General features: G+C 49.9%; 3 protein-coding genes across 11 annotated transcripts; 1 reads left to right on the forward strand and 2 right to left on the reverse strand.

Annotated features, from left to right (window-relative positions):
* Positions 1-3,508: 3,508 nt before the first annotated feature.
* Iscu (iron-sulfur cluster assembly enzyme) lies at positions 3,509-9,933 on the reverse strand. The gene is made up of 5 exons (XM_005340098.5): positions 9,753-9,933; positions 8,427-8,540; positions 7,313-7,423; positions 5,491-5,569; positions 3,509-4,027 (listed from the first exon to the last, which is right to left on the reverse strand). Exons 1-5 carry the CDS (start codon positions 9,864-9,866, stop codon positions 3,945-3,947), a joined length of 501 nt encoding a protein of 166 aa, XP_005340155.2. The 5' UTR covers positions 9,867-9,933; the 3' UTR covers positions 3,509-3,944.
* Positions 9,934-11,038: 1,105 nt separating this feature from the next.
* On the forward strand, positions 11,039-50,493 carry Sart3 (spliceosome associated factor 3, U4/U6 recycling protein). Of its 5 annotated transcripts, none has more exons than XM_021719998.3 (19): positions 11,042-11,565; positions 18,822-18,948; positions 20,413-20,517; positions 26,092-26,276; positions 27,557-27,662; positions 28,879-29,003; positions 32,953-33,108; positions 34,358-34,496; positions 34,940-35,047; positions 35,702-35,779; positions 36,054-36,112; positions 37,143-37,252; positions 41,300-41,412; positions 42,329-42,405; positions 42,964-43,129; positions 45,654-46,108; positions 46,488-46,640; positions 47,846-48,036; positions 49,584-50,493. In XM_021719998.3, the coding sequence occupies exons 1-19, from the start codon at positions 11,251-11,253 to the stop codon at positions 49,759-49,761; spliced, it is 2,946 nt and encodes a 981-aa protein (XP_021575673.1). In that variant the 5' UTR covers positions 11,042-11,250; the 3' UTR covers positions 49,762-50,493. The 5 variants fall into 5 exon arrangements, 4 of the variants coding, with proteins under 4 accessions (XP_021575673.1, XP_005340154.1, XP_077895098.1 ...); XM_005340097.5 differs by having other exon boundaries at positions 11,043-11,565; positions 27,611-27,662; XR_013434664.1 differs by lacking the exon at positions 49,584-50,493 and having other exon boundaries at positions 11,039-11,565; positions 46,488-47,180; positions 47,846-47,968.
* Positions 50,494-51,972: 1,479 nt separating this feature from the next.
* Ficd (FIC domain protein adenylyltransferase) lies at positions 51,973-57,315 on the reverse strand. 5 transcript variants are annotated; one of them, XM_078038975.1, is made up of 4 exons: positions 57,167-57,304; positions 56,889-56,970; positions 55,443-55,801; positions 51,973-54,594 (listed from the first exon to the last, which is right to left on the reverse strand). In XM_078038975.1, exons 3-4 carry the CDS (start codon positions 55,741-55,743, stop codon positions 53,519-53,521), a joined length of 1,377 nt encoding a protein of 458 aa, XP_077895101.1. In that variant the 5' UTR covers positions 55,744-55,801; positions 56,889-56,970; positions 57,167-57,304; the 3' UTR covers positions 51,973-53,518. The 5 variants fall into 5 exon arrangements, with proteins under 5 accessions (XP_077895101.1, XP_077895102.1, XP_077895100.1 ...); XM_078038976.1 differs by having other exon boundaries at positions 57,200-57,297; XM_078038974.1 differs by having other exon boundaries at positions 56,790-56,970; positions 57,200-57,297.
* Positions 57,316-68,759: the final 11,444 nt, after the last annotated feature.

The raw sequence follows: 68,759 nt of genomic DNA on the forward strand, positions 1-68,759 counted from the left end.
TGGATACTTGCTTGTCACGCTCTGAGTGATAGAAGTCACCTTAGAGTGTCTCCTGCATGGGGGCAGCAGGCAAGGTTTTGTGTGACTTTGGAGACCTTACTGTGAACACTGGTTCCATGCTAACGACACCCACGGTTGGAAACCTCGTGGTGATAGTATTTAAAAATAGTAATAAAGATGATGGGACACAGTGGAGGTCACTGTCACTACTAGTCACCATCTGTACTGGCAGGACTCCTTCCAGGACTCACAGTAATAGTGAGGACAGCAGGGATGACAGGGACATACCCAGTCCAGGGCGTGGGCTCTGGATCTGCAGCCTTGGGCTAGAACCCATCCCCACCACTTCCTGACTGTGTGACCTTGATCTTGGACACAGTGCTCAGCACTTGAGTTTCTTGGGATACTTGTAGCCTCTAGGGTTTCCGCAAAGAGGAAATGAGTGGTCTATATAAAGCACCCAGCAGGCCTGCAGTGCCACCCATGATAATGGCAGCCGCCATAGGACAATGAACTCTTTTGATGGGCAAGTGCTGTATCCGCATTATCTCATCTAATAGTGGACTCCACCAGGCTGGGAGTGACTTCTGTCAGTCCTACTGGGCACCGGGAGGCTGTCTCTGGTTCAAGGTCACAGTGGCAGCTGGCCTCTGGTCCAGTACTCCACACTCACTGCCAAGCTGTTGCCTCTCTGTGGAAATGGTCGTCTGGTAGGGGAGGATGGATTTCAAGAGGTTGGCTAATGTCACCTCGGAGGGTGAGAAAGCAAGCACAGGCCACCCAGAGCCCTGGTGGGGGATGTGCTCCACAGCCTTCTCCTGGGTGGGGTTAGAGCCCCTTTGCAGGGTCCCCTAACTCCACCAAGACACAGCCAGGGGTCTTCTCTCCTGTCGTGAGGATGGACACAGCATCTGAGCTTTTGCTTCAAGTTCAGGGGCCTAAAAGGTCAACAAGTGGTGCCTTGTTTGCTTGGATTTTTAACCCACCATAGAGACAGGTGGCTTTCACAGGACAAGGGATTGAACTCAGGGGCACTCAGCCACTGAGCCCCATCCCAGCCCTATTTTATATTTTATTTAGAGACAGGGTCTCCCCTGAGTTGCTTAGGGCCTAAGTTGCTGAGGCGGCTTTGAACTTGCAAGATCCTGCCTCACTCAGGCTCCGGAGCTGCTGGGATGGCAGGCGTGTGCCACCGTGCCTGGCTAAAACTGTACATTTTGATGTGGTTACAAGAGACCCAAATCCAGGAATAACCATTAGGAGAGTCTAGAGGAGAGAGGAAGGGGTCTGGCTGTGGTGCTGTATTTTGAAGCAGGTGGGAGGTAGATTGAGAGCTTTTGCCAGTGGCCCTCACCCATCACCTCCCTGCTGTGTGCCTGAGCAAGTCATCTGGCCTCTCTGAGCCCGTTTTCCTACCGCCCCCCGTGAGCCTGGGGGATGCCAGGGCCCAGGCCCACCTCCAGAGCATAGTAGTCAGGCTCCTGGATGACTGAATCGCAGCCAGGGTGGGGCGAGGGCTGTGGTGCAGGCAGCGAGCACAGGGCTCACTGTGTCGATGAGCAGAAGAGTCCCCCAGCTGCCCTGGTGTCCGGCCAGGAGGGAGTGGGCAGAAGCTTGGCCTTTGGGCCACTTAGCCCCAATCCAGCTGCTTGAGAGAGTTGGTTGACCTCTCTTTTTCATTAGTGCATTATAGTAACAGTGGGGTTCTTTTGGACACACCCGTGTGCATGGAATATAATTTGCTGTTTCAGTCCTCTGTACTTCAACTTTCCCCCAATTGGCCACTTGAGACAGTGTCCTTGTTTGAAGGAATGTCCACCTTCAGAGGGTTAAAGAGCATTATTGCAGGGGGGTGCGTGCCTATGATCTCAACTTGAAGCCAGGTGTGGTGGCGAGGTGCCTGTAATCCCAGTGAGTCAGGAGGCTGAGGCAAGAGAATGGAAAGTTTGAGGTCAACATGGACACACAGTGAGACCAGTCTCAAAAAGGGCTGGAGATGCAGCTCAGAGGTAGAGCACTCCTGGGTTCAGTCCCCTGTGCATACGAATCCCAGCTTGAGCTCAAGAAAGGCACAGGATGCCCTCGTGTGGCTCAAAATAGACTTGTCTGGGAAAAGGGCCCTTTAGTGATACCAGTTAAAGGGATCACCCATTTCTTTGAGGAGCACCGCCATGTTGTAGGGACTGGGCTGCTTCTGATGTGCAGATGCAGTTCTGATTTTTTGGAGATGTTACATGGAACACAGATGTCTCATTTTAAAACTCCTTATATGGGCTGGGTGCAGTGGTGTAGGCCTGTCATCCCAGCAGCTCAGGAGGCTGAGGCAGGAGGATTCCGAGTTCAATGCCAGACTTAGCAACGGTGAGGTGCTAAACAACTCAGTGAGACCCTGTTTCTAAAGAAAATACAAAATAGGGCTGGGATGTGGCTCTATCTCCTGGACCAAAAAAAGAAAAGAAAACAATCACGAAGAGGTGGGGAGCTGTGGCCTTACCACATGTCACAGAGGGGTGAGGCTGGCCAGCGAGGGCCTGAGTCACACAGCAGAGCAGCCGCAGGGCTCCACTGGGGTTCTGATGGGAGGGTCTTGCGGGCCTGGGCCTGGGCTCTTTCAGACCCTTGAGGGAGCAGTCTTTGAAGTTCTGTGCGCTCCACCAGAACCTGGAGCATTTCAAATATTTTTTGTTGTTGTTTTTTAAGCAAAGGAGTTGTATTTAAAGGCGGCCAGACTGTTTCTGAAGGAGAAGGCAGACTCATCTACTTCAGGGGTTCACTGTGGAAGCCCTTCAGTGAGTTCTCCCTGGAAGCTGAGCCTCCTTGGGGATTCGCGACTTTGGGTAGCTCAGGATGGAGGGAGCTCCGGGCAGGGGACGGCTGCGGCCAGAAGGCCGGGTACCAGGCTGAGCCAGGACAACTGTTTCCAGGCGCAGCGCCCAGTGACAGCTCAGAGCACACCGCCTCAGCATCGCACCCCAGCAGGACAGAGCGGGCAGAGGGGTCCTCCCTGTGGCCAGACTTGCCTGCCACCACTACCCGGAGGCTCTAGAGTCAGGGGCACCACGGTCCCTGCCTAGAGCCACACAGAGCCTGGCCTGGAGACCTATGTCTTAGCCTTGTCCCCCCTCGTCCCCCAGGGGCTCTTCACAAATTTGGTCCCCAGGTTAATGTTGCTGCCTCAGCCAACGTTTCTCAGATTTCCCTTTTTCGGTGGTGCCGGCGATGGAACCAGGGCCCTGGCAAGCCAGGCAGGTGCTGTCCCACCTGGCCCTGCTTCCCAGACACCAGAAACATGTAACGGGAGAACTGCCAAGACTCAGGAGCCATCACCTGGCCCAGAGCAAGGAAAACTACCATTTCTTTTCACCCATTCATAAAACACTGCGGCTGCAGGAGAACCTGCCACAGCCCACGTCACTGCCCGATGGTGGGAGGGCTGTGCGTCCTCATGGTCCAGGCTGTGGGCAGTGCCCAGGGTAAGGGTCCAAGAGACGAGGCTCGCCACAGAAACCATCGTCCTGCATTGTTTATTTGTTTTATATACACACACATAAGTGCACACACGGCTGCATAGCTACAGATCTGCTTTATGTACAATCGGCTCTACCAAACAGTCAGACCAAGACATTCTACGGGTAAATTGTCTCCAAAATAGATTTAGATACAATTAAGTCTTGATGCACAGCACAGGTGTCAGAACCTAAGACTGCGCTGCTGAGCTCAGTCCTGCGGCCACACACAGTTCAAAGCACACACTGAGCGCTAAGGCAACACGAGCGAGCTGAAAGAAACCATAGGACTCAGAACAGTTAAATGGTGTATTTTGCTTGCCTCAGTCACACTGTGAACGGCAAATGCTGTGCGGCTTTCCTGCGGCCTGGGAAGCTTCTGGACGTCTCTAGTGCGTGCACGGCGGCGGGTAGACGTCTCTGGAGCAGCACCGAGGCTCACTGCTCTGCCTCTCCTTTCTTGGGATCCTGTTTCAGTTTGTAATCGGCCAGGGCGGCCTTGATGGCATCTTCGGCCAGCACTGCAAGGCATGGAAGGAAGAGCCTGTTCACAAACCGAAGGGCACAGGTACGGGGTGGGGGCTAGACAGAGTGACTCAGGTAGGTGGCCAGTCGCTTCCCACTCAGTGGCCCCCATGGGGCTCTGCAGACAGGCTGGGGCTGACTGGAGTCTACCTCCTCCTCTACACTGGGACAGCCATGCTCTCCCTGCGGTGGAGACGTGTCTGACATGTCTGACACTTAGGGACACAACACATGCTGCTTTCTGCCTATGCCCATGAGGTCTGGATTAAACGTGGCAGAGGCTGGTGAAGTCCAGCTGGCCGGAACTGAGTCACGCTGGGCTGTGGATGGTGTGGCACCTGCACGTCACCCTTTTCTGATGCCGAGTTTGAAAGCCTTTATTCAAGAACTGATATTAAAAGACACGGGGAGCACGCGACAGTGACAGCAGAGCACGGCAGAGGGTCTTGGTAGCTAAAAGGCCAAACAAAAGGCCGAGGTCAGGCTGGGGCTGGGCTCATGGTGGTGCACTTGCCTGGCACGGGGGAGGCCCTGGGTTGGATTCTCAGCACCACAGGTGAATAAATAAAAAAAATAAAGGTCCATCGACAACTTAAAAAAACAGGCTGAGTCTCGCTGAGGCCGTGACTGTTTACAAGTAGTGACCTTCTCTGTGAGTACTTAAAATTCCAGCTCAAGTGGGAAGAACGTGGCTCTCAGCAGGCTTCCTGCCCCCCCACCCCTGGTCCCCAGCACCTGGCCCAGGCAGCGGCTCTCTGCTAAGTTTTAACTGCTTTGGTCAGAAACCTTGATGGTGCGTTCGGGCCACTCACTGCTCCTCATTCCCTCCTTCCTGAGGAGGTCAGGACGGGACGGGACAAGCACTGGATCTGACCTAGCAACTGAACTGGAAAGCCAAGTGTCAACCTGAAGGCGTGTGGCTTTCTCTCAGGACAGTGGAGGGGACGTGGCCCAGCTGGGTTTAAGTCCCTCCACACAGCCAGATGCAGACCTGACGGGGTGGGTGCTAGACGGGAAGGGATGAGACACGCAAGGCGCAGGATGTGGCTTACAGCTGAGTTTTCTCCTCCGTTGGTCCTACTGCTACCACATGATGGGGACACCACAGTGATCAAGGACTGGGCTGAAATCGTGGTTCTCCCACTTACTAGCTTTGTGACATGGGTGGCTCCACCTGAGGGGTGGGCTAGATACGATGCCCAGCGGGTGCCTGGCACGGCTCCCAGCGCACAGCACCTCCTGCGGGACTCAGGGCCTGGCACGGCTCCCAGCGCACAGCACCTCCTGCGGGACTCAGGGCCTGGCTGAGGGACCTGGCTCGACCCTCTGAACTGCACAGACTGACTGAGCTCTGATTGTCTGACAGGCTGTACAGAGGGACTCCTACAAGGACTCTGTCACAAACGCGAGTGGAAATGAGTGCCACACGTCCCTGCTGTGCAGGGGATAGCAGACTCACTGGAGCAGTGCAGCTTCACAGGGGGAAGGCAGAGCTCCTTGGCGATATCCGTGTTTTTGATGGTCAGGGCCTCTTCCACCTGAGGCGGGGGAAAGACAAGCAGTTTCAGTGACTGTTTTGAGGGTAGACAATAAAAAAGGAAGGTCTCCAAGGCCCTCAAGACAGGTTGATGGGGGCAGTTTCTGCTTAACAACTCAGAACAGGGCTGCGGCCTCCTCAGACTCCATATGTGTGCCAGAGCTGCAGTGGGGCCTCTCCAGTCCACGTACACACACCTGTGCTGCTGGCTGGTGAGCACAGCACCAAGACCCCACAGCCAGCAGACCCCATGAGACATCTCCGAGGGATCTGCTCAAGGTCTACAGAGGCATCTTTTTTAAAAGGAGGTCATTTCTATGCTGCTTATGCAGGTCCTTGGGTGAGAGCTCAGGTTAGACTCATGCTCTGCCTGAAATAGAGAATCTCCTCCAGACAGGTGAAGAAGGTGCCTGTGGTCTGGGCGGGAGCCCTGGGGGAGACTGGAGGCAGACAGGTCCTGCTCAAGAGGAACAGACCAGGCGGGTGTGGTAGCGCACGCCTGTCATCCCTGCTGCTGGGAGGCTGAGACAGGAGGATCGTGAGTTCAAAGCCAGCCTCAGCAACAGCGAGGCACTAAGCAACTCAGTGAGACCCTGACTCTAAATAGGATACAAAATAGGGCTGGGGATGGGGCTCAGTGGTCGAGTGCCCCTGAGTTCAATCGCTGGTACCCCTGTACCGCCAGTACCTACACCCCCCCCCAAAAAAAAAGAAGAACAGAGAGGTCCACTGCAGAAAGAGAAGCCAGACGTCCCCAGCAGCCAGTGTCTCTGGCTAGTCCTAGAAATGCAGATGAGAAGATCTCAAAGTTAAAGGAAGCCCCTCAAGGCCAGGGACGCAGATCACATTTGCCTTGTCTCATTTCCCCTTTCCCTGAAGACAGTTCCTGACCAACCTCTTTAGAGTCATCTCCCACTAGAATGGACCTGGCCTGTGCCCTCCTGGCCTACAGGAGCCTGCCAGCCAGAAGGCCCTGAAGCACAGGGGCAGGCGGCCTAGGCCCTGCTCTGCTGGGGAGCTGGCCAGCGCATCCAATGTCTCCTCCATGACTCAGCTCCCGGAACCAGGCCCCTGGTGCACACTGCTGGTTGGTTTTGACACAGCAGCTTTAATGGCAACTGGACTTAGAAAGTCTAGCCCTTCACAGAGAAAAGGATGCAAAAGATGTCTGGCCCTTTCTTGTCTTTAGAGGGCCTGCAGACCAGCCACCGATTTGTCACTGGGCCTGAACCCTTGCTGTGTTCTTGATTCTTTAAAACCCCTTTTAACACATACTAGTTTAGCTCACCAATATTTGTAAGGACTCTCAGAGTCCTTCCTAAAACAGGATGGGAGGAAATAAACAAGAAAATAACGACTTCACAACACCCCCTTGACCTTAGACTCCTAAGAAACTATGAGAACATCAGCGACCTTTGATAGAGTCAAAGATTTCTTTGCAATTCTATTTTGTCAGATGGACAGTGAGGAACTTTTTTTTTTTTCCTACAAAATAACAAAACACCATCAAACCCCCAAATAAAAATGATCATCAACTACAAAATACTCCCAAACACTACTTCACAAAATAGTCCATTAATGTGAAGAATATAAGCAACATCGGGACAGGGAGAAACTAAAATAAAAATTTTTGGATATTTTGAAGAAATAAAACAATTTACTTCTTTTTTTGACCCACTGAACCTCTGAGAGCCAAGGGTGCAGAGAACATGATTTGATCTAATAGGTCAGCAAACAGCTTTACCGTCTTTCCTTTCACCCACTCAGTGGCTAACGAGCTGGAGGCGATTGCAGAACCGCAGCCAAATGTTTTAAACCTGGCGTCCACGATCTTCCCCTTTTCATCCACTTGAATCTAGAAAAGAGACAAGAATTACGTAGTGAATCTGGCGGCCACCTTCTAGAAACCCAGGAGCTGGTACTCATAAGGTTCACGGGGACCTTCCTTACAAGCTGGGCTTGCTGTCTAGGCTGGAATTAATCAGTGACTTTGCTTGTTACAAAGAGCTCAGAGATAAGGATGGTGGAATGAGGCAGACATTACTCCTCTACAGACAGGCATGACCACACTATGGTGTGACTCTGCACCAGGCATAGCCAGAGGAAGGAGAAGCTGTGCTCCTTTTGTGTACAATGTGTCACAGTGCATTCTACTGTCAGGCCCCGAGGTACCTGTCACCTGGAAAACTAAGCCCCTCTCTCCTAGTTTTCTTTGCAATCCTGCAACCCCAGCCCGTTTTTCTTTCTTTTTTCTTTTTTTAAAGCTATGAAGTCCTATGTGAGGATACCTGCTCACAGGTGCTGGGCACTCTGTTTCCTTAAACGTGGGAGAGTCTGCAACCAAGGTCTCTGGTTAATATTTTTTTCTTGGGCACGAAATTGTACTTAAAGATTCTCTCCTAAGCATTTTTCTGTTTTCCAAGACAGGTGTGAAGACCTCTGGCAAGTCTACCCACTATAAAGAAGGAGACTGGATAAAGCTATGGTGTACCCAAACTGCAATCCACTACCTTCATGTTACTTTCAATATGGGGAGATGTTTGCTTTACTGCACTTATTATCTCACTGGGGACTGCAAAATCCACACAATACTTCACCCAGCTGAAGGTGGAATTTAAATTAACACAGTGATTAGAAAAGTGAGATTAGTTTCCTACTTCAGAAAAGGTCTGCATTACCTGACTAGCAGAACTAGATTAAGTCCCTGTTCTAATCATTTGTAACACCAACTCCTCCCATCTCAATGGAAGGAAGGAGATGAAATGAAACACTGTATGTACAAATGCTTTATCAGCTATGAAACACTGTGTAAGCCAAGGGATTCCTAGTATTGCCATCAGAGACCAATCAGCTGGTACCTGTAATTTCATAACATCACCACACGCTGGCGCACCCACCAATCCAGTTCCAACATTTTTTGATGTCTTGTCAAGGGACCCCACATTTCTAGGATTTTCATAATGATCCACAACCTGAAATGACAGGGTTGAGAGGAGTCATGATGGCGCTCTTCTACTGGTCTACCTTGATGTCAGCAACCTGTACCTGAAAGAAGAAGAAGGCCAACACTCATGTCAATGCCATTTGTGACCCAAACTCTTTTTGTATGTCCTCTCCAACTTTAGAGATTAGAGATACTGTAGGAGATACTGCCAAAATCAATCAATCAATCAAGTCATGTCTTAGTTCCATAGGGTTTTCAACCACAAATAATCACTTGACTTTTGCACATCTGTATCACCAGATTGGGGCTCAAATAGTGCTCAAATAAAACCCATCCTTAAAGGATAATGCTTATTTAAAAATTCTAGAAATAACTGTGGGAATGAAAGATTTGCTTGGAACATCAAGGAATGAACCCGTTGGTGTAGATTTAAAACTGCGCCATCTGGGCAGGTCAGGGCGGAGAACCTGCAGGCCGCAGCGCACCCTGGTGCCCAGAGCGGGCGACCTGCGATGTGAACGCGACACGCCCCCCGGGTGGGGAGGAGCGAGGTCCTTGCAAAAGTGCCGAAGCAAAGGTCCAGCACAAATGAGCCTTCCAAACGGGCACAGCCGATCCTCAGATGACCTTGAGGGGTTGCTTGCCAGATGGCAATAAGTACCCCATCTTCTAGTCGCCCCCACTGTCCCCTGGACCAAGGATCTGGACTGCAGGTCCCCAGGACCCTCGAGGCGTTCTTCCCGGGGTATCTAGCGCCTCGTGGACTCCGCAGCACTTCTCCGAGGGGGGTCTGATTACGGGGACTTGACGCCCCGGAAGGCAGGGGGCTGCAAATGGGGCACCCAGCCCTCCTCCCCGCACTGAAAAGCCAAAATTAACCCAAACAAAGGGCGGGAAGCGCCGTGCTCCTGGGCCGCCGGCCGACGCCCTCGGAGGCCACGGCCCCCTACGCAGCATCACCGCGGACGGTCCCCGCGTCGGGCCGGCGGCGCCTCCTCGGCGGCCAGGACCTCTCCCTCCCCTCTGGGAAGCGGGTGCAGCCAGAGGCCGTCGCTCGCCCGGGTCACGGAGCCGGGGCAGCGGCAGCTGTTATTCGCCCGGGAGCCGCGGACAGTGTCACTGCGCGGCCGGGGCAGGGCGTCCAGGCAGCGGCACCAGAGCGGGCCGCCCTTCCCGGCCCAGTGACCCATCGGGCGCCCGGGTCCCTTCAGTGGTCCGCGCAGCCTCCGCCCACCCATACCTTCTTGTGATAGAGCCGAGCCGGAGCTGACAGCTCCCGGGCCGGCAGGCGCGGGCTCCGGAGCAGCAGGGCCGATGCCGCTCGCCTCAGACGGCCTGCTCCAGCAGCCGCCATCTTGCAGGCTTGCACCTGCGCCGGCCCCAAACTACTCCGACCAGAGGGCTCGCCCGCGAGTCGCTCTGACGTCACCGACTTTGCGCCTGCGCCCTCCCGCTCTGCGTTTTGGCCCCGCCTTGGCCACGCCTCTGGGAGGGCGCGGACAGGTTGCAGCGCGAAGGTGTGCAGTCGCTGGAGGCTGGTTGTGGGCACTGGATTGTGCATGGGAATTCTCAGGCTGCTGCAGCACCGGACCTACGTCCACGTTCAAAAAACCCACTGCCGGAACGCGGCGCAGAGGATCACCCAGTCCGCCTTTCTTAACCCTATTTTGCAGTGAAGGAAGCTGAAGTTCAGAGCTGTTTAGTAACTTGTCCAAGGTCGTTCAAAGTGTTAGGTTCGCTTGGGATTTGAACTTGTATAGTCCTAGGTTAGAATCCGGGTTCAGCTCCTTCCTAGTTATGTGACCCTAGGTGAATGACGTCGGTTCGCTAAGCCTCGATCTTCTCTTTTGTACCAATTCAAGGACAGTGTTTTCTTCCATCATCGCAAATACGAGTACCTACTGTGTGTCAAGCCTCTTCTTTCTCCATTAAGTTTGATAATGAGGAACAAAGGCAATAAATAAATACCAGTACTTTCCTACTTAAAAAAATGGGAAGTTTAATTAAGTAGAAAACGAACACCGTGCGTTGATTAAAAGAAAAGGTATATGTATTTAATATCCCTATAAAATAACAGCAAGCAGTCACGATTTATACGACAGTGCACGGCAATTAACATTTTCTAAAGCAATGCTTATTAATGTAATTTATTAGTATTGTCTTGCAGAATATGGTCTTATAAAACCAGAAAATTCACATACATATTTAACGCCTACTAGGTACCAGGCGTTACATAAAGGAGAGGAATCTCTTTGGAAAACGGATTTTTCTCATGAATAGGGCAGCCGATCCTTCCCTAAGGACTTGGACTTTTTCTCTGCATTTGAGGCTGGGACTGAATCACACTCCAGGGCTCACTAGGCATTAAGTAAAGCATTTGTTCCAAGAATCATTTTGACCTTCTCAAGATGGTGTAATACCCTTAACGACATACATCACGCTCCCCCTGTAACTTCCTCTATGACCTCCACTTCCTGTTCAAAGACCCAACTTCTGTCTGGGGTTGTGACGGCACACATGGCTGCGTTAGTCGATTGTTTCCTGACAGGGACCTTTAGCGATACATAAAAGTAATATGAATTTCCTGTATTTAGTAATTTTCCTGTCATCCAAGGTTCTCAGTTTCTCATGCGGTGGCAAGAAAGCGGAGTTTTAGTCAGGCGGACGCCTTAGGCAGCTTCTATTTCCGCGGGTCTTCGGCGCCCGAGAGAAGACCCGAGAGTCACTGGAAACGCAAGATGGCGACAGCGGCCGCAGCTTCGGCTTCGGAGCCGGAGGCTGAGCCCCCGGCTGGGCCCAAGGCTGAGGGAGAGGAAGATGAAGTTAAGGCAGCTAGGACGAGGCGGAAAGTGCTCTCGCGGGCTGTAGCCGCTGCGACGTACAAGACCATGGGGCCAGGGTGGGAGCAGCAGGAGGAAGGTGTGAGCGAGAGCGATGGGGATGAGGAGTACGCCATGGCTTCCTCGGCGGACAGCTCCGCCGGGGACTACGAGTGGGAGTACGACGAGGAGGAGGAGAAGAACCAGCTGGAGATCGAGCGGCTGGAGGAGCAGGTGGGCTGCTCCCCTCCCGCCCCAGGCCCAGGCCCGAGGCCGCGTCCCGCCTCCTCGGTCCTGGGGTGGCAGTAAAACCCGCCAAGGCCGCGAAACCGCTGCCGGCCACCGAGGCGCGTGTGGCTCGGGCTTAGAGCGTGTCCTGTGCTTGGCCAGCGCGATCCCACCGAGTCCTCGGCAGCACCCGATGAGGAGTGGGGTCAGCCCGGGTTTACGGGATCGGACGGGGGCTCGGGAGTCTGGCTGGGGGCAGCGCCTCCTGCACGCTTTGCTTGGGCTCTTAAGACGACCCGAACTCGAGTCTCTGCCACGCGGTTGCCCCGGGCTCGACAGTCGAAATAAAGCTAGTTCCTAAGAGGTGGATTTCCCTGTAGGATCAACCACGGAGACGCAGTACGGTGTCGGAGGAGAAATAGCGACCGAGGTCATAGTAGGAAGGGAAAGCGGTTTCCGAGTCTGGAAGCCCAAGGCCCCTCCACGTCTGCGCGTCCTGGGGCCAGTTCCTTAAGCTCTGCAGGTCGGGAGCCACCGTTTCTGCATTGTGTAGTGGTCACTTGGTACCGAGCAGCAGGGTGGTTTCTGACCTGTGACCTTGCAAGATGGTGAATTCTCCTGTGTAATCCTGGATCCTGGGAGAAATTAGCTTGATTTGAGAGCAATAAAGGGACGACTGTGCTTATGAAGGAGTGGGCAGGGGAACCCGGAGTGAAGGCTCGGTACACCAAACCTGGTCGCAGGAGGACCTCGCCTCTCTTTTAAGCCTGAAGAGGTGAAGGCAATGATTGGTTACCAAGTAGTTGAGTGGAGAGGGCACCTTGAGAGCTGTTGATGCCTTGGTCGGGGTAGAAATGCCATAAATTCCCTGTTTTCCTCCTTGCAAACCTCTGCTGGTGTCTCCTGTAAGGCCAACCCAACAGGGAGCCAGAGAGCCAAGAAGCCCAAAATGTATTGTACTTTTGGAGTCACAGGACAGGGATGAGAGGAAAGAGCAGTTTGGAGGTGTTGAATCCAAAGAGATTGGATTTTGCAGATGAAGAAATAACATAACGAATGATGAGATGATTTGATTAAAGTCACTCATAATGGGATTTGAAATCTTCAAAGGACCTGAGGACCAAATGCCACACTGGGTGTGCCTTCATTCAGTGGTGTGTAGTTGTGACTAACCTAGGCTACTCACTTCACCTTGCTAGGTGAGAGGCAGTGATACTTTTGTTAAGTTATGCAATAGTGACATCCATTGTTATAGTTGGTCCCACTTGTCATCTCATCTGATTGTTAAAGGAACCAGCTGGGGCAGGCATGTGACTCTGGCCTCTACTTTTTTTTTTTTTTTGGTAAATAAGCATGGTGAAGCACATTTGGTTTTATTCATTCATCAAATACAGTGACATGGGGTGACAGACTGACTGTGTCCCTGTCCTTACTGAAATAATTGCCTTTTTGTGAGGTGGAGAAATAGGATCACTTGTTTCCGAAGGAAGGGGAAGTTGGAACCAGAGAAGTCCTTGGTGATGCTACTTGGTCACAGGAAGGAGGATGGATCAGATCAGAGGTCTCTTGGTACTGGTGCCCTGTGGATCCTGCCCCACCTCAGCTCTCTGAGGGTGGCAAGGGGCTCAGAAGTGACCACACAAGATGGGATGTGGCAAGTGATGGTGAATTAGTCTTGGACCTAATCCTCTCTCGCTGGGGTTTAGAAATGGGCTTTTCCAATGTTTCTCAACCGCCTCCCACTTTATCCTAATCCTGTGCCCTCCTGGAGCCTCCAGTCCAGCTGTCACTGCCCTGAGGGTGAAGCCTAATCAATAACTTCCAAATAGAGCTCTGAAAAACTCGGCCAGCCCTGTTGTGTTGGGGAGTCCTGCTTCTCGCCCCTGACTGTGCTTTGTGAGAGCTGTCTCTTGAAATATATCTGTCCACTGACAAAGGCACAGGTTTCCCATTATTTGTGTGCAAACTAAAAATGGCATCTCATGGTGCCTTAGGTGGATTTATCTGAGCAGCCTGGTGAAGGACAAAGATAAGGCTTCGCAACCATCTGTGAATCCAGGCCTTCCCTGCAGGAGTGGGAAGGCCAGTTGGACACGCTATTTCCGCTGTCTGAACCTGCTGTGAGTGTCCTAGTTGGTAAAGTGAATGAATATTTTATCTTCCTTACTGGGTGGTTTGGGAGCTTGAGTGACACAGTGCCTCAAAGGCTCTGACACAGTTGGGCACCTAGTAGGTGTTGCACTAGTCCTGTCCTTTCCACCAGGCCTCTCCTCCCCCTCCCCCCTCTAGGTGCAGGTGAGCGTGGCATCTTTTCCCACTGGTGGGAGCTGGAAATCAGCAGATTATTTTGTGCATTGATTGGCTAAGCTCTTCTTTTTTTAAAGCATCTTATGTCTTTAATGATGTTCTGAGCCTGGAATAGACCAGCATGTACACTCTTTTGTTAGTATTGATTGAACTAAGAGAAGGTGTTTCTTGTAAGTGCATTTCAGTAGACACTTAACACACATGCTTCCAAAATACTTCTCCCTTCCCCTATAGGCAGTGTCCTCAGTTTGGCCTAAAAGTAAGTTGTTCAGACAAAAGCCACTGTAAAGGCAGTTTCTCTAGTGACCTTTCTTCTGCCAGCCTGCTCATGGTACTGATGTGAGGGGCACGTTCGCAGACATTCCTGACACTGACTAGTAAGGACTGTCCTCTCCTGTTCCCCGTCAAAAGCCCATTTAGGCCCAGACGCCGTGACAGTGCTGATAGTGGGGAAAGCATATCTTCACCAGCCTCACACCGCTGGATTTTGTGTGACACTCCTGACACTTGGTAAGACCCGTAAGAACTAGAGCTTGACTCTGCTCCTTCATGGCACAGGGGAGGAAGCTGAGGACCTGTGGCCTGGATCACTTGTGTCCTCGCCTGGGCCAGAGGCTTTTCAAGCCATCACGTGGTCATGGGATGGGTTGAGCTTGTCAGGACTTGTGAATCCTGAGCAGAACACCATTGCCTGCCTCAAGTCTCAGATTTTTTAAATTATTGACCATGTTCTTATCTATTACTGATTCTTCTTTATTGATACCTTCTTGAATATTATCTGATAATTATATTATCGGCGTCCCCTCACATGTAAGTGTTTCTCTAACTCTTTTTCACACTGGGGTCAGTGTTGTGGGTTCTGGATGCACCTCAGCAGATACAAATGGTCACCTCTGTTATGTGTTATTTGTCTGTATAAGTCTGTTTCTGGGCTCTTGCTGCTCTAAAGTGGGTCGTTTATCTTGTGCAGTTTCAGTCTAACTTCTTGTAGCTGAGACTCACTACCTCATATAAGGTATCCTCCTACCTGATTTTTTTCTTGAGATGTGTTTGTTTTTCCCACATAATTTTAGATATATGTGCCAAGGTCTGTTGGGCTATTTATTTACATTGTGTTGAATTTATGGATTATTTTCCATAAGTTGCTATATCGATTCTTGAATCTAGGAATGGTGTATAACTTCATTTATCTAGATCTTTATAATGGTATTTTTCAATAAGATCTAAAAACATTTCTCAGTATAGATTTCAGACATCTCTCATTAGATGTAGAGCTAGGTGATTTGTAATATGCTAGACTATTTCAAATTATATTTTAAAACTTGCTGGTTTATATGAGTGTGATTGATTATTTTATTGTAGTAGAGAACAAACATTTTAAAAGGTACGATTTGATTGTGTTAAATACATTCATGTTGTAAAACAGATTTCCAGAGCTGTTTCATCTTACAGATCTCTAGCCCAATACTCATTAAGCAGCTACGCCCTCTTTCCCTCCCTCCGCTCCTGGGAACACCACCCTGTCCTGTTTCTATGAGTTTGGCTTCATTAGACACTCACATAAGTGGGATCAGACATATTTGTCTTTATGTGTAATTGATTTTTATACATTGCTCTCAATGTCCCGGTGCTAATCGTATTTATAATTTCGAATGGTTTATTCGTAGATTAACTTTAGTTTATTCTTCAGTCATATCATGTATAATTCTTATCCTTTTCTCTTTTGTGATTAATTTTTCTTCATCGTTTGTTTGAGCCTCAGACCTCTAGCTAGGGTTGAATAAAAGGTGGATACTGGTATCTTTGTTGTTTTTAAAAGAATTTCTTCTAATGTTTCTTCATTAGTTATGTTTATTGTAGATTTTTGTAAATATTTTGACAGGTTAAGGGGGTACTTTTCTGTTTCTGGTTTGTCATTTAATTTAAACATTTTAATCATGAATGGGCATTTTTATCAAATGCCTTTTTTGCATTGAGATCATCATATTTTTTCTGTCAAACCTGGTAGCATGGAAGTCACAGTGGTTGCCTCTCATGCAGACCCACCTTGCCATCTCAAGAGTGTTATGCAGACAGAATCAGAGCAGCGGTGACCTTTGGGATTAGCTTTTTTCACCCAGCAGGATTCCCTCCTGATTCTGTTCCCTCTATGACTGAGGATGTTCCAGGACGCAGATGGACCACAGTTGGCTCAACAGCCACCTTTGAAAGACGCCCAGTTGTTTCTGGTTTGGATTTTTTAAAACATATATATATTTTTAGTTTTTTAGTTTTTTTTTAGTTGTCATGGCACAGTACCTTTTATTTTATTTTATTTGTGTGCAGGTGTTGGTGTGAGCGTGCTTTTTATTTCCCTGGGGAAATAGCCAAGTGTGTGCTTGGAGTTGTCCTTTGAGTTTCACAGGAGCTGCTAAACCCTTTGCCTGTTTTATTTTACAAGCAGTGTGTGAGGTTATGAGCAGGTTTTCTGTCGTCTTCGCTGGCATTTGGTGTTGCCCCTGTGTATTAGCCACTCTCGCGGCTGCCTTGCCTAGTGGCTGTGCTGTTGTGCCCTGGCACTGGGTGTGCTTATTTGCTCTCTGCATGGCCTCTTTGGTGAAATGCTGTTTTGCCTGTTTTCTAATTGCAATACTAAAAGTTTGTTTCTAAACTGTTGAGTTCAGAGTTATAGCTATAGATATTCTTAGTTCATATGCAGCTATTTCCCTTCTGTAGCTCGTCTTCTCCTCCTCTTAAGGATGCCTTTTACAGAGGAGAAGTTTTGATTTTGGAAGAGGGCCAGTTTATCAGTTCATCCTTTCATGCATTCTGCATTTGATGTCAAGTCTAGGAACTCTGCTTGGCTGTAGGTCAGAAGGTTTTCTTCTGTATTCTTTTTGCAGATTTTATAATTTTGTTTTCCATTTAAATCCATGGGAGTGAATGTAAATGATGTTTTTAAAGTTTCTACACGTTCCTCATTTTAGGTGTATTTATATGTTGCTTGATGGTGTGGAGTTCTTGGGTCTTCCTGCTGATTTTCTGTCTGGTAGTTGCTGGAAGGGTGTTGAAAAGTCCTCAGATGAGATTGTGGCTGTGTCTCCTCTTTGGGCTGCACCAGTTTGACTTCGTGTATTTTAAGTTGTTGGTATTTGGTACATACACATTTAGGATCGGTGTCTTTCTGGTAGCTTGATAGAAAACTATGTTGTTCCTTTTATCATTATGGACTGTCCCTTTTTATCTCTATTTTTTGGGGGGGGGAGGTCCGAAGTCTTTTTTTCCCTATTGGTACTGGGGATTAAACCCACGGGTGCTCTACTGCTGAGCTCCATCCCCAGAACTTTTTGAGAAAGGGTCTCACTAAGTTGCTGAGGCTGGCCCCAGACATGGAGATCTTCCTGCCTCAGCCTCTTGAGTCCTTGGGAATTCAGGCATGTACCATGGCATCTGATCATTTTCTGCCCTTTAATTAATGTGTATGGATGATTGGTTTATTGATATGCTAGCTCTAAAACCTACTTTTAAAATTTTCTGTTTGCTTCTTCTGGGTCTCATTCTTGTTTCTTTTCTTCCTGTGGGTTATAGGAATGTTCTTAGAATACCGTATTGATTCAGTTACAGTGATTTTGATGTGTTTGGTGGTTTTCTCAGTCGTTGCTTGGTTGGAACACGCACGGTTCCGACTGCTTGGTGTAGTGTGGACTTCGGTGAGGTGTGGGCATCACCCCTCCTGTGTCTGTCACTTACTAACTAATTTGTCTCCTCCTCACATACCATTCACAAGACTCCAGGGAGGACCCAGACACTTGTGCTCGCTCCTATTTCTGTTCCTCCTCCCCTTCTGAGCTCCAGGTTCCTTCTTTTCCCATTTCCTTCCTATTTGAAGACCCTCATTGGCTGCTCTTTAAGGTTAGGTCTGCTAAAAAGTTTGTTTACGTCTTTCCTTTGTCTCGGATGTATGCTAGCTTTAAAAAGTTTTGTTTAAACTTTTGAAAAGTTTCAAATGTGAAAATAGATCTTCACGTATCCGTCACTCGGCTTCAACAGACAGCAGCTTTTTGGACAAACCCAGTCCTGGTGTGTGGGAACTGGCTGCTCTAGGCGGGAGGGCCAGGATGCTGAAGAGCGAGCCACACAGATCCAGGGTTGCAGTTTATCGGGGACTTATGGACAGAAGGGTTTCTTGGTAGTTGGATCCCTGTACCCCAAGGCAGGAGGAAGGTGTTTATATGCTAAGCCAGATAAAGGTGGTTGGTGGCCAACCCGAGTGTACCTGGCCTCTCACAAACTGTTAACATGTCTGATATGAGTTGAGAAACAGGCCAGGCGTGAATGGCTGGGACAGTACGCTTGCCCTCTGCCTTAACATCTTTGTCTGCTAGGGTTGGTGGGGCAAAATGACCAAGGTGGATCTCCACACCAGCCTCTTGTCATTCTTATTTCTTTAACAGGAATTTCCATCTTTTTTTTTGTTGTTGTTGTTGTTTAGTAAAATAAAAGAGCCCTTATAATGCAGTTGGCATGTGCTAAATTGCCTTTTTAAATCTCCAGAAGAGGCTTCTGAGCTAAAAACTAACAGTATACCCATTTTATAGATGAGGAAATGGAGGCTTAGGGAAGTTAATTACTTGCTAAGGATACACACTTTTGTTTGTTTCATTAGAATGTCTCCTTTATCTCAGCAAGAACCCAAGTGTCTTCCTTTTTTAAAAAAATTTTTAGTTGAAGATGGACACTGACCTATTTTCTATTAATTTATTTTTATGTGGTGCTGAGGATGGAACCAGAGCCTCCCACATGCCAGGCAAGCCCCCGGTCTTCTCAGAATGGGAGGGCTGTGTCGGTTACAGAAGTGCCTCCTGTTTTGTCCTGTCTTCTGAGGGCACGTGTATTTGGCTTCAGGTACCCCGTGGAGACAAGCTTTTGTCCTGAGGGGAGCACTTTGAGTTTCAGCGGGTCCCTTTTCCTTCTAGCTGTCCATCAACGTGTATGACTACAACTGCCACGTGGACCTCATCAGGCTGCTGCGCCTGGAGGGGGAACTTACCAAAGTGAGGGTGGCCCGCGAGAAGATGAGCGAGATCTTTCCCCTGACTGAAGGTAGGCTGCTGTGGGGTGGGGGGCTGCTCTGGAGCAGGGAGAGCCGGGGACTGCTGTTAGTGCTGAAAGTGGGACGCGCTCCTCACAGGAAGCTTGGCACTATCAGTGAAAGGAAGAAAGCCTGCCCTCAGGGTCGGCTAGTGTTGACTGGTTGTCTTGTAGTTTTTGTAAAACATGGTGTGATCACACACTGCAGATTCACATTTTGAATCTCGATTTATTTATCCCAATATTGTGATACAATTTTTCTATGTGATTGAACTTTACCCTAGTCTCTTTCCCATTCCAGTATGTATGTGTTTACCCTATTCTCTAAGAACCAGAAATTATCAATGTAATTCAGCTTTTATAGTTTTTCATGCAAATGTGTCATACTTAACTGTTCACCGTAGTTGTGGGTGTAGGTGATTTCTGCATATTTGTTTATTAGAAACATGGTTGCCCTGAGCCACTTTGGAGTTAACTCTGCATGCACATTCATAAGTGCTCATTTGGGCAGAAGTCAGAAAGCCCTGGCCCAAGATCTAGCTCTGTCCCTGTCTTCCTGTTGCAGTGTAACTGTTGGGTGTGGATGCCCAGAGGCCTTCCTAATGAGATCTGAGCAAATCACTTGAACAACCTCGTACTCAGTTTAAGTCTCCCTTTACTTGCAGCAGAGAGAGGGTAGCAGTAGTTTCCATCTTGCAGCATGTAACACAAGATGAGCCAGTCTGTGTTCACCACTTAACCCATGGTCGTACATCACTAGGTAGTGCCATTATTATTAATGTTACTGTCACCTACTTTATAGGATTGAGATGAAGATTGAATGAGAAAATACATATGTGTGTGTATGTGTGTGTGTGTGTGTGTGTGTGTGTGTGTGTGTATTTTGCAAAATACAAAATGCCCAACAGGTATGAGCAGTTATGATTTTTTTGAGGGGGGCAGGGACCAAGGATTGAACTCAGGGGCACTGACCCCTGAGCCCCATCCCCAGTCCTATTTGTATTTTATTTAAAGACAGAGTCTCACTGAGTTGCCTAGCACCTTGCTGTTACTGAGGCTGACTTTGAACTCAATCCTCTTGCCTCACCTCCCGAGCCACTGGGATTGTAGGCATGCACCACTGCACAGCCAGTTATGACTTTGATGACTATCTTATTTGAAAGAAAAAACCGGTGTGCTTGGTTCAGCTTTTAAGAATTGAATTTCTGGCTGCGTGCCATGCATATGCCTCAATCCCTGCAATTTAGGAAGCTGAGGTAGAAAGATTGCAAATTTGAGGGCAGCCTGGGCAACTTAAGTAGACCCTGTCTCAAAATAAAACATAAATAAAAAGTTCAAAAACATTTTTTTTTAAAGAATTGAACGTCTCCGAAGTGGTTCAGGTTGTGTAATTAAAGTGGAGGTTTGTCCCTGAATAAAGTCCCCTCCCAGCTGTCCTTGGTGGAGGTGGTAACGCGGCGCTGTGTTGTCTCCTAGAACTCTGGTTGGAGTGGCTGCATGACGAGATCAGCATGGCCCTGGACGGCCTGGACCGCGAGCACGTCTATGAGCTCTTTGAGAAAGCCGTGAAGGACTACATCTGTGAGTTCCCCGGGCGCTGTCATTTGTCCTGGGTTGTGTCATGACACGTTGCTACCCGGGAAGGAGAGACTGTCTAGCAAGGAGAAGATCTCAGTTCAGTTTTCCTTGTCCCTGTCTTCGGTGTTCAGATGAGGATATTTGGTTTTAAAACAAGGGCAGAAGAACGTTTATAGTAGAATAAATAAGCTTAACACTCAGCGTTTATCTGCAGGGTTATCTTTTACACATCAAGTAGCTTTTCAGAGATTTTGGACAAAACACCTTTTTTAAAAAATGTTAAAACATTAAAAAATCTTTTTGGAGTGAATATAGATTCATAGGAAGTTACATCATAGACATGGCCTGTGCGGGCACTCCATCAGCGCCGACCCAAAACCAGGAAATTTGACTTTGGTACAATGTGTGTGTAGCTCTGTCATATTTCATTATGTGTCCAGGTACAGAGTCACTCCGTCTCCACAGAGACTCTTGATTTCTCTCTTTCTTTCTTTCTTTTTTTTTTTTAGGTAACTTTTTTTTTTTTGGACTCTTGATTTCTTTATCCCAGTACTATGACAAATTTTTCTATATAATTAAACTTTACCTGGTCTCTGTTTCCCTTCCCAATATGTATATGTTTAACCCATTTGCTAAAGATGGGTGGACATTTTAGCAGAAGCCTTTCTCTCTCTGAGAGCTTATACCCTCCCTTATTTATTTTATAATTGTCTTTGGTATTTGACGTGCGTGTGTTAAGGACCACATCAGACAGTGTTTGGACAAAATGCATTTAAAAAGCATTCAAAGGTGCTGGGTGGTGGCTCAGTGGTGGAGCGCTTGCCTAGCATGTGTGAGGCACTGGGTTCAATTCTCAGCACTGCATATAAATAAATAAGTAAGTAAATATGTGTGTGTGTGTGTGTGTGTGTGTGTGTGTGTGTGTGTGTGTATATATATATATACATATTTTTAAATGCTTATATATAAGCATTTAAAAATATTCCCTCTTTAATTAAAAATTCTTCTTCCTGTTCTGATTACTCTGCCTCGCTCCTGTGGGCATCCCCCCCTGTGAGAAGCAGTGATAGAAATAGACTGCCCTGGGCTGGAGATTTTTTTTTAACAAACCTAGAAGAATCTATAATTTTCTACTTTTTATCATCTTATGAAAATAGTAGTTACCTCCTGAATATAAAGTCATACTAAATGTGCTTTTAGAAGTTGTCCTTGAGCCCCTGCCTCCAGGTTGCCCACAGGTCCTCTTAGACTCCCTGGTAGAGTGCATGTTTGATGTGCCCATGTTCTCTGCGCCCTCTCTCTGGATGTCTCAGAGTCGCCGTTAACAGCACTGCTTGTCTTTCTCTGCAGTCGATGGCCCTGTCCAGACTCTGATGGTTGTCGGTCCCTCATGATTTGGCAGTTGTCGCTGCTGTCAGACCTTCCCTGTCACTCAGTGCTGATAGCCATGTGCCTTCCTTTCCGCCACAGCATTCAGACCTGTTGTGGGCCAGGAAGCCAGATACATAAGCCTCTTAGATTATGCCTCATAAGTAATTTTCTTTTCTTTCTTTCTTTCCACATTCTTTATTGGTGCATTATGGTCGTACATGATGGACTGGATTTGTTATCTATTTGAACAGGCACACAGTGTCATTGGCCAATGTCACTCCCCATACTTCCCCTTTCCCTCTCTAAGTGATTTTAGATGAGACCCTGAGGCGTCCCTTCATTTTCAGGAGCTTTGTGCATGGAAATTGTGTCAGTTGCTTTAAACATTCAGAAGCCACTTTTGCCTGCTTCTTAGTTTTCAGCTGTTAGAGACATTCGAAGGGGTCAGCCGTGGACCTCCAGATCTTGGCGTTTGCTCAGTAGTGATTTTCAGGCTGCTGAGAGGGCTATCTGGGCCCTGGATAGGATATGGCTATGGCCCTTTGGCCCTTTAAAGGTTTTGAAAATCGGTTTCTTTGACCTTTGGAGGAGTCTTAGGCAGAAGCTATGTAGCTATTTTGGGGCCTGGAATCTAGTGATTTTTTTTTTCTCTTTTTTTTGCTAGTGATTTTTTTTTGTTGTTTGTTGCCTTGCATCGTTGTATCATTAGGTTTTCTGAGTTTAAAATACTATTAATTTGGGGCTAGAGCTTTGAGTCAGTGGTTGAGTGCTTACTTAGCATGGTAATGCACTGGGTTCAATTCTCAGCATCACATAAAAAAAAAAAAAGTATTGTGTCCATCTACAACTAAAACAAATATTTTAGTTTTTTCCTTTTTTTTGTGGTGCTGGAGATTGAACCCAGAACCTTTTGCATGCCAGGCAAGCACTCTACCAACTGAGCTACATCTCCAGCCCTAAAACAAATATTTAAAAAAAATATTATTAATTCAGGAATGAGGCAAGGATATCACTTGTCACCAGCTCTCTTTTCAGCATTATACTGGGATCCACTAATGCAAGATAAGACCTGGAAGTGAAAGAGTACAGATTGGAAAGGAAGAAGTGAATAATCTTTGTTTTCAGATGACAAGATGTTAAAAATCCAAAAGAATTGACAAAAAATCCCTCTAGGAACATTAGTTTTAAAGCAATTGTAGAAGGGCTGTAGGCTGCAAGGCCAGTATGCAAAAATCAGTTGCTTTTCATGTACCCGCAATGGATTTTTTAAAAAAAATATTTATTTATTTTTTTATTTTATCGGCAGACACAACATCTTTGTATGTGGTGCTGAGGATCGAACCTGGGCGGCACGCACGCCAGGCGAGCGCGCTACCGCTTGAGCCACATCCCCAGCCCCGCGCAATGGAATTTGAAGTTATAAATGTATTAACATTTACATTAGCGTCCGCAAAACAAAATACTTAAGTATGAGGCTAACGGATTTGTAGAAGTTCTATAGGAGGAAGATTTAAAACCGATAAAACTAAAGAACCAAATAAATGAAGAGAAATCCCTTCTCATGGAGAGGAAGGCTGAGTGTTGTCCTGTCCTTTGTTCCCAGTGGGCTACAGAGATGCAGCCCAAACCCAGGGAATCTCAGCAGTTGATTTTGTGAACATTGATGTACTGATTCTAAAGTTTTTATCAAGAGACAAAAGGCCCAGAATGGCCAACAGCCAGGGGAAGGACAAAGTTGAAAGACTGACACTACTCTGCTTGAAGACTTTCCATGATTCTGTGGTAATCAAGAAAGTGTGGAATTGCCAAAATAATAGGCTAATAGATCAGTGGAATAGTATACAGAGTTCAGAAAGAGATCCACATAAATATAGTCAGCTGATCTTTGCCAGGAGCAATGGTAATATAGTAGAGAAAGATAGTTCTGTTCTTATTGGTTCATGTTAGTTGTGCATACATTAGGATTCATTTTGACTTAAATGCATGAATATAATTGGTTGATATTCAGTCCCCAGAACCTACCCTCCTGCCTCCCTTCCCTTGTTTCCTTTCCACTACTGAAGAAGAGAATTCTTTCAACAAGTGGTTCTAGAACAACTGGACGCCACATGGTCTAAATGAATCTAGATATAGCTCTTAGACCCTCATAAACTTAACTCAAGATGAATCACACGCTTCAGTGTAAAAGCATGAAATTATAAAACTCCTAAAAAGATAATTTGGAAAATATGACCCAAGATGACGTTGGATTTGGTGACAGCATTTTAGAGTCAACACAAGAGTCATGATCCACAAAAGAAAAATCTTGTTCAGATTAAGCATTTTTGCTCTGTGAAAGATATTGTCAAGAAAGTAAAAAGAGAGGCTGGGAATATGGCTCAGGCGGTAGTGCGCTCCTCTGGCATGTGTGCGGCCCGGGTTCGATCCTCAGCACCACATACCAACAAAGATGTTGTGTCCACCGATAACTAAAAAATAAAATATTAAAAATTCTCTCTCTCTCTCCTCTCTTTAAAAAAAAAAAAAAAAGTAAAAAGAGAAGCCACGGACTGGGGAAAACACATACCTGATAATGACTATTATTCAAAATATAAAAGAACTCTGAAAATTTAACAATAAGAAAACCAATAACTTGATTTAAAAAGTGGTCCAAGGATCTTAATTGATTCCTCAGCAGAGAAGATACATTTTTGAGCACTCGAGAAGACTCTCCACATTATGTCAACAGGAAATGCAGATTCAAACAGCACGAGCCCACTGTGCTCCTGTTAGAAGGGCCAGGAACACAGCAGCAGCAAATGCTGCTTTGGTGTTTGCTGGTGAAAAATGCAAAATGGTATGGCCATTGGGAGGGTGGTGTGGCGTTTCCTTTAAAACTAAACATACTCTGGTCCATCCAGCCTGGTGCTCCTTGGTGTGCGCTCGGAGGAGTTGAAAACTTCAGTCCATAAGAGCTGCCGCATGGATGGATATAGCAGCTTTATTCATAACTGTCAAAGCTTTAGAACAGGATGTCCTTAAGGGGTGGGTTGGTAAACAGCCGGGTATGTCCAGGTAGTGACGCACTGTTCAGTCCTCAGAAGAAATGAGCTGTGCGCCATAGAAGGATGTGGAGGAGACCCAAGTGCAGCTTACTAAGTGGAGAATCCAGTTGGAAGGCTCCATCCTATGAGTCCAACTAGGTGACATTCTGGAAAAGGCAGAACCACGGGGACAGTAAAAAGATGTGGGGTGAGGGAGAGGGAGAGGGAAGGATTCGTGAGTGGAACTGCGCTGGGTGATGTCGCAGTGGGAGACATGGGTCTTCAGAACATTTGTCCCAACCCACAGAGTGGACGACGCCAGGAGTGGACCTGATGCAAACTGGTAGTGGGTGCACCTCTGCCTCAGACCTGGCAGCTGGCTCACTTCTGTTTTGGTTCTGTAGCCCGTGGGCATTTCTGCTGGTGAGCGGGAGCAGGGCGGCTAACAGGCTTTGGCCGCGTTGTTTGAAATAGGTCTCCCGGTGAAGCAGCAGCCTCGGGCACATGTAGTGATCGTCAAATTGGCTTCTACATCCTTTTAGCATTTTTATTTTAAAGTTAGCGGATAGGCCTCTGAAATTATTTCAGGTCCCTAAGAAGTGACCTAATAGGTAAAGTGTGTAGTATAAGCAGTGATGATTCATGCAGTTTTAATTCGTCTGTCTGGTCTTAAAGGCACACGAGTGGGGATAAAGAAGGGTCAACAAGAAAGTGGAAAAACAAAACAAAGTAGGGCAACCAAGTTGTTTTGTTTCAACACCATTAAGAAGGAGACTTAAAATAGAGATTTCTAGTAAAAGGATTAGTACTTTTAATTTTAGTCTTTCACTTTAAACTAGAAGACTTAGGAATTCTTAGGGTTCAAAAGTTGAAAATTCTAGGCTTTGAAATTTTTCTGAAGACTGACTGGGCTTCGTAACTATTTTCACTGAAATCCATTTCCAGGTTCTTTCAGTTTTAATAAATCAATGTTGTAAGCACAATCAAACTGCACAGTACCATTCGGCATGTCCTGTTTATACAGTAAATTTTTAATGATTGTACTTAGAAATATATTTTAAAATAGTTGATGGTGGCCCTTTTTTGTGTTTTGCATGAATGAGGACACATTTCTTTTGTTATGCGTCAGTTTTGATATTGGGTATTGCACGTCTGGAGCTAATTGAACACTTCTCATTTTTAGGTCCTAACATTTGGCTGGAGTATGGTCAGTACTCCGTTGGTGGGATCGGTCAGAAAGGTGGCCTTGAGAAGGTTCGCTCTGTATTTGAAAGGGCTCTCTCATCTGTCGGTTTGCACATGACCAAAGGACTGGCCATCTGGGAGGCCTACCGAGAGTTTGAAAGTGCCATTGTGGAAGCTGCTCGGGTGAGTGTCCAGGTCTCCAAGGCCCATGCTTCCCTCTTAATGGTCAGGGGTGGTCTTTCTGAGTCTTGGAAGTATCATTTTGAGACAAGGGTTCAGGATAGGTCTTACAGTAAACATAGTTAACAAAATAGTCCTTGCTAATCTGTTTGTGGATGGACAATAAAATAAATAAAATTAGTAGTATTTATGGAATAGCAAGAATGGTTTATTTGACTTAAAAGCAGATGGCTACTATTTTTTTTTCTGATATTTTAAAACTCTGCTTTAGTTACAGGTGAATGCAAGAACAGCATAGCATTTCACTAGGGAAAATGTTGGGGAGGGAGGTTTGACCTCATACTCCATAATAATTCATTTTTTAAGATTATGATTTATGGAATTCTATAGCCGAGTCCCCTCTGTGCTGCATGTGCACATGCACAGTTGTCAGTGATGCATCGTGGGGCCCCTGACAGGCCGTGGTAGGTTGAGCATCCCTTATTCAAAAATTTGAAATCTGAAAAATGTTTCAAAATTTGTCACAAGTTGAAAATTCCACACCTAGTGTCATGTGATGCTGGGTCACAGTCAAAACCGAGGTGCACTGAAAATCTTGTATAAAATTTTCCTCAGACTGTGTGTATAAAGTGTCTGTGAACACACAGGCCCCCCCACCAGGCTCACTCACTGTGTATGTGCAGATATTCTAAAAACTAAGAGTCCAGACTCAGCGCCCCGTCCCCTCAGCATGCATGGCCCAACAGCCGCGGGGGCTTCTGGGTTACCCCCGCTTCAGAGGCTGGCGTGGTGCCTTCGCCTCACCCTGCGTGACGCTTGCGACTCTAGAGTCAGACTTGATCCCTGCAGGTCTGTGCTCCCACTGTGCCCCGAACATCTTTGCCACTGTCCTTTATTGAAGTGGAAGTCTCTGAGCCTGCAGTGCGCCCCAGGGCTCCTTCTCTGGGATCCGCCTCATTGCCCCGTCTCTGACGGCAGGGCCCTCACAGGTCTCACCAAGCAGGCCCCGTAACTCGATGGCCCTCGTGGTGCTTTGCTCTTATGAGACTGAAGCACTGTGGCTATTTGGATGCGTTTCTTGCATTATTCTTGGCTCTTCCTGCCGCAGACCCTTACAGGCAGGGGTGGCATTTACTTTTGAGCACCCCCAGGCATTTGCTCGGATGCCATCTGTGTAAGAGGAGGTAGAAAAGTTTTTCTAACTTGAACCGAAAATTTGATGAGATGTTTTTTGAAGTAGAAAGAACCAAAGTGTACCATTTACTACTGATTTGCTTCTTTAGCCCATGACTGGCTTCCTTTCCCCTTTTGACCGGGAACAAACCTTTGATTCACAGCTTGAGAAAGTCCACAGTCTTTTCCGGCGACAGCTGGCGATCCCCCTCTACGGTAAGAGAAACGGCTCACAGCCCGCTGTGCTTTAAAATGCTTCCTTCTGACTGTCCTGAGCTAGACCTTCTCTGTCCTGTGCAGAGCTGGGCCTGGGGTTCTCATCCTTCCTGGACAGTGTCACCTGGATGAGGTCCTTAGTAAAACCTGTGTTGAGTTGGAATGTCCAGGAGGGTCGTCCGAGTCTGCAGGACTGGCAGCCGGCCCCTCCGCCCCGCGGAGCTCTCCTCCCTACTTCAGCATGTGGGTGGGAAGGGGAGATGGTCTCTGAAAAGAATAGGAAGATGGACACCTGCATTTCCTGGGGAGAATATTGAATAAAAATTTTGTTAAAAGCATTTTCTTTTCATGATAGCCTCATGGGCACGTGGGGGGGGGGTGTCATTCCTCTGTGGATGCGCTTTGGTTCAGAAGTACGGTTCCCTGCCTAGACTCAGGTTTGAATTTAAGAGTCTCTCTTTTGGCTGAATACATTTTGGTGAGGTGAGCCTTTGGCATTAGAACTCTGAGCAAGGGCAGCACTGGAGGACTTTCCAGTGTGGGAAGCGTTTGGTGCTGTCCTCTCATCTGTCCCCAGCGCACGGTTACACACTCAGAGCCTCTGGGCAGCTCTGCTTGAGCCCAGCTCTATTCACCTTTGAACTTCACGGTTTATTTGGATTGTATTGAACGTACTAGAAGGAGGCTGTCTAATTGGGTGACATGCGGCAGAGGTCAGAACTGAACTGGTTTGTAGCTTTCATCTTGCACACCACTGGGAGACAGCCTGGCTTAGTGATTAGAGTGTGAACTTGGACCTGACTGTCCTGTTCAAAGCCTTGTTCTGCTGTTACCTGTGGAGAAGTCACTTAACTTTCTGCTTCAGTTTCTCCATTTGCAAAATGAGGATTATGATAGCGCCTGCCTTGTAGAGTTGCGAGTGCAGATGAGGGGATGGGTGTGTGGTGTTAGAATCAGCCCTGACGCCCTAGGTAAGTGTCGCCCACAGCTTCAGTGACTGATGAGTTGACTGGTAGAGTTGTCTGGCATGTCACTTTGACACAGATTCTAAGGCCAAACCTGGGCTCAGCAAAAGAACTCAGAATGTGATCTATAGAGCTGCTGTGGCCATTGGTATCGGAGGGGCCTAGTGGCACTTGAGTCCATGACATTTTCTATGTTTGGGTTGATAAAACCCAGTGGCAAGATCCATGGGGCTGAATTCGTCTTTTGATAGATATGGAGGCCACATTCGCCGAGTATGAAGAATGGTCAGAAGACCCAATACCAGAGTCGGTCGTTCAGAGCTATAACAAGGCGCTGCAGCAGTTGGAGAAGTACAAGCCCTATGAAGAAGCTCTGGTGAGTGTCCTGCTTTTATGGGGAACTTCTCTCTGCACACATTTCCCTGATGGATAGTTGCAAGTTAACAGTATCTTGAAAAGTATGTTTTATTGTGCAGTATGTAGAGTATTATAATGTGTACCTACAGTTTATATTGTATAATAAAGCGAACATCCATGTACCCACCACCCAGGTTAAGAAATAGAACATTGCCAGTACCTTAGAAGTCTTCTATGTGCCCCTCTCCGATTGCCTTCTCCTCCCTCTCCCGAGAGGTAATCACTTTCCTGACTTTTGTGATAATCATTCCCTTGCTTTTCTTTATAGTTTTACAATCTATGAATGCATCCTTAATTAATATATTGTTTAATTTTGCTTGTGTTTAAATTTATAATGTATTCTTGCTGTATATCTTCTTTCATCCAACACGTTTTGGGGCTTCATGTAGAGGAGTAGAGGACAGTCCATTCGTTGTCATTGCTAGGAGGTTGTCTGTGTGTGTCACAGTTGGTGTGTCCGTGTGGCTGGTGGGCAGTTGGGTGGTTCCAGGTTTTTGGTAGGAGGGTCGCTGTTGCTTGAACATCCTGGTTTGTGTCTTGTGGTGGACACGTGGGAGGTTTGAGGTCTGTATTGGGCATGAAGGTGCTGGATGGTCGGGCGATGCCTGTGTTTCAGTGGTCTGTTTGCACTCAGCCAGCGCCGTCTGAATTGCTTGCTCTGGCCACTTTTACACACTTAAATTGTAGCCAAACTCTGGTATGTTTGAAATCATAATTCTAATTTGCATTTTCCTTGATTACTAATGCAGTCGGACATCTTTTTATGTTCACTGGCCTTTTTCTGAATTTCCCTTTCTGTGAAGTGCCCATAAAATTTTGACCTCCCACCTGTTTGTCTCCCCCAGTTGTGCTGGGGTTGGCTGCGCCCCAGTCCTTCCTGTTTTTGTCTGTTTCTGGTGGGTTCTTGGGAGCGCTTATTCTTGGCTGTACATGTTACTGTCCTCCACCCCCGCTCGTGGCTCCTCTTTTCAGTGTCCTGTTTAGTGGTGTCTTTGGATGAGCACGTCGTGACTTTACTCTGGCCAGGCTTGTCCTTCTTTCCCTTTGGGTCGTGCTGCCTCTGTGGTCACACCAGGTCTCTCCTGTCTTTTACATCTGTCTCCAGCTCTCTTCTCCTCGTGGTCGCCTCATCTTTGTCTGATGTTTGGGTCCCTCACTCACCATATTGGTCTATGGTGGTGTGAGGCCGGCTGGCTGCTCGGTTCCCAAGTGGAGACGGGTGGCAGCCCCGGCTCCTGTAATTCCACCCCCTCCTCCCGCTGGTGTGCAGTGGCACTTCTGTCACAGGTTAACAGTCCATTTGTTTGCCTGGCCCCCCGGGGGGGGGGTCTCTGCTGGCTTGTGTTGTGCTGCGGGCAGCGGGGATGGGACCCAGGGCCTCGCCGTGCTGGGCCAGTGTTGTGGTTTCAGGATGTGTTGGGACGGGTGAGTCCTCCCCGCCTCGTTCCTTTTCAGAGGAACTTGGCTTTCTTTAGTTGTTGGTGATTCCATTAAACTTAAGAGTTAGCTTTTAAAATTCTGTGGAGTTTTCATTTGGAATCATATTGAATCTGTAGATTAGTTGGAGGAAAAATCTATGTCTTCCAATCTGTGACCATTTTATAGGTCTCTGAAGTTAGGTCTTTCTGAAAAGCTTTCTAATAATTTTACAAGTTAATCTAATGTTTTAAACATTTTTAGATGTATTTGTTTTGAAGGTACTTCTAAATGATGTTTTCAGAGATTTTTATTTTCTAGTTTTCTTGGTGTATAAAATGCAATCAATATTTTATATTAATTTTTTTAGTCAACCAATGTGTTGAATTGTTTTGTTAATGTGTCTGTTGGGTAGAACAGGGATTGATGCAGGGCTGCTTCACAAACGCTGAGCTCCATCCCCAGTCCTTGGTGTTTTTTGTTTTGAGAGGGTCTTTCTAGGTTGCTGAGGCTGGCCGCGAGCTTGTGACTCTCCTGCCTCATCCTCCTGAGCTGCTGGGATTGCACGTGCCCCTGCCCTGCTGGCTTCTTATTATCAGGCTCTGGGGGCTTCGGGATAGTGGTGCTGACAATATTATTTGTGAGTGGCACCCCGCCCCTGCTCCGGCAGATGGACGCTCTCTTTTTCCCTCCGCCTTGCCTTTTGCTCTGAGCTGGCGTCATGATTAGCAGTGCGCTTTACGCTCCCAGTTCGTTTGCGAATGCCCTCCTGCTTTCTTTGCCTTCCTTCCATCTTGGATCCTGGAGTCTCAGCTGAGATCCCGGCTGGAGTGTCGTCTGGGAGGTCTGGCTTCCCTGGTCACTCAGGCTGCAGGCGGTGCCCGGCAGCTGTGTGCTCAGTGGCTGGCCAGCAGCAGGCCGGCTCTGGTTTCTGGGCTTGCCGTCGGGAAGGTAACTGCCTGCCTCCAGCCTCCGGCCTCCTGCTTGTTGAAGTCTTTGTGTTTCTTCTTCCTCTTCCTCCTCCCTCTTTGTCTGCTTTGCTTTGCTGCTGCTGCTGCTGCAGGCAGCGGGATGGAACCCAGAGCCTCGCACATTCTGGGCAAGTGCTTGGCCCGGCCAGCTTTGTTGTCCTGCTGCCTGACTTTAAGTCCTCCTTGGTTGACTGGATGTCTGCAGTCCAGAGGTGACTGTCTCTTTGTTGGTCCTGTTGGAGGTTTGTGGGCTTCTGGATTCTGTTTTAGTCCTTTTTTTTTTTTTTTATTGGTTGTTCACAACATTACAAAGCTCTTGACATATCATATTTCATACATTAGATTGAAGAGGGTTATGAACTCCCAATTTTATCCCAAATGCAGATTGCAGAATCACGTCAGTTACACATCCACAATGTTTTAGTCCTTTTTGGCACAGCGAGTGGAGCACCGACTGCGAGTTAGGCTGCCTAGGTGAGCCCTGGTCCTGTCACTCACTCTGACTCTGGTGAGGAGTGAGCCCCTGTGTCTCGGCTTCCCTGAAGGCAAGATGCGGATGGCAGTGAGACTCGCAGTGCGATGGTTGTGAGATCAGATCTTACTGTCTGCTGAGCCATCGGAAGCTCAACCTCCCCTCAGCAGCTTAGCCTGCTGCCCTCCGTTAGATTTTCTCCTTAGTATTTCCTGTTCCTTTGTCAGTTTGTTAATTTTTTAGGAAGATTTAAAACTATTTAATCCAGCAGTTTTCGCTGTTCTCAGTGGCACACTTTGGGTGGTTCGCCATCACACAGGAGGCAGGTGCTATAGCATCATGTCTCTGTGCAGAAAGGGCATGCCCTCTGCTCAGCCTGCAGGTGCCCCCCCTGCTCAGCCTGCAGGTGCCCCCCGCCCTTTACCTGTAAAGGTTGGTTGTATGTGTGCGTCACGAACCTTGTTAAGGAGTAGTGCTCACCAGCTGAGTTTTGTCATGGCCATCAGTGCAGTGTGGCTGAAGAAAAAACAAGTTGAATCAGAGGATGCTGTCTAAAAAGAGTTTTGCTCCTGTGTCGCTGGGTGCACCCAGCCCAGCTTCCCTGTCTTTTCCCTGGGCCTGTGCCCCGTGGGAGCCGGTGTTTGGAGTGAGCTACCTGCTACAGCACAGGCACAGGGTCTTTCCAGTTGGGTTGCCCTTATGCGGCTCAGTGAGTTCTGTGGTGAAGGATGATGGGCAGCGGTCATTGCTCTTTCATTCACTTTCTGACTGGTGACCACTTTAAATTCCCCGTGGTCCAGGAATGTATTCAGTTTTGGAGCCTTTGTAACTGTTGCCGTGAGGGGGCACTTTGGACCAGAGGAGAAAACTAGGGCTGTGCTCATCAAAGTACCCACCTGTCTTGGATTAGTCCCGAGAGGGAGGATTTGGTGATTCTTCTCCTGGCATAGCCACTCTTGCCAACATTTATTTTATTTGGAGATGTTTTGTGTTTCCTGACAGTGTCCAGTAACTGAATTAAACCCATGTACAATCTTCCTGTGCTCCAGCTGCAAGCAGAGGCACCGAGGTTGGCAGAATATCAAGCGTACATCGATTTCGAGATGAAGGTGGGCGACCCCGCTCGTATTCAGTTGATCTTTGAGCGGGCCCTTGTCGAGAACTGCCTCGTCCCAGACTTATGGATCCGTTACAGTCAGTACCTAGTAAGATAACCGTTCTGCCTTGTTTTGTTTTTGCCAGAATATGATTATAGGGCATCATTAAGACGGCCAGAAGTTAGTTGCATGTGCCGGGTGCAGTGGCACACGCACACCTGTAATCCCAGTGACTTGGGAGGCCGAAGCAGGAGGATCATAAGTTGAAGGCCAGCCTAGGAAAGTTTGTGAAACCTTGTCTCAGAAAATAAAAAGGGCTCAATATGTAGCTCAGTGATAGAACTCTGGTAGGTTCAATCCTCATCTCCTCAAAAAAATAAAAGAAACCTGCTGCCTTTGTCCCCCTTCTCTATCCTCCTGTTCTCAGACTCTTTGTTACTTTGCTTAGGGATTTCTTCTCGTATTTGAAGGTTATTTTTATCTTAATTTTTGTTACTGGAGATGGAAGCCAGGGGTGCTGTGGGTTCAACTCAAGGTATTAGGTTACATTCCCAATCCTTTTTATTATATTGAGACAGGGTCTTGCTAAGTTGCAGAGGCTAACCTTATACTTTTGATCCTCCTGCCTTGACTTCCTGAGCCGCTGAGATTATAGGTGTGTACCAATGTGCCCGGTTTGAAGTTATTTTTTATTGATCACTAACTGTGTAAAAAAATGTGCTTGTATCCCTACTCTTGAGGACTTAATAATGAATTGTTTTTTTCTTTTAACTTTTGATTATAGAAAAAATATAAACAAAAGTAGACAGACTAGGAAAATGAAGGCTTATATATCTGTCTTCATCTTCAACAGTGGTTAACTATTATGGCTGTATTCTGGGTTCATCTTTAATTTTACTACTTTCCCCTTTTGTGTTATTTTGAAGCATATCCAAAAATGATATTTCATTGAGAAATATTTCTGTATGTACATACAAAAGATCCTTTTTATATAAAAGGATCCAGACATGGTTCACATGTTAGGATTGGTTGATGTCTTTTAAGCCTCTCTTACCTAGGTTCTCCCCACCCACTCCTCTCTTATCTACTTCCCTGGCAAAAGAGACATAATAATGGAAATTTCTCTTGTCACTTGATTGTGCTGACAGTATCTAGTTGATGATGAAGTTTTTTTTTTTTTATTGTTGTTGCTGGACCTTGTATTTTATTTATTTATATATAGTGGTGAGACTTGAACCCAGTGCCTCACATGTGCTAGGCAAGCGCTCTGTAGCTGAGCCCCAGCCCCATCCCCAGCCCGATGATGAAGTCTCAACAAGAACATTTTGTCTTCTCACCCTGGACTTCTTTCTCCTAGGATCGGCAGCTGAAAGTGAAGGATCTGGTTTTGTCTGCACACAGCCGTGCTGTTAGGAACTGCCCCTGGACTGTTGCCCTGTGGAGCCGCTATCTCCTGGCCATGGAGAGGCATGGAGTTGAGCATCGAGTGATTTCTGGTGCGTGTGTTTTTGTGGGAAGACTTTCTGAGCTTTTTGTCCCAACTGAGAAATGGAACTGGGAAAAGTCATGAAGTCAGCATTCCCTAGGGTTTTCTTGGAATATTGAGTACTAGTGACCAAAGGGGCTCTGAGTGGAGGTAAGCTGGCTATGTTGGTGGCTCCTAGATCTTTCCAACATGCTCAGACTAATTGGGATCATTTGTAAAGAAGCGGTGGTCTGTTCTCCATCCTGGACTCTCCTTGCAGGGCGTCTGTGGAGTGAGGCCTGCCAGAGCACTGTCTGTGGTGTCGTGTGAGCCTCCCTTTGGAGCATTTTTCTCCAGCTTATTTCACTTCTGTTTTCTAAGTCATGAGGTGCTCTGTAGTCAGCAGAGCTTATTAACTTTATATGAGCATCTTTTTGAATTGGCACTGAATCCTGACCTTTTCTCCAACTTCAGTGACCTTTGAGAAGGCTTTGAATGCTGGCTTCATCCAGGCCACCGATTACGTGGAGATCTGGCAGGCGTACCTGGATTACCTGAGGAGGAGGGTGGACTTCAAGCAAGGTACCGCAGCACCCGCTCTTCCTGGAATTGGGCTTCTCCCGACACCTCCTGGGTGCCATGGTTTACCCCAGGCCAGGCCTTGGCACCCCCCACCCCCGGGCATCAGTGCACTGTGGAGAGGTGCCCAAGGTTCCTGTGGCTCCTGCCAGCCTGCAGCCTCCTCTTAGTTTTCACTTCTTCTTCTCTCTTTTTTTTTTCAATAAGTTCCAGATAGTTTTTAAAATAAGGCTGATGATGTCCTTTAGCTGTTTGGCTCTCTGCAGGACCCCTGCTTGATGCCCAGCTCCAACCCTGCTCCCCCAAAAGAAAAGAGGAACCCCAACATGTGCTTGGGCACCTCACGGTGGTTATTTTGTGCAGGTGGCCTTCAGCCGTGCTTCTTCTGGCCTCCAGCTCATTTGGGGAGACCCCCATCCTGCTGTGATTCCCCACGTCCCCAGTGCACACCTCTGGCTCTGCCCTCTGTCCCCACTGTGTCCTTCCCCAATCTCATTCTTCCCTTCTGTGGGAAGAGCTGGGATGGGGCTGTTGTTTCTGGTCTTCTGCCTGATGCCAGGCGCAGGTTGGGTTTCCAGGCAGGTATAGGATTAAATGACAATAAAAAAAGTGGCAGCCTGGGTGACTCTGTATGACCCTTTTTGCGATTTCCAACAGACTCCAGCAAGGAGCTGGAGGAGCTGCGGTCGGCGTTCACGCGCGCTCTGGAGCACCTGCAGCAGGAGGTCGAGGAGAGTGAGTCCGGCCTGCCTGCCCCCCGCCCTCCTGCCCCCCGCCCTCCTGCCCACCTGCCCTCCCTGCCCACCTGCCCTCCCTGCCCCCCTGCCCCCCTGCCCTCCCGCCCTCCTACCCTCCTGCCCTCCTACCCTCCCTCCCTCCTGCCCTCCTACCCTCCCTCCCTCCCTGCCCTCCTACCCTCCCTGCCCTCCTGCCCTCTCTGCCCTGCCTGCCCAGCCGACAGGGTTTGCCTCGGACTCCTTTCTGATTTGCACTAATTCCATTCTTAAAGGGTTCAATGAGAGTGGAGATCCGAGCTGCGTGATCATGCAAAACTGGGCTAGGATCGAGGTAAACCTGTGGACATTTCTTGAGTTTCATTCACCTCTGAAGGGTCCTTATTAATAGTGTTGTGGAATACAGTTAGAATCCCGGGGTGTTCTAGAGTCTTAAGGATTTGTGTTATTTACCTAGCATGGTGGACATTTGTTTTTGTTTTTGTTTTTTTTTAAAGCTGTCAGTGGATCTTTTATTTTGTGTATTTATATGTGGTGCTGAGGTTCGAACCTAGGGCCTCATACAAGCCAGGCGAGGGCTTTCCCACTGAGCCCAAGCTCCAGCCCCACCCTGAACATTTGTTTTTGTCTTGGTGGGGACAGCCTCTGGGCCGTGTGGCTAGGTCCTCTAGTGCTAGGTCCCCCTCCCTTGTTGCTTCCTCTGCGGGAGCAAGCTGCGTGTGGGAGTCGCACAGAGGCTGTCTGCGCTGCTCAGGTCTTAATCCAGGCAGAAGAGGATGATTTGGCAAAAATATGAGTGGATATAGGGAATGTTATTCCGATCCAGGGACATCAAACTGATTGAGCCATGGAGTACTCTCTGAGCGAGTCAGGCCAAAGCAGCTCACGCTTGTCAGGTAGTTTCCGTATAGGTGGTCTGGCTTGTGGGTACTTTAAGGACGAGGATCCCAGGCTCAGAGAGGTTGGGCAACATGCTCAGGCTAGGGGCCTTAGGTCAGGGGGCTTATTAACTGGTGTCTAATGCCAGGTCAGTCGTTCTGTCTGTGCATTGCTCTGAACTTGAACCCTTGCAATGAAGCTCAGTAGAAACAGAAAGCAAATGACCCTCCTCCCATGCTTTGAGTGGGCGCTGGAGTGTGCCGCTCTGTTCACAAGAGGCCTCGGCAGGTCCTCTGAGGCTTGCTGCAGCAGAGGGCACCAGTGGTTGGCCTGTTGTCACAGGGGGAAGCCTGGAACCCTCTGGAGTGCATGCAACACTGGTAGCAGTGGGGGGCTCCTCAGGCGTGTCTGTGAGCAGGCTTTGTGACAGTGCTGATGTCGGGATGGCCGGGTCCTTCCTCACTGGGCTTGCTGCTGCCTCACAGGCGCGACTGTGCAATAACATGCAGAAAGCTCGGGAACTCTGGGACAGCATCATGACCAAAGGAAACGCCAAGTACGCCAACATGTGGCTGGAGTACTACAACCTGGAAAGGTAACCACCCGGGGCTGGAGGGGGTGTCTTGGGTGACTCCTGCTGCGTTGGCCGTCCTTATCCCTGTCTGACCAGTGGGCAGGGCTGGAGAAGCTAATAGCATTTTGTGGGGGACTCTTCAGGCCATGGGGCTCTTTTTTTTTTTTTTTAATTCTTTGTTCTTTTATTTGGACATGAATATTTTATTTGACTCTTTTGGGATCATTTTAAAAAATTATATTTGATTTTATAAGAAAATAGCACTAAAAAGCAAAGAGAAGAAAATTCAAAGAAATTGAAAACTTGTGACTCATACTTAACCAGGGTCAGTTCATGTTTATTTTTGTGGCAGTAGGGACACAGCCCAGGACCTCGCCATGCCAGACAAGCTCTCTGTCACCGAGCTACATCTCTAGCTTGTTTGTTAGGGTTTTGGGGTGTATTTTTTGAGACTTTTTGGTGCTCAAATTTCTTTAAAATGGAAAGGCAGTTATAGCGTACATAATTTTCAAACCTTTAAAACTGTTGGAATTAGACGATCTGTCCACTAATATTTATCACATGGGGAAGGGACAGAGAATGTGACCAGCTATTCTGTTCAGTATGTCTTGGATATTACATGTCATATGTATTTCTGTACTACTTTGTTCCTTTTTTGAGTATTTTATTATTTCCCTTATTTAAAAAAGCAATTGTGCTCAAGTTGAAAAAGCACAGAGACAAAAATATATGATAGAAAAATCTATGATGGACATTCTTACCCTGACCCCAGAGAGGGCCACTTTTGGAGCTTGTTGACTGTTTTGATGTTGAGAGCCACAGCCAAAGGGGCCCCAGCAAACTTCCAGCTGCCAGCAAACTTCCAGCTGCTGGCTGATGATTGGCTCACAGTGGCCCCAGCAACATCTAGCTGATTGGCTCCTCTGCAGTGATGTTCATTGGGCTGTTCCCTGCCCTTCAGACTGCCAGCTGATGATTGGCTCACAGCGGCCCCAGCAACATCTAGCTGATTGGCTCCTCCACAGAGCTGCTCATTGGGGCACTTCTTTGGCTCTGCCCACACAACCCAGCCAATTGGCCTCAAGAGCAGGAGGATTGTGGGAGGTTGAGAGGCTGGTGTGGGGGTGAGAGGCTTGTGGAAGCCGGTGGTGGCAGTTGGGCTCTGAGGGTTTTTTTCCTGAGGAGCTGTTTTGTTTGGCGTTTGTAGTTCTAAAAATAAAGTTAGTTTCTTTTGACAAGTGGCTCCTGAATTGTGCCCAGCCAGACTGCGGCATTTGGTGGTCCGTCGGGGAACGGACCCGCGACCTTGGCGTTATCAGCAAGTTTCTCTAGATTAGCGGTTCTCACGCCTTTGGGTCGCAGCATCCCCTTACTCTGTTAAAACTGGGAAGCCCCAAAGAGCTTTCATCTGTGTGGATTATATCAATATTCATCCAATTAGAAAAACAGAAATTTAAAATATTTTTTGTTAATTCTTTAAAAATAATGTCCATTACATTTAACATAAACAACATTTCTTGGAGAAATGATTGTTTTCCAAACTCTAAAACAGTTTAGTGAGAAAAGTGGTACGGTCTTCTCTTTTTGCTGTCTCTTCAGTTCGCTTAATGGAAGACAACTGAATTTTTCTGTCAGTTTCTTCATCTGCTATGATTATTCTCATTGGAAAATATAAAGAGAATTTGGCCTCACACCGATGAGGTTAGGAAAGAAAGGGCTGTTTAGTACTAGTCTTTTAGTTAATGGTAGATATTCTCCTTCCAGACTTGGCTGAATGCAACAAGTAATAGTTTTTTTTTTTGTTTTTTTTTTTTAAATCAGGGATTGAACCTCTGAGCCACACCCCCAGCCCTTTTTCATTTTATATTTTGAGACAGCCTTGTTAGGTTGCTGAGGCTTTGGATTTGTAATCCTCCTGTCTCAGCCTCTGGAGCTGCTGGGATTATAAGAGTGTGCCACTATGCCTGGTTTAAGTAATTACTTAAGTTCTTTTTTTTTTTTTAAATTAAAGATCATAGGCTGGGAATATAGCTCAGTTGGTAGAGACCTTGCATACACAGTGTCCAGCACCACAAAATAAATAAGCAGATAAACAAATTAATGTAAATAAATATAAATATGTGAAACACAGATCTCAGTATTTATAAATAATAAAATAAATATCATTTTTATGTACAAATAATGAAATAAATATGTAGTATCTATCTATTTAATTTTTATGGTGGTGCTGGGGATTGAACCCCGGGCCTTATGCATGCGAGGCAAGGCAAGTGCTCTACCTACTGAGCTATATCCCCAGCCAAGAAATAGGTTCTTAAATGTCGTTTAGAATGTATATCTGAAACCATGTTAATGAATATTCCCTAATTAGTTATATTAATATCTATGTGTCTAGTTTGCACTTAGGTTTTTTTTTTTTTTTTTTTGGTGGGGTGGTGGTGGGTGGGGAGGGTTGCTATGGTGCCCAGGTTGCTTTCAAACTCTTGGACTCAAGTGATCCTCCTGCCTCAGCCTCAGTGCTGGGATCACAGGCACATGATGACACGCCTGGCTTTAATTCACACTTTGAATGGACTTTTTTTTAAAAATTGTTCTTTAGTTGTAGATGAAATCTACCTTTATTTTATGTATTTATTTGTATGTGGTGCTGAGGATCAAACCCAGCGCTTCACAGGTGCTAGGCAAGCACTCTCCCGCTGAGCCCCAGCCCAGCCCTGCATGGACTTGTACCTGGTGCTGAGATTCTGGACATCGTGCCTGATGATCATGCAGCTTTCCATGTGTTGACACATTTCATTCTACAGTATAAAAACACTGTATTTGTTCACATCCTTACTGCACTTGGTAGAAAAGTCTTTTAAGTAGGAATGTTTCAGACTCACAGTGGCACATGCAGATTTTCCCAAACTCTAATTTTCACCTAGAAGCTCTGATTGTTTTTGGTTCCAGGATTGAATCCTGGGGCAGTGAGTCACTGAGCCACATCCCCAGCCCTTTTTATTTAGAGTCAGGGTCTTGCTGAGTGCTTAGGGCCTCGTGAAGTGGCTGAGGCTGGCTTTGAATTTACGCTCCTCCTGCCTCAGCCTCGAGGTGCTGGGGTGACGGCGTGCCAAGCTTGCCCAGCTAGCAGCTCAGATTTTATCACTGGCAACAAGTAGCATCAGTGGTTTTCTCTGGTGTGGCAGACTGACTTCATTAATTTTCGGAAGCAACATGTGAAACATAGTCTCAGTGCCCATAGCTTGTCGTTCAGCTGTTCTTTCAAGTAAAAACTGTTCTGTGAAAAAAAAAGTGACCAATTCAGGTCGCGACTCAAATAGTGCCACACGCTTTTCTTTGCAACACTTTTCTTTGTCCTTCAGTGTCAGCAGAGGTGCTTTATGTGTACTTCCCAGTGTGTCTCACAGAATGTTAAACAGGTGTGTCTGCCTTACTTTATATGAAGAGCCACCATGCAAATGTCACACAGTGCACAAATCCAGTGACATTTTGGTGCTCTGACTTTGCAGACCCCCAGAGAGCGTCCTGGAGCCAAGAGATCTCGGGGTACATGGGTCATACTTTGGGAACCACACTCTGAATTTTTTCTGAGTGTCTTAATCCATTTTCACAATATTTATGTACTTTGGTACTTTTTAAAAAACAAATGGGAACATAACTGAGGTTAAAGGCTTGTTTCGTGTGTCGCGACTGGTGGCATCTTTCCATGTCACCACCAAATGCTCTGACTGAAGGCATGGCAGGTGCGTCCCCCTGGTTGGACTGCGTGGGATTTCTCTTGTCAAGTGACTAGACCTGCTGGGCCTCTGCCCCACGTGTTGCACCTCCATGTGCTACAGAGACGGACACCCTGGCTGCTGACTGCACCCTGGGGACATTCTCCAGGGGTACCTGCAGGGCGGTCCCGAGAATGCCTCCCTGGGCGGCTGAGGGGACTGGTGGAGGCAGGAGGAAAGCGGGGTCCCCTGGGAAACTAGTGTCTAGGGAACCCACCGTGGAAGCAGCCCTCCCTTCCTGTGCACTTTGCTTTACACCCTGGTGGCAGCAACTCTCTGCTTCTTGTCCTAGGGCGCACGGCGACACACAGCATTGCCGCAAGGCTCTGCACCGGGCCGTGCAGTGCACCAGCGACTACCCCGAGCACGTGTGTGAGGTGCTGCTCACCATGGAGAGGATGGAAGGTGCGACCTCGGCCCCGACGGGCTTGGAATCCACCTGTTTGTGGCTCTATCTCCAGTGGGAGCATCTTTATGGTCTGTAAGGACCAACTGTGGCCCTGTGGCAGTGGCCATGACACAGCCTGGCAGGTGGTGCTGTGTGATTAGACTGTCGTGAGGCCTTACGGAGGGAGTAAGCCCTGGGACTCTGCTCAGTCTCCAGCTGCCAGGCTCTGAGGTGTGGCCCCGGCCCAGGGCTTCTTGTGGCGCTCTGTGCTGTCCTGTATGTTATGGGACACTTATCCACATTCTGGCCTCTGCCTGTTAGAAGCTGAAGCAGCCCTCGCCCCAGCCAACCATGACAGTCAAACATGCCTGCCCACGCTGTCAGATGTCCCTTGGTGGAGAGCTGTGCTCTAGCGAGCGCGTTGTGTGCAGTGCCAGGGTGCTCAGGGTGGCAGCAGCACCTGAGTTCTGGCGTCACGCCCGTGTCCTTTGTGGAGATGAACGAGAGCCAGGAGGGACCAACGAGAATTTATCTGTGGGCATTTGTCTGGTTTGGGGGTGTGAGCCTCAGTCTTGGAGATCAGACCCCCAGACAGCAACAGGAACAGCTCTGCAACATTTGGTCACTCTTAACATTGTTCAGTCTTAGTGCAAATGTCTCGTGACCTTTCATATCAGAGTATTTTCATGATCTTTGCCATAAGAGGTCAGATCCTGGCTTTCAAGTCATAAAAGGGGCAATTGAAGCATATCTGGGACGATTTGAATTCTAAACTTGAAGCCTACGTGAAATAAATTTTTTAAAACGAGGAACTCTCCAGTTCTTGTGATTAGGGAGAGGTGGCTTCTGGAGGTGTGGGAAAATAAGACAAATGTATATTTTTAAGTCCTTCAAAAACAGAAGGAGTAAACTTTTGCTTCTCTTCCCATCAAGGTACTTTAGAAGACTGGGACATAGCTGTTCAGAAAACTGAGACCCGGTTGGCGCGCGTGACCGAGCAGAGGGTGAAGGTAACGGTGATGCGTGTTGGGGTCTCTGGAGCCCCTCGAGCTCTTGCCTGTTTGGTGTGGGTGTTTCTCTTCAAAACCTTTAGGCCTTCATAAGAGATGCACGTGAGCCATAGGTCCGTGAGGTATAAAATACTGAATCAGTGTTTCAACTTGTATCTTTTTACATTCACTGAACACTTTGGCTTTAACAATGTACTGGGGGAATTTTGGCCCCCAAATTCATGGGATTAGATGGGAAAGAATGAGAAGGAGCCTCTGTCGGCCTAGCTAGGGACCCTGGTCCTGTCCTCCTTCCTCTTGGGGACAGGCTGAGGGCGTTGTGAGCATGGGTTTGAGGTCCAGACCCTGTGGGCCTTGGGTGCCGGCGGTGGGGCTGCTGGCAGCGCCTGCCCACCCGTCTGCCCTTCCCCTTCCCTGTCTCATCCTCTCACAAGCCGAGGCAAGGCAAGTGCTCTACCAACTGAGCTATATCCCTAGCCAAGAAGTAGGTTCTTAAATATTCTTTAAAAATAATGTCCATTACGTTTAACATAAACAACATTGCCCCTTCCCTTCCAGGCTGCAGAGAAGGAGGCGGCTCTGGCGCAGCAGGAAGAGCAGAAGGCAGAGCAGCGCAAGAGGGTGCGAGCGGAGAAGAAAGCCTTGAGAAAGAAGCAGCAGCCGGGCGGCGGCGGGGACAAGCGCAAGGCCGAGGAGGGCAAGGAGTGGGGCGAGGACGGCGAAGGTAGGGGGCTGCTCAGAGGCTTTACCTTGACACCCCCAAACCTCCAGAGAATTTGCAAAAAGGGTACAAAGACTTTCTCCCCGGCTCACTTGAGGCCGTGTGTCCGCACACTGCTCGTGGACTTCTCAGAGCTTGTCCCGCAAACCTGGCTGCCATTGGGGCCCGGCTGGGCGTGGTGCTGCCCGCCTGTAATCCCAGCGACTGGGGAGGCCGAGGCAGGGGGCGCAGATTTTGAATAGAAAGCAAAAAGAGCTGAGGTGTGGCTTAGTGGTTAAGCACCCCTGGGCTCAGTCCCTGGTACTCCAACCCCAAAACCAAGAGCCAGGAGCAGCTCACCTCCATTCCTGCCTGTGGATCCTCAGAACCCCCAGTGCCTGCCTTTGGTGCTGCTGGTGTCCTTTCAATAGGAGGATCTAGTTTTGTGTTGAGCTGTCCCGTGTCTCGAGTCTCCTCCAGTCTGCAATGTCCCTTTGGCTCCCTTGACCAGGACACTTGAAGAAGTCAGGCCAGTTAACTTGGAGAAGGTTCCTCCGGGTGGGTTTCCTGATGCATGCCCAGTCAGGTCACGCCTCTTTGGCAGGAATAGCACCTTCCCATTGAATCCCTTCCAGTGGCATGTGATTTGGGTCACCTTGGTGATGTGACTGAGGTGGCGCCTGCTGGCTTGCTCTTTTCTCCTGACGGGCCTCTGCCTTATTGAGAGGAGATAAGATCCGGTTCTCTTCACTTCTAGTCCTCCTCCGTGTCATAGGGATCATGGACCCCGGTTTTCCTTGGTTACAGTCTGTTAGTGTGGTCATTTATGTTGAAGCTCTTGTCCCAGTTTGGCTCCAGGAGCTCCTGTGAGCGGGCTTCCGTGTCCTTGGACCTGCTCTTGCGGTCTCACCCCTTGTGTCCTTTCAGGCAGTGCATCCCCTTGTGGCCCAGCCTAGGGTCCCTGTTCTCCAAGGACACTGCATGGCACTTGGCAGGTGCCAGATATCCTCACTGCTGTTGGGGATTGTGCTCCCAGGCCTCTGAGTGCTCGTGCTGGGGACACCTGTTTGCGTGGAACTTGTGTAAACGCGGGTCCTGGTGTGAGTCCACACCACAGGGTTCCTTCTGGTTTTCTGCCGTTTAGTGCTCACCGTGCCCTCTCTCACCTGAGAAACTTGCTCCTGTCACCCTCAGCATGCTCACCTGCGCTGTCTGTCCCCTGGCTGTGTGCCCGGCTCCTGGCCTGCTGCTCCCCTCGCCTCTGGGCCTCCCGTGCCCGCTCTGGGTGCTGCCCTCCACAGCCGGTGTGCCCGGCACTTGGGCTTCATGTCCTGTCAGGCCATGCCCAGGGCCCTCCTGCCTGGGTGTCTTCCTCTCCCTCCCATCCTGACTGCTTTATCCCAAGCTGGGCCCCAGTCACCAACCCATGTACCCAAGTCCCCCTCCCACTGGGCTCCAGTGCCAGCACCAGCCGCTGTGCCCCACAGGCGCCTCCTGGCCCAGCCCCCGGTGGTGTTGAGGCCGGGCTCCCATCTGGTCTTTCCTGGCAGGTGAGGTCTGAACTGATCCAGGGAAGTCCTGTCACAGTGAAGAATCGTCTTGGGACATTAGGGCCTCTGAGTGTTTCCCTAGCATAGCTGTGGCCACAGAGGGAGGTGCAGACGCAGCCTCCATTCCGTTGGCCTTTCTTGCACACCTGTTTGGGCCTTCAGAAGTGACTGACTGTGGCCACTGCCCTCAGAGCCCCCAAGTTACAGGGTAAGGTGGATGGACTTGGGAGCAGTCAGGACTGTGGGGAGGTTGAGATCCAGGCGGAGGCCAGAGGTGCCAGGCTCAGTTCCCTGCCAGGAGGCTTCGTGGGAGAAGGGATGCGGCTTCTGGGCCAGGACAGGGAGGAGGGGCCCGGGCAGAGAGCTGCGAGGGAACATGGCTGCACGGACAGCTCTGCTTTGAGAGCGCAGGATTGGGTGTGATCCCAGATGCTGGCAGAGGGGCCGAGGCAGTGGTGGGGACAGGGCGAGGGCCCAGGTGCCTTCGGGGAGCAGCAGGGGGACCGATGGGAGGCCTGCTGGTCCTCTGCAGGGCCATGGGGAGGGTCTGTTGCAGGAAGCGAGGCAGCGCCCAGAGTGTTGTGGGAAGAAGGCCTGCGGCTGTGCTTTCCAGGTGTCTCTGTGTCGCCTGCACGTCCTTTACCGGGTGTGGTTTCTGTGTGGCTTTCAGGTCTGCCCTTGTGCTGCCCGGGCTCTGTGAGAGGGTAGAGGGACCCTGCTGACGCGAGGCGGGCCTCTGATCACCCCTGCAATTAAGAGTGTACGTGGGGATTTGTCATTACTTCCCCATGATGTGGCCCACGCACTGCATTGTAATGGGGGCTCAGAAAATTGCGGGGCAGGTCAGCAGGGTCGTGGAAGACCTCCAGGGGCGGGGGCCTGCCACCCTAGTATCTGCTGCAGACTCCTGTCTGTGGCGGGAGAGGGGTCCCTGCACTGCGTGCTGAAGGCGGGCAGCCGACAGCCAACCATTGCCGCTTGTCTTTTGCTACCTGCAGAGCAGCCTTCCAAGCGAAGGAGGGTGGAGAACAGCGTGGCCCCGGCCGGGCCAGAGCCAGACGCGGGCCAGGAGAAGGGGCTCCCCGAGAAGCCTGCCCCTGTGGACGTCGGCCCCCCCTCCAAGCAGAAGGAGAAGGCCGCTGCCCTGAGGCGGGAGGTGCCCAAGGTGCTGCACGACAGCAGCAAGGACAGTGTCACCGTCTTCGTCAGCAACCTGCCCTACAGCATGGGGGAGCCCGCTGCCAAGCTCCGGCCTCTCTTCGAGGCCTGCGGGGAGGTGGTGGAGATCCGGCCCGTGTTCAGCAACCGCGGGGACTTTCGAGGCTACTGCTATGTGGAGTTCAAAGAAGAGCAGTCTGCCCTGAAGGCCCTGGAGCTGGACCGGAAGAACATGGAAGGGAGGCCGATGTTCGTGTCCCCCTGTGTGGATAAGAGCAAGAACCCTGATTTTAAGGTCTGCTATGGAGGGTTGCGCTCCGCATGCTCCCCCATGCTCGGGTTCCACCCGCCGCCCCGCAGGGAGCTGGTCTGTGTGGGCACCTACGCAGGGCCCGGTGTCCTGAGCTGGACCAGCTGACTAGGTGGTGGTGACGATGGGTGCTGAGTGGCAGGTGACCGTGCTACTGTGGCTGCCCACCCATCCTCTGCAAATGGCTGCTCTTATTCTTGCCATTTTTTGGAGGAAAAATTGTGGCCTGAAGAGACTTGCCAGGCGACTCTGTTACTAGGTTCCAATCCCAGGTCTGGCTCTGGGCTGCCTGGCGGGGCGTGCCCCGGGTGACCGTCCATGTTGCCTGGCCTGATGGGGGTCCTCCCTTCCCTCCCTCCCCCAGGTGTTCCGGTACAGCACCGCCCTGGAGAAACACAAGCTCTTCATCTCCGGCCTGCCCTTCTCCTGCACTAAAGAGGAACTGGAGGACATCTGTAAGGCCCATGGCACTGTGAAGGACCTCAGGCTGGTCACCAACCGGGCTGGCAAACCAAAGGTCTGTGTTGGTGCAGATGGTGCCTAGCCTTCTGAGCTGGAGGGGCTCCTGGCTTATCTCCTAAGACAGGGTGGTGATATGGTGGGAGGAGGAGCTCGCTTGGCTGTACTTTCATGTGGATCGGGCTAACTTTAAGTAACAAATGTACCAAAAATGAAAAAGGCATTTGGAAAGTAAGTTTTAGCCTTCATAGAAGCCACAGTGTGGCCCCTGGCTGCAGTGTCACCCCCCCCACACTCTTCTCCTTCCCGGGCCTCCAGCCAGTGCCCGTAGTCCCTCCACTGGTCTGCTCTTCCCCCCTCCTTCCTGCCCCTCCACATCCTGTTAATTCCTCTTGCACCATGTGCGTGTGTATATGCACACCTACATGTATATACAGGCATATGTGTGTATATGTGCATATTTTTTTTAATGATACATGTGTTTTTTCACACAATACCTTTATTTTTAATTTATTTTTATGTGGTGCTGAGGATGGAACCCAGTGTCTCACCTGTGCTAGGCAAGCGCTCTCCCTCGGAGCCCCAGCCCAGCTCACGGGTGTGTTTCTTTGAGTCGGGGTCTTGGTGTGTCATCTAGCCTGGTCTCCCAATTATTGTGCTTGAGTGATCCTCCTGCCTCAGCCTCTTAAGTGGCTGGGGCCTCAGGCGTGTGCCTCTGCCCTTGGCCCTTTTGCACCACATTTCAAGTAGTGTTTTTTTTTTTTAAATATATTTTTTAGTTGTAGTTGGACATAATACCTTTATTTTGTCTGTTTATTTTTATGTGGTGCTGAGGATCGAACCCAGAGCCTCGCTCGTGCTGAGCCACAATCCCAGCCTCTCAAGTCGTGTTTTTAAGCATGATTTTGGATTTCTTTTCAAACCTCACCCCCAGTCAGGTTGAGAACTGAAGACACTGAAGGGACTGAAGAGGACCCCTGCCCCCTCTGGTTCTCCTCCTCGGGGTTTCGCCCGTCTCTTTTTCTTCTGAGCAAGCCCAGGGCCTGCCGATCCCAGAGAGGTTTTTCTGGTGTGAAAATCAGGAGGGCTGTAGTGAAGCCGAGTGGGGCCTGGAGTGAACTGTGGACAGGGGGTGTCAGCAGTGGGGAGGGGACCAGCTGATAAGCTGTCTGCTGCTTTCCCGAGGACGCCAGGCTCCCTGGCCCTGAGAGGACGTTGCGTCCTGGGTCTGCGCGCCTGACGGCCCTGGTCTCTTCCCCCCAGGGTCTGGCCTACGTGGAGTATGAAAATGAGTCCCAGGCTTCGCAGGCTGTGATGAAGATGGACGGCATGACAGTCAAAGAGAATGTCATTAAAGTGGCCATCAGTAACCCCCCTCAGAGGAAAGTTCCAGAGAAGCCAGAGGCCAGGAGAGCACCAGGTGGCCCCATGGTGCCACGGCAGATATATGGAGCGTAAGTGTCCCTTGCCAGTCCGGTGGGGCTTGTGCTGGCAGCATGCGGCAGGGGGCCTCCAGGGCTGGGAGGTCTGGGGAGTCAGGACGGGAGGCCAGGCCCCGCTGCTCCTCCAGTGATCCTGGGGTTTTTCTGCTGGAGCACGGGCTCCCCAGCGAGTCCCAGAGGGCGTGGGCCTGGGAGGCAGACCTGCTGTTGTTTGCCAGTTTACATGTGTCGTTCATTCTGAAGTGAAAAGCACTGAGGCAGGAGTTATTTTGAAGTCCCCTTTGCTGATTAACCTGAAGATAAAACCCGACGATTGTCCTGCTTGCTCTTCCTGGGTTGTAGCTGTCATCTCCACACGAGCTGGGCTTTCTCTTCTCCTCGTGGGGCTGACAGGATGGCATGGTCACACAGTAGCGTCCAAGAGATGGCAGCCTTGGTTTTTTTTTTTTTTATAAACAAAAAGGAGAACAACTTTATTTGACAAAAGACAAAGTTATTTATGGTAGTTTTTTGCTCAGATAATGCAGTGGACAGCTGTGCTTTATCCTCCAGGTTTGTCTAAACCAAACCCAAGCAGAGGCTGCCCCAGCTCCTGGCCTGTCTTTTGGCCCAGTAACAATGTTATTCAGAACAAAAATATTTTGGCTAATAAAAATCTAGGGTGAGTGTTTGTTAAGTTACATGAAGATGGGGTGGGGCACTGTCAGCAATGACACAGCAAAATAGAGGGGGCGTGGAGGACCCAGTGATGTTTCACTGGGGCACTCAGCAGGGCCTTGCAGCTCCAGGTGCAGCAGAGATGCCGCCTGGCTTCCGGCCACCTCCAGCTCCACGGCAGGGAATCCCCTGCCTCCTCCTCCTACTACTCCTAGAACCTGCCTGTTCTAGGGCTACCTGTCCAGCAGATGGCCCGCTGCTCCCCCAGTGTGGATGCTGGGAGCTTCTGACAGTCCCATCCCAAGTTCCTAAAGGAACTCAGGCTACATGGCAAGACTCCGAGAAAAAATGGGGAGAAAAAAAGGGGAAAATATTAAAACCAGAAGCCCATTGATCCAGCCCGGCTGACCCACCCCACCCCAGAACACAGTCAAACGGAAATCTCTGGCTGTCACCCTTCCCTGCTCTTGGTCTAGGTTGAGTTGGTTCTGCTGGACTCCCCCTTGGCTGTGGCCATGCCGTTCTGTGCCCGATACAGAAGAGCCAACGAGATGGTGGCATTTCTTCCCACCAGTGTGTCGCACACGGCTGGTCTCCGTCTGAATTGTGAACAGGCAGAGTTTGTCGAGTGCATTTCCTTTACTAGCCAGGATACAAGGCTCATCTCATCAGCCTTGTTTTTATATTTCATCTCTTAATTCTGGCTAATTTAGACAGCTCTGTTTTTAATTAAATTTGTGTTTTGCGGTAGTGGGGCTGGAACCCAGGAGGCGGATACTAGAAGCCACTCCATCCCTGTCCTTAACTTGGGGTGCTTGGGGCTCTCCTGGCTTGTTTCATGATTCAGTCTGGAGCCACGAGCCGTTCGTTGTTCAGGGTGCGTTCTGTGTCTGTCCTTGCAGGCGGGGGAAGGGAAGGACCCAGCTCGCTCTGCTGCCGCGTGCCCTGCAACGCCCGGGTGCTGCTGCCGGTCAGGCCGAGAACGGCCCTGCCCCACGCCCAGCAGTCCCCACCTCTGAGGCTGCTGAGGCGCCCAAGATGTCCAACGCTGATTTTGCCAAGTTGCTTCTGAGAAAGTGAAAGCGACGCTGTGAAGGACAGGAAATGCCTTACTTCCCGCTGGTCAGGCAGCCCACCCAGCACCCAGCACCCAGCACCCAGCAGCGCCTGGGCCAAGGAGGGGCTGTGCACACTCCTGCGCCCCTGGACTCCGCGGGGCTCAGACGGGGCAGTGTCCAGGGGAAGAGGCGCCCAGTGCTCCCTCACATTGAGGGCAGTGGAGCAGGGCACGGCCGGCAGGGCGCCTGTCCCTACGGACTTTTGTGTCCTGAAAAATGAGGAGCAGAAGTGACACTGGAACATGGCTCTTGAGACCCACTTGTCCCAATGCTCCGGGCCACCTCTGGCCCTTTTTGTAAGACATTTCTCCCCCATCCTGCACAGCACACGTGCCCGTCACTTTTAATTTTTAAAAGATGAGAAACGGCGGATGCTGGCGACTCACCAGAACGGCCTATTTTAGTAAGGGGCGGGGGCAGGGGCCGGGGCCCCACACCCAGCACTTGGTGGGCTTTTGTTCACAGGGGTTGTTTTTTTCTATTATGTATTTGTAAACCACACGTCGACTGTTGTTTTATGTTTCCTAAAAGCAAAATATTTGCGACATGTGTTTTCTATAGGAATCCCGCGTGGACCATTTTCTTTGCTAGTGACTAGTCATTCTGGGTCTAGAGATTGGGGTTCAGCCTTGGGTTTTGTTTAAATACTTCAGTTCTCCCAGTTAGCTTTGTTGATTAAACGGAGTTCTCTTGAGTCACCTTGCGTGGTCCTCAGCTGTGCATCACAGACTGGCGTTTGGTCACGGGTCGCAGGTGTAAACTGGAGTTTTCTGTCAGACCTCCCAGGACTTTCCTCCAGCAGCGATGCGTCTTCAGTCTTGGACTGGAGTTCATGGTGGTTTGACACTTGGCGTTTTTACCTCTCACCTCACCAGACACTTAGCAAGTGGCCTGAAAGCAGTCTGGCTGCGCTGGGGGACCTGCCCTGACCTAGGCCCCCAGGAGCACGGTGGGGGCCCTTCCCTGCAGTGGAGACCAGCTCCTCATGTGTTTGTTTTGTGAAGCTGTTTCTGTGCATCAGCCACGCTTTCCTGCATTTTTTGTAACTTTACATTTTTTTTTTTTGTTAATATCTTTATTTTATTTATGTGGTGCTGAGGGTCGAACCCGGTGCCTCACGCATACTAGGTGAGCACCGTACCTCCGAGCCACAACCCCAGCCCCATAACTTGACATTTTTTAACAGGAAGTTTTGAACAGGCAGAACCATGAAACTAGATAGACCTGCTTGCCTGACTCCGAGTGCCAGCTCTCCTGCACCCGGTAGGGCCCTCGCCTCACCGTCCCCTTGCCGCACTGTCCCTTCCACCTCCTGCTGTTACCTTGAGGCAGATAGCAGCTCGTGCGACTAACCTGAGAGAGAAGGACCTAAGGGCCAGTTGTTTTTCACCCTGAGAAACGTTAGCAGTGATACCTTAAGGTCACTGGTGACCCAGAGTGTCTAGTCAGCATCCGTGTCTCCTTGTAAGTGATTGCCGGTTGATCATGTCTTAGGACCTTCGAGATGCAGGGTCCCCTTTGGTCTTTCTCTTTACACAAAACAAACTCCCTTTTCTTTGCATTACCTCTGGAAGCAGCTCGGGCAGCCGCTGTCGGCAGTAGGAGCCTCGCATGGCCCTGGTGCCTCCTGGGTCTGTCCCTTTTCTGGTCACCGTGAAGCCTGCTGGTGGCTAGGTGATTGGGGGCTCCGAGGGAACCTGTGCCTGCCCGAGCGTCCTCCCCACTGCAGGGCCTAGGGGCCCACCTCTGGCTGTGTCCCAGGCCCTGCCCTGATCCCTGCTGTTGGCCGGGCGGACCTCACTTCCGCTGTCCACGTGGGCTGGTGATGGAGGAGCCTTTGGACACTCAGCAGGACCCTGGAGAAGCTGGCTGCTGGCTGCTGTAGTGTGGGTTTCTGAGAATGTGAGGGGGCTTTTGTGATTTCCTCAGAAATCAAGAACTGGTGGTAAAGACAGACACGAAAAGTCATTTTGAATCAGTTAAAAAAAAAAAATCAATATTTCCTGCCCATTAGCCTGGGAAGGCAGTTCATGCAACCAGCTCTGTCCTGCCTCCTGACACCACCATCCTAGGTCTGCTGTCCCAGGATGATGTAAGGGCAGGGTGGCATTCACAGCGCCCTCTCCTTCTGATCACTGGAAATACCCTTTGAGTAAGGCGGCAGAGTCTGACCTTTATGTAATAAAATACTTTATTAGAATCAGTAATTTGTTAAAATAACATTCTTCACATGTAGCTAAAGTGCAAATTCTAAAGGACAAAGCACACACTCCTGCCACGCTTCCTTGTCACCAGTTACAAACCAAGACAGCAGAAGATACCACCTGGATGCACGGGCAGAAGGACCACTGCATACGCCTTTGCACTTATTTTTCTGAACCTTCCAGAAAACCACTCTGTGCCATTGTGAATGACTACAGACATTTGCTGCTGTCTGAGCAGTGACCGCATGGCTGTCAGGAACTCAATCTTAAAAGCAAAGGTAGGACAGCACGTTGTGATTCTCGACCATGACAAAGTGCAGTGCAGTGTCACACTGCAGGCTCTGTCCCTGGGCAAGTACGCTAGTGAGTTTTGGCCATTCTGACACTAACTAGCAGCAGTCCAATTGGAACTTGTGCCACCTGTGATTGGAAGAGAAGATTCTATTTCTGTGAGATGACAGGTTGGAAACCTGGCCATATTATTTATGACACTGTGTCATTTTGCAGGTTGCTAGAAAAATACAGCCACTCGGAGGCAACCTCTCCCGCTTCCTCGATGGGAGGCTGGACAGCAGAGGGGCTATGTGAGGTGAGGCCAGGTCTGTGAGGGGCAAAACCACCCCACAGGGACCCTCCTGGCTGTGGCAGGGCTCTAGCTCAGTATCAGAAATGCTTAACGGGCTGATGGGGCATCTTTCTTGGATATGCCCTAAGATCAACAGGGAGCTTGCAGGGGGAGGGAGGGCTGGCCTCCTGGGCAGCTGGGTGCAGGGGGTCGCTGACCCAAGGACGCTGAGCCCCAGAGAAAGCTCTGGGCCCCGCTGCTGTGAGTGGAGTGCAAGGAGAAGCTGATGCACTAAGAAGCCAGGCTGGCCGCCCTCCCCTCCTGAATTAGAAAAATAGTCTCCTTATGAAAAACAGCTTCCAGCACTCAAGTGCTCAAAGAGCCTTCCCAGAGACGAGCAAGGAGTCCCACTAGAAATGTCACATTCATTTCCTACCTCAAACGGTGGCGCTCCTGGGGAAAGCCACTACGCTCGTCTCTTGGGAGGGGAACCAAACCCCAAGAAGATGCTCTCTCTCCCAAGAACTGGGATGGCTTCTCCCTGGGACTGCTGACTCCCCTTTGAGCCACACACTGCTCACAGCCAGTTTCAGAGAAAGGCTTGGCCTCTCTCCCTGGCCTTAGTGCAAATTCTGCTCCAGAACCCGGGTTCTGGTCACACAGGAGCATCAGTGCTCCTGCGGTGGGGGGACCACTGATCAGAGCAGCCACCAGCAGAGCCACAGTGGACACCACCCACGACTGGCTTGCTCAAAAGAAGAAAATAAATAACTGTTGAATTATAAATTATCTTAAAGAGACTAAGGCTTAATAATTTAGTTTTTTTTTTTTTTAACCAGGAAAAAAAAAAAGAGGTAAAGACTTCAAAGGTCTGTTCTGCTTTTGGAGATGCGAGGTTTCTAGAAATGCTGTCTCTTTGATCCCTTCCCTACCTTGCCTTGTCACCGGGGCTAGGGCTTCACGGGAAGGGTCTCCTTGAACCCAGAATGGTTGGGGTTGGCTTCCGGCAGCGCCACCGAGTACTCGGTGGTGGCCAAGAGCAGGGTGTCCAGGGTGGTCTCGGTGCACTTGGCGATGAAGCGGATGAAGGGCCTCACGTCGCCCTCGTTGGCGGCCTCTAGCACGTGGTAGTACTCGGCCCGCTGCTCCTTGCGGATGGTGACGGGCGGGTAGCCGGCCTGCATGAGGATGAGGTTCATGAGCAGGCGCGACGTCCTCCCGTTGCCGTCGATGAAGGGGTGGATGTAGACGAGTTTGTAGTGGGCCAGGGCGGCGAACTCCACGGGGTGCAGGTGCATGGCGTCCTCCGAGTTGAGCCACTGGATGAACTCGTGCATCTGCTTCTCCACGTCCTGGGGATGCGGGGGGATGTGGTGTCCCACCAGGACCTGGGTCGTCCGGAACCTGCCAGCCTCCACGGGGTCCACATAGCCCAGCACCCGCCTGTGGATCTCCAGCACATCGCTGGTGGTGACGGAGCCGATGCGGGACAACAGGGTGGCGTTGATGTACTTCATGGCGGCGTGCATGCCGATGACCTCGTTCTGCTCCTCCAGGCTCTTGCCCGGCACGGCGTAGCGGGTCTCCAGGATGTGCCGGATCTCTGAGAGCGTCAGGGTGTTGCCCTCGATGGCCACCGTGTGGTAGATGTGGTGGTAGTAGGTCTCCTCCATGACCCTGCGCAGCGCCGAGTTGCCCTTGGGGATGGACATGACCTTCTTGACCTTGCTGTCGATGATGCTGAAGTAGCGCTGGTCAATCTCCTCCACCAGCGGCAGCGTCCGGTCCCGGTAGACGAGCGCCTTCTCGTGGAAGGGCGAGATGGTCAGCGCCCTGGTGAACAGGTAGTCGGCGCGGATGATGTCCTTGTCTTCTTCCGAGAAGATGCCGAACTCGGTGAGCGCATCCGCGAAGTCCGGGTCCATCTTGAGGGCGTGCAGGAAGAGCTTGTGCGCCTTGCCCCGCTTGCCCTGGCGCTTCATCTCCAGGGCCTGGTTCAGGGCCGCTCTGGCCTCCAGCTTAGCTGCTGGAGAGAGCCGAGGCCCGGTCCCTGTCAGGTCTGTCACCGCGCCCTGCGCCCCTGCTGTCCCCAGCCCTATGGGGTGGGGGCTGTCGTCCCTGCTGCCCTAGGTCTGCACCCAAGAGGCACCAGCTGGGCCCCCTAGCCCTCCCAGGTCTGCTGCTGCCATGGCCAGTGGCTTCCCCTCAGCCACGACTCCGGAAAGGTGGCCTCCTGCCCCTTCCGCAGCTCAGCCATCTCTGAGGCTGGTCCTGGCTTCCGTCCCTCAGGCCTGGGGCATCAGTGGCTCCCACTCCCACTAGACCCTGTGGCCTTGGCCATCTTTTATCCCACAAGTTCGATCATACTCCCCTGGGAGACATCTGGCAATGTTTGGATGCATGTTTGGCTGTCACAGCTGGGGCACCTGGTGGCAGAGGCAGGCTCACTGCTCCACCTTGGTGCATGAGGGACCCTGGTGGAGGCGCAGAGCCCCACTCTGGACCTGGCCCTCCTTTCCCAGCCCGGTCCTGGTGACAGGTGTCAGCCATAGGTACTCCACTTCTCTGGGTCCCTCCGTGTCCCCAGGCTCTCTTCCCCTGTGGTCTCTGCTGCTCACCTCTTCTCCTTGGACCACACTTGCTTAGTGTCAGCTCAGGACTGGGCTCAGGCACTCCCTCCCCCAGGGAGCCTTCCGTGTGCTTCCCGGTCACCACCCCTGTGACACGGCCTCGATCACCCATCAGCTTGCCTAGGCTGGCGCTCAGGGCTGACCTGCTCACCCCCACCCCGTGCCCTGCATGGGGTGAAGCAGGTGTTCTAGAAATAACTCTTGGATGAACAAGCACTGTGAAGAGGCTGCCTGTCTGTCTTACCTGGAGACGCCTTGGTCTTGACCACCAGCAGCTCTGCGTCCTGGGAGGTGACACTGAGCTCTGTGGATGGGCTGGTGCACTTGGTGACAGCATGCTGTGCCCTGTCCAGTTTGCTCCTGAGCAGGTAGAAGCCTTTAAGCACAGCTAAGCACTGTTCTTCCATGGTCCCCAGTGGCAGCAGCAGGGCTAGCAGTGACCCCAGTGCCATGCTCAGCAATGTCACCCATAGGAAACGGCCCCAAACTGGGACCCATTTCGGTTCAGTCACCGCCATCACTGTAGCCATTGGCATGAGCGTCATCTGGACTTGGGGGTTGGCTCCATGCACATGTCAACAGTTGGTGGAGAGAGAGCAGGATCTGTGAGCAACCAAGAATTGCAGGAGATGAGGCAGGGGATTAGACATGTCCCAGACACTGTGTGACCCTGGATAGGGCGACAGGCTTGGTGACTCCCTGCATCTTCAAGTTCAGAAGGGACCAGGAGTGGGGTAAGGCAGAATGGATCTCTGAGGGGGAGGGCCCAGGCTGGGAGGACTGATGCCCGCTTTCAGAGCAGTGTGACAGGCAAGCCATGCTGCTATTGCTGCCCATTGTTTACTGAGAATTTACTATATGCCAGGCTTAGCACCTGACACATATTATCTCCTGCAATTTTCATCAGCAACCTGAGGAACTGATGTCTGTCTCCCACTGACGGGAGGTGAAGTGAAAAGCTGACAGTCCTATGACTTCAATTCAGGAACCTCCCAGATCTAAGGGACCCCCTTTCATCACAAATCTCTGTGGCCTCTGAACACCCAGTGTTGGAGACACGGAGACACACACACACACACACACACAGACTGGCCATGGCAGTTCTGAGGTCCATTCTTTGATGAGCATAACTGACTAGTGGCCTAATTTAATGCCATATGTGTCTGCCTCCTCCTACCAGCACCCTGATATTCAGCCACAGAGCCCACAATGCTGTCCCCCCTCTCTGGCCTTCCTTTTCTGTCCTGCAGGGATCCCACCAAATGGTTGGGCAGAGGAACATCTCAAGGGGAACCAAGGTCCTGGGCCAGAGTGGGTGGGTGACTACTACATTTCAGTGACAGTGGCTGGTAGTGGGAGTAAAAGGGCCAGGCATGCAAACTAACAATAAGCATTTATTTGGCAACTATGGTGTGCTGGGGACTGAGCTAGATGCTACACAGCAGTATCTCATTTAATCCTCAAACCACCCTATAAAGGAAGAGCTAGCTACCTATAGCTCCATTTTACAGATGAAAGAAACCAAGGCACAGATAGGGCAAGTTGAGTTCCTGAAAGTCCACAGGGCCTTTCACCTTCAGTTATTACTAACAGGGGTTTGTGCTCTGCTCTGGGGTGCCCGGGCGCGGACAGGCTTGACTGATCCCGGGACTCGGGGGCTGAGGGGGTCACCCTGCTTGTGGCCACTGACATCTGAAACGGCTTGGTGTGCTATGCGGGTACCGGTGGTCTGGGTGGCCTTCCCACCACGAAGAACAGGCTCCTCGACCCAGCTGTAAAGGCAAATTAGAGGTCGCGGGTACCAGGGGTGTGTGCGACAAGGGGTTGCGTTGCGGGGGGCACAATCTCTCGGCGCCCACTTTCCCAGAAGCGGGAAACAGACCCGGAGAGATAAAGGGACCGCTGTAGGGTCACTCTGCAGACTCGGCCCTTTGAGAATCCCGCCCAGAGCTCGCGGCCCTGACGCACCCTCAGAGCCCCTCGGGCATGCCCACTCCTCACCGCGCGAGGTGGCCGGGCCTTCCTGCCACCTTCCCGGCGCTCGCAGACTCCGCGGCTGCTGTTTCCCGAGACATCCTTCGCCGCCGGCCTTTGGCCCCGCCCTCTGAAGCTCGCCATTGGACGACCCGCCGCCCTCATCGCGACGGATTGGCTTTCTTCACTTGTCCGTCCCTCGCATTTCCGGGTTTCCGCCTCGGCGTCTGCTTCCCTGGTAAAGGCGCGCCGTGGGCCACTCCCATTGGCTGGCTCTTGTATTGGTCTCGTGCCGGCAACGGCCAATAGGCAGCGGAGGGGGCGGAGCCTAGGTCGCTGGCGGGAGGAGCAGGCGCTGCTGAGAAGTGACTGCGGATGGGTATTTGGGGCGCGCTGCGTGTGAGGTCCACAAACTCGCGTCTGCGTCCGCTGAGAACCGATGCCCTTCGCCCGGGTCTCCTCTTCCCGGGGCCGCCCTCGGGTGGGTGTCCCTTCGGGTGCAAGTGAAGCTCGCCTCTCTGTTAGTCTTGACTTCGTGGCCCGTTTTAGCCCCCCTCCGGGCTGCGCCTTCTGTCCCTTTCCCTGTCTGTGACTCTTCCTTCTTGACTTTAATCTGCATCGTCAGGAGAACGGCCTGGCTGTTCTTTGGCTTCCAGGGAGATAGATTTTCCCCTGAAGCAGAGATCGGAAAACTCCATCTTAACCCACAAACAGTGAGAACCGAACATCTAGGGACGCGCCCCAGAAACGCTTGACTTACTGAGATGTCTGGAGTCAGCTCAGATCCAGACTCTGCTATTTACTCTGTGACCTTGAGCAGCTTACTTTCAACCTCAATTTCCCCATCTGTAAAATGGGACAAATAGCCCACTTCACCTTTTCCCACCAATGTGAAATTTGCAGGAGAATTGACGCTTTAAGATCCCATTCCCCCTGTGACACAGATTCCCCTTGGAGGCATCTTTGGTGCCACACAGCCCAGGGTTCACGTCCCAGCTCTGTTGCTTGCAAACTGGGTTACACTCAGCAAATGGTTTGACCTCGCTGATCCCCTGTTTGCTTTCCTGTAAACTGGGGACAAGGTGATGACAGAACCTCTTCTAGGATTTTGTTTGAGATTCTGTGCATCTGGCACTGAGCAAATGCTTGGCAAATGTCAGCACTGGTAATTATTCCTAGGAAAAACACCAGATCCTTGCTGCTGCTTACCCAAAGAAGAAGGTGCTAGAGCTGCAGGATGTTCCAGGCACAGGACGAGACTGTGCACCTGTGTAGGCTTCATCCCGATCCTAGTTTAAGAAAGCTGCTGACCCACAGCACAAAACAAAGTGTCCAGGCCCACGCCAGCCTGGGGGAACATTGTGAAGTGAGGGGCCAAAAGGCTTCCGCCATTCCTGTTGGACTCTCTCTTTATGTCGTGCCCCTGGCCCCCATTTTCTGTAGTTCCCAGCCCTCAAGATGGAGGATGGCACTTAGTAGATGCTCAAGAAATGTTCCCTTGGAATCTGAAGGATGTGGGGCAAACGATAGGGTTATTAAGAATAAAATCAGAATGGTGGTTATTTTTTGGTGACTTCTTATTTTTAATTTTTGGAACATGGGTCTTGAATATTGTTTTCTCAGAGTTCTCCGAATTTCACTTCTGATATAGCCCAAGTAGTAATATCACTGGAAAAACCTTCCCCATAGGAGGGTCTGCTGTGTAACTAGCCAATGGGAGACAGTGTAGTGAAGACAAGGAGGCCCTGGAGCCAGACAGGTGTCCGTCCAAGTGCAAGGCTTACCACTTTGAGCAAGTCACCCTCACAGAGCCCGGTATTATAGGGCTGTGAAGCTCTGCATGTATATCAGGCATAAAGAGTTAATTACCACCTTCAAAGGCACCCTCCTTTCTCCACTCCTTGGGGTGCCAGGGTAACTTCTTTGATGAGCTTAGCCAGGCAGCAAACCCAGAAGCTCTGCAGGAACTGGTAAGGAGTAGGACTGCCTGGGTGTGAGACAGTAGGGAGAGAGGGGGAGTGTGGGGAGTCTGAGAGCACAGGCTTTATGAAAAGTGGGCAGCAGCTTCTCAGTTGTAGCTGACAGTTTTCCACATTTATTATTTTGAGCTGTGGTCCAGCAATTGACAGATTTTCCAGTTTCTTACAAGAAATGTCAGGTCTAGATTCTTGAACAAATCTCCAGATTTTTAAAAAGTGGGCGTGTCTTCCTGCTGATTACAGGGGGCTGCCAGATTGCAACCCTTGTTGTGGGCTGTTAAGATGGGGTGGAGGAGGTGTCAGGGAGGGACACAGGAAGAAACATCACAAGCGACCATTTCAGCTGTGGACACCAGGGGGCAGTAGCTCACCTGTTAGCGCTGTTTTTATTCAACCTTGTTAGGAGATTTTACACTCCATTTTTTGTTGAATGCACAAAATATAGTCCCTGAAATGGAATTGAAACCTGGATTTCCCCATCTTGAGCATGCCGTATTAGGTGGAAATGACCTCTCTGTGGCTCTTGGAGGAATGCAGCTGCATGGGAAGGGTGTCCATTACTCACATGAAACAAACCAAATCCTCCCTGTGTCTTTAAGAACAGCTGCCAAGCACTCTTTGCTAGCAGAGGCAGATCCTATGGCTTAGGAAAAAGCCAGACTCCCCAGCTTGAGGCTCTGTTGCATGGGGTTGGCTCCAAAATTTCTCAACTTTGTTAAAAGGAAATAAACCATACCTGCTGTTGCTCCACCGCCCCCAGCTTCCGCTCCTCCCCCAGCCGGCCTGGGTTCTCTTCCCTCCCTGTAACTTAGGCTGCTAGAGAAGGGCCCCCACCCCAGCTGCCCCTCCCTGACGAGTTCTCCTTCTATCTGCTGGGGTTGGGCCTGGTTTCTGAGGCATTCCCAAGAGACAGGATTTTAGGGACCCAAGGTGAGTGTCCCTGGGCTGATGACCCCAATCTCTGACCTCAGGATGTTGTGTGTCGAGTGATGTCAAGTTCATCTGCACTAATGTTTTAGAACTCATGTGCAGGCGTTTTTGGAGCAGGCTGTTTCAAAAATTGTCCTTGTGTACTTTTTTATGGTTAAATAACCAACTAATTTATTTCTTAACAGCAAGAGTGGATCACTATAGACACACTAGGAGACACATGCAAACATAAAACAGGAAGAAAAACACCCACCTACAGTTCTACTGGAAAATCTTCTATGCACATGTATTTTTTGGGGGTGGGTACCAGGGATTGAACTCAGGGGCACTGGACCACTGAGCCCCATCCCCAGCCCTATTCTGTATTTTATTTAGAGACAGGGTCTCACTGAGTGGCTTAGGGCCTCACTGTTGCTGAGGCTGGCTTTGAACCCATGATCTTCCTGCCTCAACCTCCTGAGCCGCTAGGATGACAGGCATGCACCCCCACACCCAGCTCTATGCACATGTATTTTTAAATGGGGAAATATTTCAGGCATGCAAAAATCTCAGGTATTCCATGGGCACCTGTGTGCTGGCCAGCGGTGTAAGAATAATCATCATCAGAGAGCTCCACCCCACCCCCCCCCTTGTCCAGAGGTTCCATCTTGGAATTTAATGCTTTTATTCCCAAGTATGGCCTTCTAGCAATATATGTACATTTCTAAATAACAATATGAGAATGTTCTACATGTTTGAACACATTATATATGCTATATGTGTGTTTCGGCATTTTGGGAGCTCAGAATAGGATTTTAGAGATTTATGTTCATGTGGCACCATAGTGTTGGATCGTGCCACTTTGCTGTGTAAGTCTCCGTGACACACATCCTGCTTAGTGGCTGGTGGGCGTTTGGATCATTTGTAATCTTCCTCTATTACAGACATTTACTGCAGTGAAATTCCTGTAGGATTCTGGGGCTCATGTTGGAAATTTCTCTAGGGCGGAGAGTCTCCACGAATCACCTGGGGAGTTTTTAAAAGACCCTTACCCTGGGGCCCTCGCACCAGTCCCATGAAGTCCTTAGTCTCTGATCCCCTTGCAACTGAGTTTTAAGTGGATGTCACCGTAACTGCCATGCTGTCTCATTATCGAGCGTTTACTGTGTGATTTCTTATGGTAATGCTATAAATCGATATTATTAAATTTACTTTGTGGAAGGCAAAGCTGAGGCTCAGAAAAATTAGGTAGTGAGCATCAAGTTCCCCAGGGACAGAGCCTGTGTCACAACCAGTCTCCCTGACTCCAAGTTAGGGTTGCAACCATCATACCACCCTAAGATTTTGGAGATGACAGGTAACATTTTAACTCTTTGGTTACGTGGGTGGGAGAACAGGCCAGTAGAAGGTAAGGACCACGGGAGGCTACAGGTCTCTCTCTGGACTCCAGAGCCATCTTATGTAATGGTGCTTAGGGAGCTGGAGGTGGGGACAGGGAGGGAAAGCCTGGCAAAGTCATCTTCTCATCACAGGTTCTGGACCTCCAAGGACATCTGCATCTACTCGTATCAGGTCTCCATTGCTCTATAACAAACCAAGCCAACAGTTTGCATCTTCAAACAATAAGCATTTATTACCCTCCATATTTTGAATCAAGAATCCAGAAGCAGCTCAGCTACCTGTCTTGGCAGGGGGTCTCTCCCCAGATTGCAGTCAGGAGGTCGTGTGGGGCGGTAGTGAATGGAGGTGTGGCGGAGGCTCAGCACCATACACAAGGTGGCCAGGGCTTCGGTGCCTCTCCACGTGGGTGACTGCTCAGTGTCCTCCCAACATGGTGGCCGACTCCTCCCGGAAGGAGTGATCCACGAGTGACAGATCTCGTGTGACTGAGCTTTGGAAGTCACCCACTGTCCCCTTTCCTATTTTCTATTGGCTGCCACACAGATGATCCTTGGCACAACGTGGGCGGGGCCCCATGAGCCTCCTCAGGAGATGAGAGGCCCTGGGGACCATCTTGGAGGCTCCTCCCCTTCCACCGCTGCCCCTGCCCTCTTAGTCCCAAAGGTTCTAACTGCCAGGGGACAGAAGCTTCCGGAGCCCCCTGTGGCTGAGTCTCCAGGGTCCTTGAGCCAGGGAGTGTGTGCAGGTGGGGGGCGTCTGTGGGAATCATGGATCCCTCTTGCCCCCTGCCCTGCCCAGGTGTGCGGTGAAGAGCTTCCAGCTCAGCGACCCGCTGGTCAGAGAAGCCACCTACTCCTGTCCAGAGCCGTGGTCGTGTTGACCTGGACGCCAGCACCAGTGCTCACCATGCTGCTTTAGATCACAGCCTCAAAACAGTGTGGCTGAGACCTTCTCTTCCTCCTGCATGGGGACGGTGACTTGGATGGGCTCTTGGGCCAGGATGGAGTGGGGTCCCCCCTTCTCCCCACTTCTGCCTCCCCTCGACTCCAGGCAGCCAGGGTCTGGGTTGCTGGGCCGAGGGGCGACCCACTGGCCTGGGTCCAGCCGCATCCCAAAAGTGCCTGGTGGCAGCTCTCTGTTGTCATAGTAACGCGGCCCAGGAGAAGAACTGGGTGCCTGGCTGGCCGGGGGACCAGGCTTTCATCTCCTCCTCTCCCGCTTTTAAAGAGATAAGAATCCCTCCTGGGTTTTGGCCAGGTGCTGAGGAAACGGCCTTTAAGAAACCACTGTGCAGCAGCGCAGCCCCAGTCGGGATGCGGGCAGCTTTGGGGCTCGTGAGGAGCCACAGAGATAAGTTGAGAGCCAGGGAAACTTTCTTTCTTTCTTTCTTTCTTTCTTTTTTTTTTTTTTTAAATAACAGCTTTATTGAAATGTGATCCACATAACCTCACAGTTCGGCCATTTAAAGTACATGATTCAATGGTTTTTTAGAATCTTCACTGAATTGTGAAACCATAGCCCGAATCGATTTTAGAGCATTTCATTACCCCAGAAAGAGACCCAGGGCCCTGCAGCGGCCATCCCCCCCGCCCCCCCACGAGGCCCCTCCAGCCCCCCTCCAGCAAGCTCCTCTCTGTCTCTGTAGATTCTGGATTTTCCTCTGAATGAACCTACGATGGTCTTTAGTGACGGCATCTTTCAGCATTTTTTCTTTCTTTCTTTTTTTAGTAAAAGGAAAAAAGAACAGCATTTCTTATTGAGCATTTTAAGGCTCTATAGATTCTCAGTCAAGGGTGTTTCCGCTCTGCTGGAGAAGGGTTTCTTGGCTGGGGTGAGGCTGCAGAGTCAGCCCTCGGGCTCCCTCCCACCACCCTGGCCCGCCTGGGTCCTTCCTGAGCCTCCTGCTGTTCCCAGGTGCTACTGGGGAAGGTGACCCTTTAGGAGAGAGGCTGGAGGGAGGTCACCCTGGCACTGAGCTGAGATGCTTTTGGCAACTTCCTTTTTGTTGGGTGCTGGGGATTGAACCCAGGGGCACTCGGCCACTGAGCCACTTCCCCAGCCCTATTTTGTACTTTATTTAGAGACAGGCTCTCGCAGATGGGCTTAGGGCCTCGCTTTTGCTGAGGCTGGTTTTGAACTTGCAATCCTCCTGCCTCAGCCTCCCAAGTTGCTGGGATGACAGGTGTGCACCACCAGGTGCAGGTGCTGTGGAGGGAGCACCCAAAGGTTAAGATGAGCTCACTGTGAGCCTACAGAATGGGAGATCGTCTCTGCCACCTGCACCTCAGATGGAGCATTAATCTCCAGGATATACGAAGAACTCAAAAAACTTAACACACACACACACACACACACACACACACACACACATACAAAGAAACAAACAAAAAAACAACCCGATCAATAAGTGGACAAAGGAACTGAACAGGCACTTCACAGAAGGATGATTGGTCAACAAATATGGGAAAAAATGTTCAACTTCTTTAGCAATCAAAGAAATGCAAATCAAAACTACTCTAAGATTTCATCTCACTCCAGTCAGAATGGCAGCTATTATGAAGACAAACAACAATAAGTGTTGGTGAGGATGTGGGGGAAAGGCACACTCACACACTGCTGGTGGGACTGCACATTGGTGCAACCTCTCTGCAAAGCAGTGTGGAGATTCCTCAGAAAACCTGGAATGGAGCCACCATTTGACCCACTATCCCTCTCCTCAGCTTATACCCAAAGGACTTAAAATCAGCACACTGTAGTGACGCAGCCACATCAATGTTTATAGCAGCTCAGTTCACATTAGTTAAACCATGGAACTAACCCGAGGTGCCCTTCAGCACATGAATAGTTAAAGAAAATGTGGTAAATGTACACAATAGAATATAGCCATAAAAAAGAATGATATTATGGCATTTGCTAGTGAATGGAGACTATCGTGCTAAGTGAAATAAGCCATCCCAAAAAACCAGAGGCCGAATGTTCTCTTTGATATGTGGATGCTGACTCACAATAGGTGTGTGTGGGGACCGAAGTTCACTGGATCAGACAAGGGGAATGGAGGAAGGCGAGGGTGGATGAGAACAGGAAAGATAGTAGAAGGAGTTGGACATGACTTTCCTGTATTCTTATATGAATACTTGGCCAGTGAAACTCCTCATCATGCACAATAACAAGAATGGGCTCTTACGTAGAATAAGTTATACTCCATGTATGTATAATATGTCAGTGCACTCTATTGTCATGTATATTTATTTATTTTTTTCTTTAATTTTTTTTAGTTATAGTTGGGCACAATACCTTTATTTTATTTGTTTATTGTTATGTGGTGCTGAGGATCGAATCCAGCTCCTTGCTCATGCTAGGCGAGCGCTCTACCGCTGAGCCAAGACCCCAGCCCATATTGTCATTTATATTTAAAAAGAACAAATAAAAAAAAGGACTCTGGCTTCTCTAAGCACCTCATCTGCATGGACTCTTTGCTCTTTTGGGAATGGCTTATTTACTGAATGTAATGTCCTCAGAGTTCACCTGTGCTGTAGCAAACGTGAGATTGTCCCTCCATTTTAAGGCTGAATACTGTTCCTGGTGCTTACTAAACGTGTCCTTAGTAGAGCAGAGAGGCCACTCTGAGGTCTGGTGGGTAAGTCGAAAAATTTGATTAGAATAGAGAGACAGGAAACTTTATATTCTAATTTTATCTCATCTTTTATTTTTACTCATACACGAAGGTATCCTATTTCTATTCTGTGTGTTCATTTTCCAGTATAAATTTTGAGTGAATCTAAACCAATGTCTATTGTTCCTCACGAGTAAAACACTCAGGGTCACTCCAGGGGAACTGGGCTACATGAAATAACCACACAAGGGACACAGATACCTTTTTCTTTCTTTTTTTTTTTAATATTTATTCTTGGGCTGGGGATGTGGCTCAAGCAGTAGCGCGCTCACCTAGCATGCAGTGCGGCCCGGGTTCGATCCTCAGCACCACATACCAACAAAGATGTTGTGTCCGCCGAGAACTAAAAAATAAATATTAAAAATTCTCTCTTTCTCTCTCTCTCTCTCCCCCCCTCACTCTCTCTTTAAAAAAAAAAAATATTTATTCTTTAGTTATAGTTGGACACAATTCCTTTATTTATTTATTTATTTATATGTGGTGCTGAGGATCGAACCCAGGGCCTCAAACGTGGTAGGCGAACACTCTACCATTGAGCCACAACCCCAGCCCCCAGATACCTTTTTCTTTGGGGTCCTGTGACGGCTCCTCCAGCGTGTGCTGAGCCCTTTTATTGAGGAGCAGCCATTCAAATGAGGCCAGGGCTCAGGTTTCAGGGGGTTGGGTCTAGCCTTGTGATGTCTGCTGTCAGCAGGTGTCTGACATCTAGGAAGGCCACACCCAAAGGCAGAGCAAGAGAAGGGGACACACAGAGGGCGCTTCCATGGAACATTCTATCCCAAACAGGGCAAAGGGGTAATGTCACAAAGGAACAGGTAAGTGTAGCTCAATCCATGGGCGACACGCCTACATTTAAGACACATCCTGCTACTTTGAGGATTGGGACAATATCCAGGTCACTATGAAGTGATAGACAGAGCCTCTCCTATCACAGGAAGGAGTATGCGAATTCATTCAGCCTGGCTGCCCACAGGATATTAGATTAATTGATCATGAATAATGGAATAATTGATTGAACTCTGATATCACCTTTCCTGCAAAGATCAGGTCTAACGTCCTCTTTTGATTCGTTTTAAATGTAAAGAGGATTTAAAGACACTGGCAAAGCAGAATACAGAATTCTTCCAGATTTTCGTAACCTCCTTCCCTGCCTCTCTCTTGCGGTTACAATTAATTCCTCATCAGTTTCTGCTTAGGAACCGGCTGTTCTCTAGGCTTTCCACAACACCCAAATTAGTTTTCATAGGAACAATGATTTTCCCCTTGTATTTCACCCCACTGTATCCTACTTAACCAACATCTGTAAACATACGGCATGTGCGACTGACTCATCAGGTTTGGGGGTGCAGGTCTAATTTTGGCGAGCACACGGTTCAGTGGCTGGTGGTGTATCTGTCTCTGGGGACGAGGGTTCAGTGGCTCAGTCTAATCACAAGAAGATGTCAGACGGATCCAAATGAACCCATTAGTCCTTTCAGCCATGAAAATCATAAAAGACAAAGCAAGACTGAGGGCACTGAGGAATGATGACCACCCAAAGTGGCCAATTCTAAATTTTACCCTTTTCCTAGAAAGGACTTTTGAGGACAAGTGGTGAGACTTACCTGTGGTCCGAGGATCGCATCGTAATGATATATCAGTGTCATTTCCTGGTTTCGATGGCTGTGTTGTGGCGTTGTCGGAGAACTACATGTAACGTGGGATCTTGGATTGGATCCTGGGCCAGAAAAAGGACATTAGTGGGAAAACCGGTGGAATTGGAATGTCCGTGGTGAGTTCATCTCCTGGTTGGACGGCTGTACTCTCCAGACTACCCAAGCTGGTTGGGTGAGATGCTCCCCAGGGGAGCATATTCATTCAGTTTTACATCTAAATCATTTCAAAATGAGAAGTTTTGAAAATCACAGATTTCTGGGCTTCAACCCCAAGAGGCTTGGATCCCGCGGCTCAGGGCAGGGTCTGAGACTCTGCATTTCCTACGGGCTCCCGGGTGGTGGCTTTGCTGCGCTGGCCCTAGCCTGCTTTGGAACCCCGCGCGGTGGCCGGGGTTCATAATGTATTCATTTTCTGGGCTGCAGGTCACCCGAGTCCACGGCCCAGGGGTCAGAGGCACGCGGAGGGTGGTCTGAGTGAGGGTCCCCTTGGCTTCTGTCTTCCGCCCAGGGAACCTCAGTTGGGAGCTCTCCTGGTGCTGGGCTAAGGCTGAGGGGCTCTGGTTGGAGGGGACTGGGAGGCCCCTGGGCTTGCGCTGGTGGAGAGGCAGCAGATGCCCCCAGAGGTCATGGGGCTCCCACAGTGAGGACCTCGGAGTCCCCACCTGCCCGCCACAGCCACCCCTCCGGGGCTCTGCCGGGGGAGGAGGAGCAGGGCTGGGACCCTGCCTGGATCCTCAGTTCCCTGCTGTCTCGGGGATGGGTCGAGATGCCACAATGGGGGGGGGGCACTGGAAGCAGCTCTGAGCCCTGGGACTTCTAAGATTCTTCCAGAAACCCTGGGTCTGGGGTGATTCTGTGGGTTTTCCCAGAAGAGAAACACAGAGGCAGGAGGCGCAGGACGGTTCAGTGGTCCCCTGGGATCGCAGGAAAGGCTGGGCCATCGCTCACAGACTGGCCTTGGGTCGGGTCCCTCTAACTTCAAGGCACAGCCTGCTTGGCCACCCGAGCGCCTCATCCTGGTAAGTGGGCTGGACGGCGCCTCTTGTCCCTTCTTGGCTCATCTAAGTCCTTGTTCCCGTTTCCCCTCCGGGTTGGCTTCCTGCCTGGCCTCCAAGAAACCTTTGCCAGACTTGAGCCAGTGTGTCTGTGGCTCGAGGGAGGGTGATTTGGGATGGTCACCAGCCCTGAACCGGCATCTGAGCAGACAAGGAGACCCTCCTAGGTGCCAGGCACTGTCCCAGCCCCTGGGGAATCAGCGGTGGACAAAGCGAACTCCATTCGTGCCCTGAGCGAGCTCACTTTCAGTGCCGGGGAGACAATAAACAGATGAAGTTCACCAGCTGCAATCTGGATGTCGACGAAGGCTACGAAAAAAAAAAAATAAAGTAGGGAAGGGAGAAGGAATAGTTTGCAACCTGAGATGGTGAATTTTGCGGTTGTCTGGAGGGAAGGGTGTGGCAGGCAAGGGAACAGCATGTGCTAGGGTCCTGAGGCGGGAACTCACTGGTGTATTTAGGACTGGCCAGGAGGCCCCGGCTCCCAGAGACGGAGGAAGTGGGAGATGTGTAGAGAGAGAGAGAGAGTCCAGGTTGGGGCAGGTTAGGGTCTTATTGGCCCATTGCAAGGGTCTGGCTTTTGTCCTGAATCAGACGGGCAATTTTTGGAGGAGTGATGTGAGTGGAACTGTATGTGATGAAACTCTGCAACTTCCTGACCTTGGCCTTGGGTGAGAGCTGTGGCCTTTCTTGGCTTCTAGGGGCACCTCCTCCTCCACAGAAAACCTTAATTAAGCTTCTCCAGAAATTTCCGCCATAACTGGTCTTAGGACTACCAGCAAAAGGATCTCAACGTGGTCAAGCTTCCTGTTTCCTGTGGCTGCACCGGCCTGGAAGAGATCAGCACTCCAGGTGCTGGACACCTCTTTGCTAGTTTTCCCACAAACATTTATGGACTGTCCAGGATAAGTGACA

Source organism: Ictidomys tridecemlineatus, chromosome 2, assembly GCF_052094955.1.
Source record: "Ictidomys tridecemlineatus isolate mIctTri1 chromosome 2, mIctTri1.hap1, whole genome shotgun sequence".
In the NCBI taxonomy this organism is placed as follows: domain Eukaryota; kingdom Metazoa; phylum Chordata; class Mammalia; order Rodentia; family Sciuridae; genus Ictidomys; species Ictidomys tridecemlineatus.

Bases quoted from the DNA above. Each gene is read 5' to 3' on its own strand.
- Iscu (XM_005340098.5), bottom strand. From the start codon at position 9,866: ATGGCGGCTGCTGGAGCAGGCCGTCTGAGGCGAGCGGCATCGGCCCTG. The intron at 8,541-9,752 runs GTATGGGTGGGC...CTGTCATTTCAG, and splicing joins CTCGGCTCTATCACAAGAAG to GTTGTGGATCATTATGAAAA. The intron at 5,570-7,312 runs GTAAAGCTGTTT...CCCCCGCCTCAG, and splicing joins AGTGGGTGAAAGGAAAGACG to GTGGAAGAGGCCCTGACCAT.
- Ficd (XM_005340095.5), bottom strand. From the start codon at position 55,743: ATGACGCTCATGCCAATGGCTACAGTGATGGCGGTGACTGAACCGAAA. The intron at 54,595-55,442 runs GTAAGACAGACA...GGCTCTCTCCAG, and splicing joins CAAGACCAAGGCGTCTCCAG to CAGCTAAGCTGGAGGCCAGA.
- Sart3 (XM_021719998.3), top strand. From the start codon at position 11,251: ATGGCGACAGCGGCCGCAGCTTCGGCTTCGGAGCCGGAGGCTGAGCCC. The intron at 27,663-28,878 runs GTAAGAGAAACG...GTCTTTTGATAG, and splicing joins GCTGGCGATCCCCCTCTACG to ATATGGAGGCCACATTCGCC. The intron at 35,780-36,053 runs GTGAGTCCGGCC...CCATTCTTAAAG, and splicing joins GCAGCAGGAGGTCGAGGAGA to GGTTCAATGAGAGTGGAGAT.